At 37.3% G+C, this 70907-nt stretch overlaps 6 protein-coding genes and 1 pseudogene across 9 annotated transcripts; 3 read left to right on the top strand and 4 right to left on the bottom strand.

The window, feature by feature from the left end:
* Positions 1 to 32234: 32234 nt before the first annotated feature.
* On the top strand, positions 32235 to 40765 carry LOC133694911 (uncharacterized; annotated as a pseudogene).
* A 707-nt stretch (positions 40766 to 41472) lies between these two features.
* On the bottom strand, positions 41473 to 43147 carry LOC133695104 (large ribosomal subunit protein eL18y). Its single transcript, XM_062116915.1, has 5 exons — positions 42993 to 43147; positions 42804 to 42893; positions 42410 to 42538; positions 42147 to 42329; positions 41473 to 41785 (listed from the first exon to the last, which is right to left on the bottom strand). Exons 1-5 carry the CDS (start codon positions 42993 to 42995, stop codon positions 41627 to 41629), a joined length of 564 nt encoding a protein of 187 aa, XP_061972899.1. The 5' UTR covers positions 42996 to 43147; the 3' UTR covers positions 41473 to 41626.
* Positions 43148 to 43988: 841 nt separating this feature from the next.
* LOC133695105 (uncharacterized) lies at positions 43989 to 46717 on the bottom strand. The gene is made up of 8 exons (XM_062116916.1): positions 46560 to 46717; positions 46402 to 46483; positions 46239 to 46306; positions 46042 to 46139; positions 45185 to 45321; positions 44961 to 45028; positions 44669 to 44732; positions 43989 to 44277 (listed from the first exon to the last, which is right to left on the bottom strand). The coding sequence occupies exons 1-8, from the start codon at positions 46568 to 46570 to the stop codon at positions 44260 to 44262; spliced, it is 546 nt and encodes a 181-aa protein (XP_061972900.1). The 5' UTR covers positions 46571 to 46717; the 3' UTR covers positions 43989 to 44259.
* Positions 46718 to 47473: 756 nt separating this feature from the next.
* Positions 47474 to 51448, bottom strand: LOC133693199 (uncharacterized). 3 transcript variants are annotated; one of them, XM_062114372.1, is made up of 4 exons: positions 51170 to 51448; positions 49346 to 50827; positions 49190 to 49261; positions 47474 to 48305 (listed from the first exon to the last, which is right to left on the bottom strand). In XM_062114372.1, the coding sequence occupies exons 2-4, from the start codon at positions 50804 to 50806 to the stop codon at positions 47673 to 47675; spliced, it is 2166 nt and encodes a 721-aa protein (XP_061970356.1). In that variant the 5' UTR covers positions 50807 to 50827; positions 51170 to 51448; the 3' UTR covers positions 47474 to 47672. The 3 variants fall into 3 exon arrangements, with proteins under 3 accessions (XP_061970356.1, XP_061970357.1, XP_061970358.1); XM_062114373.1 differs by having other exon boundaries at positions 49346 to 50819; XM_062114374.1 differs by having other exon boundaries at positions 49346 to 50808.
* A 396-nt stretch (positions 51449 to 51844) lies between these two features.
* Positions 51845 to 55819, bottom strand: LOC133694162 (uncharacterized). Of its 2 annotated transcripts, XM_062115624.1 has the most exons (6): positions 55738 to 55819; positions 55572 to 55660; positions 53561 to 55239; positions 53228 to 53472; positions 53082 to 53144; positions 51845 to 52697 (listed from the first exon to the last, which is right to left on the bottom strand). In XM_062115624.1, exons 3-6 carry the CDS (start codon positions 55209 to 55211, stop codon positions 52068 to 52070), a joined length of 2589 nt encoding a protein of 862 aa, XP_061971608.1. In that variant the 5' UTR covers positions 55212 to 55239; positions 55572 to 55660; positions 55738 to 55819; the 3' UTR covers positions 51845 to 52067. The 2 variants fall into 2 exon arrangements, with proteins under 2 accessions (XP_061971608.1, XP_061971607.1); XM_062115623.1 differs by having other exon boundaries at positions 55572 to 55812.
* A 4565-nt stretch (positions 55820 to 60384) lies between these two features.
* On the top strand, positions 60385 to 61371 carry LOC133693994 (uncharacterized). The gene has a single exon (XM_062115392.1). The coding sequence runs from the start codon at positions 60752 to 60754 to the stop codon at positions 61271 to 61273; it is 522 nt and encodes a 173-aa protein (XP_061971376.1). The 5' UTR covers positions 60385 to 60751; the 3' UTR covers positions 61274 to 61371.
* Positions 61372 to 67092: 5721 nt separating this feature from the next.
* On the top strand, positions 67093 to 70287 carry LOC133694954 (serine/threonine-protein phosphatase PP1). Its single transcript, XM_062116651.1, has 4 exons — positions 67093 to 67753; positions 68668 to 69227; positions 69516 to 69701; positions 69818 to 70287. The coding sequence occupies exons 1-4, from the start codon at positions 67558 to 67560 to the stop codon at positions 69839 to 69841; spliced, it is 966 nt and encodes a 321-aa protein (XP_061972635.1). The 5' UTR covers positions 67093 to 67557; the 3' UTR covers positions 69842 to 70287.
* The last annotated feature ends 620 nt before the right edge of the window (positions 70288 to 70907 follow it).

Here is a 70907-nt window from a genome sequence, read left to right as displayed (position 1 = left end):
GTTACCCATGAAGGATGAGATGAGTTCGTTGCTGAAGAACAAGACTTGGGAGCTAACCACACTGCCTGAAGGAAAGAAGGCTTTGCAAAACAAGTGGGTTTACAGAGTAAAGACTGAGCATGACGGAAGCAAACGGTTCAAGGCAAGACTTGTTGTAAAAGGGTTTCAACAAAAGAAAGGGATTGACTACTCTGAGATATTTTCTCCAGTTGTGAAGCTCACAACAATCAGAGTTGTTCTAGGGATAGTAGCAGCAGAGAATTTACATCTTGAACAATTAGATGTAAAAACAGCTTTTCTTCATGGAGAATTAGAGGAAGACATTTACATGCAACAACCAGAGGGGTTTGAAATACAAGGAAAGGAGAACCAAGTCTGCAAGCTAAAGAAAAGCCTATACGGTTTGAAGCAAGCTCCAAGACAGTGGTACAAGAAGTTTGACAACTTCATGTGTAGTTCGGGATACACAAGATGCCAGGCTGATCACTGTTGCTATGTCAAACATTTTGACAACTCCTACATCATTCTACTATTATATGTGGATGATATGTTGATTGCAGGATCCAGCATTGAGGAGATTGACAAGCTAAAACAATTGTCAAAACAATTTGAAATGAAGGATCTGGGAGCTGCTAAACAAATACTTGGCATGAGAATCATCAGAGATAAAGACAAAGACATACTAAAGCTCTCACAAACAGAGTATGTCAAGAAGGTTCTCAGCAGGTTTAGTATGGATAATGCTAAACCAGTAAGTACACCTCTGGGGAATCATTTCAAGCTCAGCAAAGACCAGTCTCCAAAAAATGAGCTAGAATGTGGATACATGGATAAGATTCCATACGCCTCAGCTATCGGCTCTTTGATGTATGCTATATGAGAAATGGATTGCCCATGCAGTGGGAGTTGTAAGCCGATATATGAGAAATCCTGGAAAGCAGCATTGGGAGGCGGTGAAATGGATCATGAGGTACTTAAAAGGTTCATCGGAGACATGTCTCACCTTCACAGCTGGTGGTTTGAAACTTGAAGGTTTTGTAGACGCTGATCTAGCACGAGATGTTGATAGCCGAAAGAGCACTACAGGATATGTATATACTCTAGGAGGTACTGCTATTTCCTGGAGTTCTACCTTGCAAAAGATCGTCGCTCTTTCAACAACAGAAGCTGAATATGTTGCAGTCTCAGAATCTGCAAAAGAGATCGTATGGTTGCAGAGTTTTCTGAAAAAATTGGGCAAGATGAATGGAAAGGGTACTTTGTATAGCGATAGTCAGAGTGCAATCTTCCTTGCCAAGAATCCAGCATTTCACTCCAGGACTAAGCATATTCAGATCAAATATCACTTCATCCGACAATTGCTAGACGAGGAGCAACTACTGCTAGAAAAGGTCTGCGGAAGCAAGAATCCAGCTGACATGTTAACCAAAGGAGTTACACTTGATAAACTGAAGTTGTGTAAAACTTTAGTTGGCCTTCAAGGATAAAAGATGATTTCATTGTTTGTCTCCAAGTGGGAGATTGTTAGTAAGTGGAGACAAACAATGTCCCACCATATGCAAGTGGGAATACCTAATCTCCCACTTGGCACATGGTGGAGGACACAAACAGTGGGCATAAATCAAGGCATGATTTATGCCCCTTCACTCTTAACTTAGTATATACATGTGTTCATTGAAGAGCTGAGGTGTGGCAGAGAAGAGTGAAAAACACAGAGAGAAAAACCGTGAGAGAGAAAGCTGTAGAGAGAGCTTGAGTGTGTAGAGTTGAGTTGAGAAGAGTTTTCTCCTCCTCTTTGTTTGTATTGTTTCCTTGATTGATTAATACAAACAAGTAGCTCCGTGGAGTAGGCAAGTTGCCGAACCACGTAAATTGATGTGTGTTTGAGTTCTGGAATTTCCCAACACTGGCCTACCTAAGTAACCCTGTGTTTGTGTTCCTCAACCATCTTTCCATTTCCTATTACATGTGTATTGGATGTTTGTAAAGAGTTGAGCTCCTCCCGTGGCAAGCACCGGATTGCAATTACTTATGCTGCTTAGGAGCAACCTCCGAGCTTAGCTGGGCAGGTGAAAGAAAGTATGCAGAAATACAAGAGGCATGAATGGATAGGTGACTGATCAAATATTCAACATTGACAAATGAAGCGAGTAATACTAAAGTAAATTCATGCATCAAAATTCATATTGAATACGGCTTCTGTTTTATTCTCATGAAATTTTCAATGATACTTAATCTTTCTGTAATTTTTGAAGTACATTTCTTGTTTTGAGACCCAATGGAAGAACTTGTAGATTTGTTCGCAGCAGCCACCTCAGGTTAATTTACGGCTAGCTTTTTGATGACAACTAAAGAAATAGAGACTTGCTTACTAAACTCTATTTTCATAGGTGTCAAAGGAGATATCGCGTTTGATTTTCCAGCAAACACACCCTCGCATGTCTCCGCCGAGTCTATGGCAGCTCCAACCCATGTACTGGCATCACCATAACGATTACAATCCAAAGCTGGCAGCGACTCCTTAATCTTTTCAATTGCAGTCAGGTAGAACGCAGAACAACTTTTAAGTTTTTTCAGAACGCATTGATCTGAAGTTGTTTTTAGCAACACACTGATGTGGTTGTGGATTCTGGTGCCATCTTGCAATGCTTTCTGTACTGCAAGCTTGGCCAAGCCATGGATACCAAGTCCTTTGTTTTCCAGGAAGAATACGACTGTAGATTTGCACAGCTCCTTGTCTAAGGTGTGGCTACAACCTTCAGTTATCAAGCGTTCATTCTGGACTAACAGATTGATGTGTTTTAAACCAGTCAAGCATAGCAGGCCAAATTTTGCTTTCATGAATGTAAATGGGGAATTTCGTTGTAATAGTTCCTCGAATCTATCTTCGCATTTCGTTGAGTTCGCCAAGGCATCCGTGATACATGTCTTGGCATCATCGTAATTTTTAGCATCCAAAGCAGCCAGTGATTTGTTAATAAGGCCAACTGCATCTTTGTAGTTGGTAGAACAACCTGTTAGGCTTCTCGTAGTGTACATGTCCGAAGTTTTGAGTAGCAACGAGTTGACGCGGTGGTATATTGCATTCCCATTTGATATTGCTTTCGTTAATGCAAGCTTGGCTAGGCCTTTGAAATCAGCATTTGGAATTGCATTCTTTCCTGCAAGTTCGGCTATGATTTTGAAATCAGCTTCTACTTTGATTTGATTCGTGGAATTTTTGTGGGCTTTAGCAATGAGATGATTGGAAGAGAGGACAAGAACTAGGACAAGGCAAAATGGAATGAGCCCATGTAAAGAACCCATGCTGTTCAATCGGTTCAAGCGGCCGGGATCGTGCAGGAATCAGTGTGTTGAAGGAAGGAATGGTTGATTGGAAAAACAAGGACAAATTAGAAGATTATATAGCCTTCATTTCTTACAACATTTTTCTGTTGTGTTCCTATTTTTACGTAGGAGAAAACTCAGAAGTTGAACCAAGCTATTTTTGAACTATTTACATGGCTGTCTTGATTCTAGAGTTGTTGCTTCTATTTTACATGGCGTTGTGGTTAAATTTGGGTTGAAGCTTTTAGGCTAAAAACAAGGACTAGCTTAAATTTTTGAACTTGTGATGTTCTGAAATATATGAGTTGGAAAAGGCAACGAAAGGCCTTGAAGACCTAAAATTAGATATAAATGAATGAGGAGTATTGTAGTAATTGAATAAATATAATAAATATAGATAGAAAAAAAGAAGAAGAAGAGATCTGAAAATTTTGAGAGAGAACCGGCAGGAGTGAAGGGAGAAAGAAGAAGAAGAAGAAGAGAAAATAAGGAAAGATAAGGGAAATAGAAAGGAGTTGAAGAAAATAAGTTTAAATGTAATATTTAGGTTTTTAAATGTATAAATGTGTGTTCTATGAGCTTTAAATTTCTGTTTTGATAAATGTTAGGGTTTTGAAGATTTTATTTTGAGTTTATTGTTGAATTGATTTGCATGTTATGTATTGATTGTTATGGGTAATGAGTTGTTAAGTTGATTTTGGAAGATTTTAGGTAAATATAATGATTTTGAGTTATGATTTGTGTAAATTTTGAATTTTGAGTTAGAAATCAGGAGACAACAGTAGGTTTTCTGTGGAAATTATGGGTTTGAGGTTGAAGATGACAAAATTTCGGGTTGGTCCCTGAATTTGTGAAAATTACAGTTTAGTCCTCAACTTTGGAAACATTATAGATTGGTCCCTGAAGCATATTCCGAGATTCTGGACAGAATAAAAAATGAATTATGAGCAAAATTCCAATATAGTTATGAATTTTTAACACTTTCAATTTGGTTCTTCCATTTGACAAAAATTACAATTTGACCCTAAAAATTTAGAAAAACATTCCAGAATGGTCTCTGGAGCATAATTAGAGATTCTGGACAGAAATTAGGATGAATTATAGACATAATTCCACTATAGTCATGACTTTATGATATTTTTAGTTTGGTCCTCCAATTTGTCAAAGTTACAATTGACCCTTAAAAATATGATAAATTCCAGATTGGTCCCTAACTGTAATATTAGCTTTTGCAGATTTGTTTGATGAATAAATTAAGGTTATTTAGTGAATTATTATCAGTTTTATTATTTTTTATTATTATGGATTAGATTTCGAGAAAACCATTTAATTGAGTTTTTAAAAAAAAATACTAGTTTAGTTTAAAAACATATAGGGTTATGAAATAGACCCTTAGTTAAGTGTATTAAATAGGTTGTATGTTCTTTCGAGTCAGTTTTGAATATGTCTTCTTTGTATTCAGATAATCATAATATTTTACCGGCGGGATATTAGTAAGATTTCCTTCGGTATCTGCTTTCGAGTTCTGTTTGCTTTCAAGTCAGGTGAGTGGATAATTTTTCATATGCATGAGAAATATTATAAATATTTTATTTGTTATTATGAATTGGATCATGCTTCTTAATAATATATGCTGATTATTATCCTTGTTACGATAAAACATGATCAATTGTTGAATATGAATTCTTGATATGAACCAATATATGCTTGAATTGACTTCTGAATTGATAGCTCCTCATTTGATTGATGTCATGAGTTGAGCTTTGAGATATGAATATGTCTGTTTGATTATGATTATAAATCTATGGTATGTAGTCAGAATACTCATGCTAACATGGTAGTGCTAGTCTTTGTGCACATCGTATATGAACCCTAGTTGGTCGGGGGAGTCATCAACCTGTGTGGACTGATCATCTCACAGTACGGAGCCTCATGCTCATTGCATTTTGATTTTCTAACGAACTTTACCTTATGATATTTTTGTTATGGCCTATTTAAGAAACCTTTTTATAAGAACCTAAGCCACAATTGTATATATATATTCCTCATTGTTGTATTATCTCATGTGTGTATATTGAATATTTTCTACTCACTGAGTTGTTGAACTCACCTTCTCATTATTTATCTTTTCAGGCTTATAGCTTGTTAGCGGGTCACTTTTGTTGAACCTTCAGAATCTGCTCTTTTATTGAAATTAGTACTTTTTCTATATGTCTATTCAATACTCCACAATTATGAATTTGTATTAACTTTTGTATTAAGACAATCAAATTGTTATGAAGTTATTTTTTTTATTAGTGTTGCATTGAACTCTGATTGAGTTATTTGAAGGATAAGTTTATATGTAAGTTTGGGTTCGCATAGGTATGGAACCTTGGAGGAGAACCTTGTCTATATGGCTGTCATAAATTCGAGAATCCGGTCGTGAGACTCATGAATTTGAAAAGAGCTAGCTTGTGACGCTTGAGGTAAATGAAGTTAAGGAAAAAAAAAATACTAACAAAGAAAATTGTGGGTCAAGGAATTAATTAATGCCTTTCAGAATTTTTGTTATCGTCTTCTGTATATCCCAAGTTCTGGTGTCAATCCTGATCCTATGAATTTTGATAGAGCTTTTTCTTGACAGTCCAGAGTGACAAGATGTTTGGCCAAAGGCCTGTGTATGAAACCAGAATGACAAGCTGTTCCTGACCTAAAAGAATCCTTGCTCCCCAAAGAGTTTCAACATATCAATGGGGAAAAACCTAGATTTTCCAGCCACATGTTCGTGTTCTTCAATTGAAATATCAGTCTTATACCAGGAGGGCTATTAATTGCTCTCATTACCGCAAAGAATTGAGAGGAAGAACTGGAAAACAAGCCCTAGCACCATAACTGAATGTTTTCTGTAGCCATCAATTACATGTTTCCCTTCAGGTGTTGGTTCAGGTAGTAAGGAGGCTCGAACTCCATATTATCATCTTGGATTCAAGTCTAATAGAGGGGGTCGCAAGAAAGAAATTTCTTGCACTTGCTTAGGTGTTGGTGGTCCATCCAAGACTCTTCCATGAAGGGACTTAGGCTCATTGCGTGCGTGGCAGCTAGTCCAAGAATAGCTGAACTAGAAAATAAAACGAAAGAAAAAGGAGAAAAACGGATGCCTAGTTTTCTTGGTTCAAATTTATTCGTTGTTTGCGAAGAGACACCTGCCATGGCAAGCACAAGATTGCGCAATGAATTAGAGTGCTGGGGAGCTATCTCGGAGCTTAGTTAGACAGGTGAAAAGAATTATATAGATATGGAGGCATGAGTTGATAGATGGTCTGTCATATATTGACCACTGCAGTGAGGCAGTGGAGTAAATCAAGCTTTAAAATTCAAAATTGGTTGGTTTTTATTCCATTCCCATGATTATTTCAATCATAAAAAAATCTACCTGCAATTTTGAAGAACATTTCTTGTTTTCGGAACCAAAGCAGATACTGCTACATTTATGAGCAGGCGCCGAAAGAGGTTACTTTAGGGCCAACTTGTAGCTGAGTGCTAAACCAATAGTGCATAGGTTCTCAAACTTTGTTTCCAAATTGTCGGTGGAGAAGTTCTGCCTGATTCCCTGAATCCAACTTCACATTTCTCTTTGTTGTCTGCAGCAGCTGCGAGGAATTCGTTGGCATCCTCGTCACCTTTAGAATCTAAAGCTGCCACGCAGTACATGATATTGTCTATTGCAGACTGGTAGAAATGAGAAGAGTTTCGTAGGTTTGTCAAAATGGATCTATCCAAAGATGTTTTCAACAACACCTTGATGTGGTCATGTATTTTAGTACAATCTTTTAATGGACTCTATCCTGCAACTTTTCAAAATGAATACTATCCTTTCTGCTTGACCCTTCTCCTTGAAACATGTAGCATAGCTTTCTACTCATATCAGGCAGAAGAGGCGGCGAAATACAATTTCAAGAATTTCCCTTGTGAAATTTTGATTCACAAACAATCAACAACGACCGATTTGACAGCCAGGGACATAATGTTTCACTCTTGTATATTGGGTTATACAGAAAAATACTTGAATGTCTTTATCCTGAAAATTTTGACTGATTTAAACAATTAATGTAGGATAAATATTGTAAGGGAAAGAAATTGGTTTATGTTGGCCGGTTGTCTGGCCAAAGGCCTAAAGAACTGGAAAAAATGATGTCAGAATACAGAGGTTCTTGAGTCCCGACATGAAAAATCCATTTCCTATAATAGTGTAAATATATCAAAGAATCCAACTGGCTGTTAGTAAGTGGAGACAAACAATGTCCCACCATATGCAAGTGGGAATACCTAATCTCCCACTTGGCACATGGTGGAGGACACAAACGATGGGCATAAATCAAAGCATGATTTATGCCCCTTCACTCTTAACTTAGTATATACATGTGTTCATTGAAGAGCTGAGGTGTGGCAGAGAAGAGTGAAAAACACAGAGGGAAAAACCGTGAGAGAGAAAGCTGTAGAGAGAGCTTGAGTGTGTAGAGTTGAGTTGAGAAGAGTTTTCTCCTCCTCTTTGTTTGTATTGTTTCCTTGATTGATTAATACAAACCAGTAGCTCCGTGGAGTAGGCAAGTTGCCGAACCACGTAAATTGATGTGTGTTTGAGTTCTGGAATTTCCCAACAACTGGTATTAGAGCTTGTTCTTGAAAAAGGAGGGTGTTTGATCCAAACTCAAAAATCAAAGTTCTCAAAACGTGTTTTTGACATTACCATCTTGTAGGGGAAGACAAGAAGAATTCACTGTTGAAAACCCGGCGAAAAACCGACGTCCTGCATGCCCGCACGCGCCAACACGCACCGACGACAGCACTTCCCACACGCGCCCACGCGCAACACGCTCTCCACGCGTCGTCATCGCCCGATTGTCTGCAACTGAACCGGGTTGACCCGCCACGTCATCAGCCACGCCAGCACTTCTGCACAGTCATCAGCCACGTCGTCAGACCAGTCAGCAGACACATCATCACCTACCACGTTAGTCCAAAACGTGTGTGCATCTGCCACATCAGCACAAGTGGGCCCGGTGAAGCTTACGTGCCTGACACGTCATCCTGCCACATCATTGATTTGGGGTTTGATTCAGTGCTTCGCAGATACTATTTTGGCCTGACATGCGGCTTCATCTGCACCGTCTGTTGACCTAAAACTTTGACTGTTAAAATCTGAGCCATCCGAAGTCCGATTTGGGTGATCTCAGTGTCGTTTCCAATATTTTTGGCCGTTCCGGACATATCTGTAAGGTCAGATTTGACATATTCAAATCCGAGATGTATTAAAAATGGAAGATGAAATAAAGGCCGCAGGAATTGAAAAATTTGATGGAACAGATTTTGGATATTGGAAAATGCAAATTGAAGACTATTTATATGGGAATAAACTTCATCTTTCTTTATTGGGGAGCAAACCGGAGAATATGCCAGATGAAGATTGACAAATTCTTGATAGACAGGTTTTGGGCATTATCCGGCTATCCTTGTCAAGAAGAGTTGCTCACAATATTACAAAAGAAAAATCCACTGCAAAATTGATGGAAGCCTTGTCTGGGATGTATGAGAAGCCTTCAACAAATAATAAAGTGCACCTGATGAAGAAATTGTTCAACTTGAAGATGACAAAAAGCACCTCTGTTACACAGCATCTCAACAACTTTAATACTATCACAAATCAATTGTCATCTGTAGAGATTGAGTTTGATGATAAGATCCGTGCACTCATTTTGCTAGCTTCACTTCCAAGAAGTTGGGAAGGTATGAGGACAGCCGTGAGCAACTCAGCTGGAAAATCCAAACTGAAATATGATGACATCCGAGACTTGATTTTAGCTGAAGAAGTGCGAAGGAAAGACTCAGGTGAAAGTTCAAGTTCAGGATCAGCTCTCAACATTAACACTCGAGGGAGGAGACAGGATAGAGGTTTATCCAGAGGCAGATCCAAATCAAGATACAGAAGTAAAAGCAAGTTCGGACCCAGAAAGCAGGTTGAATGTTGGAATTGTGGCAAACCTGGTCATTTCATGAGGAATTGCACAAAACCGAAAAAACCTGGAGCTGACTCTGCAAACGCTACCACAGATGAGGTGCAAGACGCTTTGATTCTTGCTGTACAAAGTCCAATTGATGATTGGATTCTTAATTCTGGTGCTTCATTCCACTGTACACCACACCATGAGATGATGCAAAACTATGTTGTTGGAGATCACGGTGTAGTCTATCTGGCCGATGGACAACCAATGGAGATTGTGGGTATAGGAGAAGTGCAGATCAAGACAATGAATGGATCTACATGGAACTTGCAAAATGTAAGGCATGTTCCTGGACTAAAGAAGAAGTTGATCTCAGTCGGACAACTTGATGAGAGTGGTCATTCAATCCTTTTTTCTAGAGGTACGTGGAAGGTATCAAAGGGAGCAATGGTTTTGGCTCGTGAAAAGAAAACTGGCACCCTGTATATGACCACAAGATTTGCAGACATTATTGCCTCTACTGAAGCAAAAAATCAAGCACAGTTATGGCACTGTAGACTCGGCCATATGAGTCAAAAGGGGATGAAGATACTTCAGTCGAAGGGAAAACTGCCAGAGCTTAAAAATGTTGATCTAGACATTTGTGAAAGCTGTGTTCTTGGAAAACAGAAGAAGATCAGTTTCTTAAAGGTTGGCAGGACCTTAAGACCAAGAAAGCTAGAACTGGTGCACACAGATTTATGGGGACCGTCTCCAGTAGCATCTCTTGGAGGTTCTCGGTATTACGTGACTTTCATTGATGATTTCAGCAGAAAGGTATAGGTTTACTTTCTGAAAAATAAATCTGATGTGTTTGAAACATTCAAGAAGTGGAAGGCTATGGTTGAGAATGAATCAGGTTTGAAGTTGAAATGCTTAAGATCTGATAATGGAGGAGAATACATTGATGGAGGTTTCAAAGAGTATTGTGCTGTTAATGGTATTAGAATGGAAAAGACCGTTCCAGGCACACCGCAACATAATGACATTGCTGAACGGATGAACAAGACCATCAATGAACGAGCTAGAAGCATGAGGTTGCATTCTGGGTTACCTCAAACATTTTGGGCCGATGCAGTTCATACTACAGTTTACTTGATCAACCGTGGACCATCAGTTCCTTTGGAGTTCAGATTGCCCGAGGAAGTATGGAGAGGAAAAGAGGTACAAATCTCTCATTTAAAGGTCTTTGGGTGTGTTTCCTATGTGCATATAGATTCTGATGCTCGCAACAAGCTAGATGCCAAATCCAAGAAATGTTTCTTCATCGGCTATGGAGATGAAGAATTTGGATTTCGGTTATGGGATGATCAGAACAGGAAGATTATCAGAAGCAGGAACGTGATCTTTAACGAGAAAGTTTTGTACAAAGACAGATCAAGTGCAGAAACAGATATGGCTGATTCAGATACAAGTCCACAAAGATCTGAATTCATAAGATTAGAAAGGCTTCCCGATGTTACCGAGCAGAACAAAAATCAAGAGTCTTTACAAGAAGATTCAAGAATATCTGTACCCACTACTACACAAGAAGATGCAGAGCCAAGTGAACCAATTGTTTATGTTCGCAGGTCTTCAAGGACTGTAAAGCCCCCATAACGGTTCACACTTCTACTGAATTATATTTTGCTGACAGATGGTGGTGAGCCGCTAAGTTATGAAGAATCCTTACAAGATGGAAACTCAAGCAAGTGGGAGTTACCCATGAAGGATGAGATGAGTTCGTTGCTGAAGAACAAGACTTGGGAGCTAACCACACTGCCTGAAGGAAAGAAGGCTTTGCAAAACAAGTGGGTTTACAGAGTAAAGACTGAGCATGACGGAAGCAAACGGTTCAAGGCAAGACTTGTTGTAAAAGGGTTTCAACAAAAGAAAGGGATTGACTACTCTGAGATATTTTCTCCAGTTGTGAAGCTCACAACAATCAGAGTTGTTCTAGGGATAGTAGCAGCAGAGAATTTACATCTTGAACAATTAGATGTAAAAACAGCTTTTCTTCATGGAGAATTAGAGGAAGACATTTACATGCAACAACCAGAGGGGTTTGAAATACAAGGAAAGGAGAACCAAGTCTGCAAGCTAAAGAAAAGCCTATACGGTTTGAAGCAAGCTCCAAGACAGTGGTACAAGAAGTTTGACAACTTCATGTGTAGTTCGGGATACACAAGATGCCAGGCTGATCACTGTTGCTATGTCAAACATTTTGACAACTCCTACATCATTCTACTATTATATGTGGATGATATGTTGATTGCAGGATCCAGCATTGAGGAGATTGACAAGCTAAAACAATTGTCAAAACAATTTGAAATGAAGGATCTGGGAGCTGCTAAACAAATACTTGGCATGAGAATCATCAGAGATAAAGACAAAGACATACTAAAGCTCTCACAAACAGAGTATGTCAAGAAGGTTCTCAGCAGGTTTAGTATGGATAATGCTAAACCAGTAAGTACACCTCTGGGGAATCATTTCAAGCTCAGCAAAGACCAGTCTCCAAAAAATGAGCTAGAATGTGGATACATGGATAAGATTCCATACGCCTCAGCTATCGGCTCTTTGATGTATGCTATATGAGAAATGGATTGCCCATGCAGTGGGAGTTGTAAGCCGATATATGAGAAATCCTGGAAAGCAGCATTGGGAGGCGGTGAAATGGATCATGAGGTACTTAAAAGGTTCATCGGAGACATGTCTCACCTTCACAGCTGGTGGTTTGAAACTTGAAGGTTTTGTAGACGCTGATCTAGCACGAGATGTTGATAGCCGAAAGAGCACTACAGGATATGTATATACTCTAGGAGGTACTGCTATTTCCTGGAGTTCTACCTTGCAAAAGATCGTCGCTCTTTCAACAACAGAAGCTGAATATGTTGCAGTCTCAGAATCTGCAAAAGAGATCGTATGGTTGCAGAGTTTTCTGAAAAAATTGGGCAAGATGAATGGAAAGGGTACTTTGTATAGCGATAGTCAGAGTGCAATCTTCCTTGCCAAGAATCCAGCATTTCACTCCAGGACTAAGCATATTCAGATCAAATATCACTTCATCCGACAATTGCTAGACGAGGAGCAACTACTGCTAGAAAAGGTCTGCGGAAGCAAGAATCCAGCTGACATGTTAACCAAAGGAGTTACACTTGATAAACTGAAGTTGTGTAAAACTTTAGTTGGCCTTCAAGGATAAAAGATGATTTCATTGTTTGTCTCCAAGTGGGAGATTGTTAGTAAGTGGAGACAAACAATGTCCCACCATATGCAAGTGGGAATACCTAATCTCCCACTTGGCACATGGTGGAGGACACAAACAGTGGGCATAAATCAAGGCATGATTTATGCCCCTTCACTCTTAACTTAGTATATACATGTGTTCATTGAAGAGCTGAGGTGTGGCAGAGAAGAGTGAAAAACACAGAGAGAAAAACCGTGAGAGAGAAAGCTGTAGAGAGAGCTTGAGTGTGTAGAGTTGAGTTGAGAAGAGTTTTCTCCTCCTCTTTGTTTGTATTGTTTCCTTGATTGATTAATACAAACAAGTAGCTCCGTGGAGTAGGCAAGTTGCCGAACCACGTAAATTGATGTGTGTTTGAGTTCTGGAATTTCCCAACACTGGCCTACCTAAGTAACCCTGTGTTTGTGTTCCTCAACCATCTTTCCATTTCCTATTACATGTGTATTGGATGTTTGTAAAGAGTTGAGCTCCTCCCGTGGCAAGCACCGGATTGCAATTACTTATGCTGCTTAGGAGCAACCTCCGAGCTTAGCTGGGCAGGTGAAAGAAAGTATGCAGAAATACAAGAGGCATGAATGGATAGGTGACTGATCAAATATTCAACATTGACAAATGAAGCGAGTAATACTAAAGTAAATTCATGCATCAAAATTCATATTGAATACGGCTTCTGTTTTATTCTCATGAAATTTTCAATGATACTTAATCTTTCTGTAATTTTTGAAGTACATTTCTTGTTTTGAGACCCAATGGAAGAACTTGTAGATTTGTTCGCAGCAGCCACCTCAGGTTAATTTACGGCTAGCTTTTTGATGACAACTAAAGAAATAGAGACTTGCTTACTAAACTCTATTTTCATAGGTGTCAAAGGAGATATCGCGTTTGATTTTCCAGCAAACACACCCTCGCATGTCTCCGCCGAGTCTATGGCAGCTCCAACCCATGTACTGGCATCACCATAACGATTACAATCCAAAGCTGGCAGCGACTCCTTAATCTTTTCAATTGCAGTCAGGTAGAACGCAGAACAACTTTTAAGTTTTTTCAGAACGCATTGATCTGAAGTTGTTTTTAGCAACACACTGATGTGGTTGTGGATTCTGGTGCCATCTTGCAATGCTTTCTGTACTGCAAGCTTGGCCAAGCCATGGATACCAAGTCCTTTGTTTTCCAGGAAGAATACGACTGTAGATTTGCACAGCTCCTTGTCTAAGGTGTGGCTACAACCTTCAGTTATCAAGCGTTCATTCTGGACTAACAGATTGATGTGTTTTAAACCAGTCAAGCATAGCAGGCCAAATTTTGCTTTCATGAATGTAAATGGGGAATTTCGTTGTAATAGTTCCTCGAATCTATCTTCGCATTTCGTTGAGTTCGCCAAGGCATCCGTGATACATGTCTTGGCATCATCGTAATTTTTAGCATCCAAAGCAGCCAGTGATTTGTTAATAAGGCCAACTGCATCTTTGTAGTTGGTAGAACAACCTGTTAGGCTTCTCGTAGTGTACATGTCCGAAGTTTTGAGTAGCAACGAGTTGACGCGGTGGTATATTGCATTCCCATTTGATATTGCTTTCGTTAATGCAAGCTTGGCTAGGCCTTTGAAATCAGCATTTGGAATTGCATTCTTTCCTGCAAGTTCGGCTATGATTTTGAAATCAGCTTCTACTTTGATTTGATTCGTGGAATTTTTGTGGGCTTTAGCAATGAGATGATTGGAAGAGAGGACAAGAACTAGGACAAGGCAAAATGGAATGAGCCCATGTAAAGAACCCATGCTGTTCAATCGGTTCAAGCGGCCGGGATCGTGCAGGAATCAGTGTGTTGAAGGAAGGAATGGTTGATTGGAAAAACAAGGACAAATTAGAAGATTATATAGCCTTCATTTCTTACAACATTTTTCTGTTGTGTTCCTATTTTTACGTAGGAGAAAACTCAGAAGTTGAACCAAGCTATTTTTGAACTATTTACATGGCTGTCTTGATTCTAGAGTTGTTGCTTCTATTTTACATGGCGTTGTGGTTAAATTTGGGTTGAAGCTTTTAGGCTAAAAACAAGGACTAGCTTAAATTTTTGAACTTGTGATGTTCTGAAATATATGAGTTGGAAAAGGCAACGAAAGGCCTTGAAGACCTAAAATTAGATATAAATGAATGAGGAGTATTGTAGTAATTGAATAAACATAATAAATATAGATAGAAAAAAAGAAGAAGAAGAGATCTGAAAATTTTGAGAGAGAACCGGCAGGAGTGAAGGGAGAAAGAAGAAGAAGAAGAAGAGAAAATAAGGAAAGATAAGGGAAATAGAAAGGAGTTGAAGAAAATAAGTTTAAATGTAATATTTAGGTTTTTAAATGTATAAATGTGTGTTCTTTGAGCTTTAAATTTCTGTTTTGATAAATGTTAGGGTTTTGAAGATTTTATTTTGAGTTTATTGTTGAATTGATTTGCATGTTATGTATTGATTGTTATGGGTAATGAGTTGTTAAGTTGATTTTGGAAGATTTTAGGTAAATATAATGATTTTAAGTTATGATTTGTGTAAATTTTGAATTTTGAGTTAGAAATCAGGAGACAACAGTAGGTTTTCTGTGGAAATTATGGGTTTGAGGTTGAAGATGACAAAATTTCGGTTTGGTCCCTGAATTTGTGAAAATTACAGTTTAGTCCTCAACTTTGGAAACATTACAGATTGGTCCCTGAAGCATATTCCGAGATTCTGGACAAAATAAAAAATGAATTATGAGCAAAATTCCAATATAGTTATGAATTTTTAACACTTTCAATTTGGTTCTTCCATTTGACAAAAATTACAATTTGACCCTAAAAATTTAGAAAAACATTCCAGAATGGTCTCTGGAGCATAATTAGAGATTCTGGACAGAAATTAGGATGAATTATAGATATAATTCCACTATAGTCATGACTTTATGATAGTTTTAGTTTGGTCCTCCAATTTGTCAAAGTTACAATTGTCCCTTAAAAATATGATAAATTCCAGATTGGTCCCTAACTGTAATATTAGCTTTTGCAGATTTGTTTGATGAATAAATTAAGGTTATTTAGTGAATTATTATCATTTTTATTATTTTTTATTATTATGTATTAGATTTCGAGAAAACCATTTAATTGAGTTTTTTTAAAAAATTACTAGTTTAGTTTAAAAACATATAGGGTTATGAAATAGACCCTTAGTTAAGTGTATTAAATAGGTTGTATGTTCTTTCGAGTCAGTTTTGAATATGTCTTCTTTGTATTCAGATAATCATAATATTCTACCGGCGGGATATTAGTAAGTTTTCCTTCGGTATCTGCTTTCAAGTTCTGTTTGCTTTCGAGTCAGGTGAGTGGATAGTTTTCCATATGCATGAGAAATATTATAAATATTTTATTTGTTATTATGAATTGGATCATGCTTCTTAATAATATATGCTGATTATTATCCTTGTTACGATAAAACATGATCAATTGTTGAATATGAATTCTTGATATGAACCAATATATGCTTGAATTGACTTCTGAATTGATAGCTCCTCATTTGATTAATGTCATGAGTTGAGCTTTGAGATATGAATATGTCTGTTTGATTATGATTATAAATCTATGGTATGTAGTCAGAATACTCATGCTAACATGGTAGTGCTAGTCTTTGTGCACATCGTATATGAACCCTAGTTGGTCGGGGGAGTCACCAACCTATGTGGACTGATCATCCCACAGTACGGAGCCTCATGCTCATTGCATTTTGATTTTCTAACGAACTTTACCTTATGATATTTTTGTTATGGCCTATTTGAGAAACCTTTTTATAAGAACCTAAGCCACAATTGTATATATATATTCCTCATTGTTGTATTATCTCATGTGTGTATATTGAACATTTTCTACTCACTGAGTTGTTGAACTTACCTTCTCATTATTTATCTTTTCAGGCTTATAGCTTGTTAGCGGGTCACTTTTATTGAACCTTCAGAATCTGCTCTTTTATTGTAATTAGTACTTTTTCTATATGTCTATTCAATACTCCACAATTATGAATTTGTATTAACTCTTGTATTAAAACAATCAAATTGTTATGAAGTTATTTTTGTTATTAGTGTTGTATTGAACTCTGATTGAGTTATTTGAAGGATAAGTTTATATGTAAGTTTGGGTTCGCATAGGTATGAAACCTTGGAGGAGAACCTTGCCTATATGTCTGTCATAAATTCGAGAATCCGGTCGTGACACTCATGAATTTGAAAAGAGCTAGCTTGTGACGCTTGAGGTAAATGAAGTTAAGAAAAAAAAATACTAACAAAGAAAATTGGGGGTCAAGGAATTAATTAATGCCTTTCAGAATTTTTGTTATCGTCTTGTGTATATCCCAAGTTCTGGTGTCAATCCTGATCCTATGAATTTTGATAGAGCTTTTCTTGACAGTCCAGAGTGACAAGATGTTTGGCCAAAGGCCTGTGTATGAAACCAGAATGACAAGCTGTTCCTGACCTAAAAGAATCCTTGCTCCCCAAAGAGTTTCAACATATCAATGGGGAAAAACCTAGATTTTCCAGCCACATGTTCGTGTTCTTCAATTGAAATATCATTCTTATACCAGGAGGGCTATTAATTGCTCTCATTACCGCAAAGAATTGAGAGGAAGAACTGGAAAACAAGCCCTAGCACCATAACTGAATGTTTTCTGTAGCCATCAATTACATGTTTCCCTTCAGGTGTTGGTTCAGGTAGTAAGGAGGCTCGAACTCCATATTATCATCTTGGATTCAAGTCTAATAGAGGGGGTCGCAAGAAAGAAATTTCTTGCACTTGCTTAGGTGTTGGTGGTCCATCCAAGACTCTTCCATGAAGGGACTTAGGCTCATTGCGTGCGTGGCAGCTAGTCCAAGAATAGCTGAACTAGAAAATAAAACGAAAGAAAAAGGAGAAAAACGGATGCCTAGTTTTCTTGGTTCAAATTTATTCGTTGTTTGCGAAGAGACACCTGCCATGGCAAGCACAAGATTGCGCAATGAATTAGAGTGCTGGGGAGCTATCTCGGAGCTTAGTTAGACAGGTGAAAAGAATTATATAGATATGGAGGCATGAGTTGATAGATGGTCTGTCATATATTGACCACTGCAGTGAGGCAGTGGAGTAAATCAAGCTTTAAAATTCAAAATTGGTTGGTTTTTATTCCATTCCCATGATTATTTCAATCATAAAAAAAATCTACCTGCAATTTTGAAGAACATTTCTTGTTTTCGGAACCAAAGCAGATACTGCTACATTTATGAGCAGGCGCCGAAAGAGGTTACTTTAGGGCCAACTTGTAGTTGAGTGCTAAACCAATAGTGCATAGGTTCTCAAACTTTGTTTCCAAATTGTCGGTGGAGACGTTCTGCCTGATTCCCTGAATCCAACTTCACATTTCTCTTTGTTGTCTGCAGCAGCTGCGAGGAATTCGTTGGCATCCTCGTCACCTTTAGAATCTAAAGCTGCCACGCAGTACATGATATTGTCTATTGCAGACTGGTAGAAATGAGAAGAGTTTCGTAGGTTTGTCAAAATGGATCTATCCAAAGATGTTTTCAACAACACCTTGATGTGGTCATGTATTTTAGTACAATCTTTTAATGGACTCTATCCTGCAACTTTTCAAAATGAATACTATCCTTTCTGCTTGACCCTTCTCCTTGAAACATGTAGCATAGCTTTCTACTCATATCAGGCAGAAGAGGCGGCGAAATACAATTTCAAGAATTTCCCTTGTGAAATTTTGATTCACAAACAATCAACAATGACCGATTTGACAGCCAGGGACATAAGGTTTCACTCTTGTATATTGGGTTATACAGAAAAATACTTGAATGTCTTTATCCTGAAAATTTTGACTGATTTAAACAATTAATGTAGGATAAATATTGTAAGGGAAAGAAATTGGTTTATGTTGGCCGGTTGTCTGGCCAAAGGCCTAAAGAACTGGAAAAAATGATGTCAGAATACAGAGGTTCCTGAGTCCTGACATGAAAAATCCATTTCCTATAATAGTGTAAATATATCAAAGAACCCAACTGGCCTACCTAATTGAAAGAGTTTGAAGAGATTGAAAAGAAGAAGTGAAAAACAGAATGCAAACTTTGATTTGAACAGTGGAAGTTTTTACTGTTTTATTGAACTGAAAAATATCATTGATTGCATATTTTGTTTCAGCAATCTTTACACGTTTAAATAGACTTGAAACAAACTGATATTGCTGGTTTGTAGCACTACAATGTGCCACGTTCAGCTGACCACTAACATGACCACTAACATAAATGTACCATGTTCAGCTAACAACATAACTAACTCCTAAAGACTAGTTCACGTCCTGAAGACCAGCTCTAGTCTTTTATTTCAGCAGAATTAAAATAACAAAGACAGACAATACTAAAATAAAACAAAGGCAGCAACTTAAGGCATAACTCCAACACTCCTCCTTGCATTAAGGGCTGCATACTCCTATCAGCCTTGTGAGAAATTCGAACCTGTTAGCAGGAAGTGCTTTGGTAAACAAATCAGCCATTTGATCTTCAGTCCTGCAATAAAGTAGCTTGATATCTCCATTCTTCTGCACCTCTCGGATAAAATATAATTTGATGTTGAAATGTTTGGTTTTCCCATGAAACACAGGATTGTTAGAGATTACTATAGCTGCTTGATTGTCAACTGAGATTTCAGTTGCTTCTTCCTCTTCCATATGTAGATCACGCAGTAACTTTTGAAGCCATAAAGCTTGGTTAACTGCAGCTGTGGCAGCAATGAACTCTGCCTTTGCAGTTGATTGTGCAACAATGCTTTGCTTCTTGGATGACCATGAAAATATTGCTGAGCCTACATTGAAACAAAAACCAGAAGTGCTTTTCATGTCATCAATGAATCCACCTCAATCACTGTCAGAAAAACCATGCAATTTCAGTGTTTTACATTGCATAAATTTAACACCAAAACTGCATGTTCCTTTGATGTATCATAGGATACGTTTGGCTGCCCTCATATGTAGCTCACTTGGACAATGCATAAACCTTGATAAAAGGTTTGTTGCATAAAAAATGTCAGGTCGGGTTGCTGTCAAATACAGCAAGCAACCAATCAAGCTTCTGTACTTTTCTTCATCTACCCTGGCAGTCCCATCCTCTTTGCTGAATTTATCCTTCTGATTCATTGGAGTAGTAGTTGGTTTGCAATTCTCCATTTGGAATTTCTTCAAAATCTCCTTCGCATATTTTTCTTAACCAATGAAGATCACTCCTCTGCTTTGTTTAATCTCCATGCCAAGAAAAAAACTCATGAGTCCAAGGTCACTCATTTTGAAAGCTTGCATCATGTCCTGCTTGAACCTTTCAATTTGCTGCAAATTACTTCCAGTTACAAGTAAATCATCAACATAGAGGGACACAATAAGAACATTATCATCAATTTTCTTCACATAGAGGGTTGATTCAGAAAGACTTTTCTGAAATCCAAACCCTGTCAAGTAGTCATCAATTCGGCCATACCAGGCCCTTGGTGCCTGTTTTAATCCATAAAATGTCTTCTTCAGCATGTACACCTTGTCTTCTTCTCCTTGAACAACAAATCCAGCAGAGTTGAGAATAATTGGGAGGCTTAACCTGATGGTCAGCCAACCCTTTCTATATATATAGGTAGGGCAATATACAATAGTAATGGTGGAGGTTACCACACAAGAGTATGTCTACAATATTTCCTATATACAATATTTCCTATATAAATATATTCTATAATATGCCCCCTCAAGCTGAGGGTGGAGGATCAACCCGAAGCTTGAAACAAAAAGCAGTAAACGAAGAAGTAGGAAGTGGCTTAGTGAAGACATCGGCAAGTTGATCCTTGGAGGAAATAAAACGAATCTGAATTTCCTTCTTTGCAACTCTATCTCGGACAAAATGATAATCGACCTCAACATGTTTAGTGCGAGCATGAAAAACAGGATTCGCAGACAAATAAGTGGCACCAAGGTTGTCACACCAGATAATAGGAGCAGAAGTGGATGGAATCTGGAGATCTGTTAATAAATACTGAAGCCAGATAACCTCAGCAGTGCCATCAGCTAAGGCTTTGTACTCAGCCTCAGTAGAAGAGCGAGCAACTGTGCGTTGCTTACCAGATTTCCACGAAATCGGCGTTTGACCAAAAAACACAAGGTAACCACCCGTAGATTTTCTGTCCTCAACACTGCCTGCCCAATCTGCATCTGTAAAACCATGTAAGGCAAAAGAAGAACTGCGAGTGATATGTAAGCCATGTGATGCCGTACCCCGAAGATAACGCAATATGCGTTTCACGGCAGCCCAATGAGAATCTGTAGGAGCATGCATAAACTGACAGACTCTGTTAACAGCAAAGCAAATATCTGGGCGCGTAAAAGTGAGATACTGAAGAGCACCCACAATTTGACGAAAGCGGGTAGCATCAGAAAACAATGGATCGGGCAGAATGGTAGCTTTGGATGTAGAGATAGGGGTATCAACTGGTTTGCAAGATAACATACCAGCCCGAGTGAGGATGTCAAGTATATATTTATGCTGGCAAAGCATAAGACCCATACTAGTAGACTGAACCTCAATACCCAAAAAGTAATGAACAGAACCCAAGTCGCGAAGCTTAAATTCTGAGCTCAGTAGCTGAATGAGGCGTTGGAGCAGAAGAGAGTTACTACCCGTAAGCAGAATATCATCAACATAGACTAGAAGATAGCAAATATAAGCACCAACAGAGAAGATAAATAATGAAGTATCCACCTTAGAGGCACGAAAACCAATAGATAATAGGAAATCATTCAGACGAGTGTACCAAGCCCGTGGAGCCTGTTTTAAACCATACAGAGATTTATGCAATCGGCACACATGAGAGGGGAGAGCAGTATCAACAAAACCTGGAGGTTGTTTCATGTAGACCTCCTCATCAAGAACACCATGGAGGAAGGCATTATGGATGTCAAGCTGATGAATTTTCCAACCACACGAAACTGCAATGGAGAAGACTAATCTGACGGTCGCCTGTTTGATGACTGGACTAAAGGTTTCAGAGTAATCAATACCTTCTTGCTGAGTGAAACCTCTAGCAACCAGACGCGCCTTATACCTCTCGATGCTGCCATCAGATTTGCGTTTAATCTTGTATACCCACCGACTACCAACAACATTCATGGAGGGATGAAACGGCACTAAGGTCCAAGTTTGGTTTGCATGTAAGGCCTGAATTTCCTCACGCATAGCACTATGCCACGCCTCATATCTGTTAGCATCATTAAAAACAAGTGGCTCATGAGAGGGGGGAGAAACTACCCGGCTGAAGGAGACAGCAGAGGTTGCAGCAGTGGTTGTGGACAGTGCTGTCTTGGGCTGCCTTGGACGAAGAACCATGGGATGTTGACGAGCAGCTGGGCATGGAGAAGTGGGGCTTGTACCTGGAAGAGGCTGAAGAGGATATGAGGAGAGGTCTACACAGAGCTGCAGACCAGCTGGAGAAGCAGTGGAGGGACTGGTCGGCACTGTAGACACTGGTGAGGCTGCTGCAGAACTGGGAAGAGCTGATGCAGAACCGGGCTGCTCTGTTACAGCAGACCTGAGAACATGCACATTCGGTGATGGAGAACCTGTACCTGCATAATTATCATTGGAAAGACAAGCATATGGTGACAGTATGGTAGTGAGGGATGGTGATGAAGGGGTGGCAGAATCAATGGGCAAAGTGGTAGGCTGGTGGGGTGCGGCAGAGGGCAGAATTGGGTTGTGGTTGGGGCTGGTTTGGTAAGTAGTAGGCTGAAAAGATGGAGGAGGGTGCAAGGATGGAAGATAGGTAGGTGGGGTGGGAGGTACCGGTGAGGATGTTACCTGTTCAGACTTCGCAAAAGGAAAGACATTTTCATGAAAACGAACATGACGGGAGACATAAATACGATCAGACTCTAAGTCAAGACAACGATAACCAAGATGAGATGAGCTATAACCTAAAAACACACAAGGGGAAGACCGGAAATCTAATTTATGAGCATGATATGGACGCAAAAAAGGAAAACAAAGACACCCAAAAGTACGTAGGAAGTTATAATCAGGAGTGCGTCGAAACAGACACTCAAATGGAGATGTATTTTGGAGAACAAGAGTAGGCATGCGATTAATAAGGTAGACCGATGATTCAAAAGCATAGTTCCAAAATCGCAATGGGGCACTACACTGGCCTAAAAGGGTTAGGCCAGTTTCGACGATATGTCGATGACGACGTTCAACAGTGCCATTTTGTTCATGAGTATGAGGACAAATTAACCGATGATGAATACCAATGGTCTGAAAAAATTTATTTAATTTACGATATTCACCGCCCCAATCAGTTTGAACAGATTTAATTTTAAGAGAAAACTGACGCTCAACAAGTGTTTGAAAACGTTGAAAAGTGGAAAAAACATCAGATTTCGCAACAAGCGGATAATACCATATATGTTTGGTATGCGCATCAACAAAAATAACAAAATAACGGAAGCCATCAGAAGAAAACATAGGGGCAGGACCCCAAACATCACTAAAAATTAATTCAAGCGGGGCAGAAGTTTTGTGACCCGTAGGTCGTAATGACAAACGGGACGACTTTCCTAAAGGACAAGCTTGACACTGAGTAAGAGAACGTCTAGAAGTACATACGATTTTATTTCCGGAGACTAACAAATTGAAAATGCGAGGGGTTGGATGACCCAAACGACGATGCCACAGGTCGGCAGTCGCGGAGATGCAAGGAGACCAAAAAGCTTGAGGAACTGACGTGGCAGAAGACTCGGAGAGGACATAAAGGCCATCATGACTCTGACCGGAAAGGAGAACTTCCTTGGTGACGAGATCCTTCACAAAAAACATAGAAGCGTGAAATTCAAAATAAACATGATTATCACGACAGAATTTTTGAACAGATAACAACGGTTTGGTAATGTGAGGCACATGGAGAACATTAGATAATGTAAACATGCGTTTTGGGGAATGTAATTTAGTATGTCCAATATGGGATATGTCAAGGCCCTTACCGTCACCAACATGCAAATAATCATTACCAAGATAGGGTGCAGAATCGGTCAGAGTTCCAAGATCAGGTGTGACGTGTTGATTTGCGCCGGTGTCGGGGAACCAAGTCGCATCAGAGATATTCCCAACCGCAAGATGAGCAGAGGGCTGCGGAGAGCTGCTACGAAACTGGGAACAATGGGGAGCTGTGTGCCCAAAACCGGAGCACAATTGGCAGCGTACATGCTACTGTCCAGACCACTGCCTAGCGCTGGAATTTCGCCTGGTTTGCTGCCAGTGGTTTGGTCGCCAATCTGCAGCAGATTGGCCCCTGTTCTGGGGAGTGGAACAGTTGCTGTGGGGACGCCAATTACCTCTAGAGCGACCCCTGTTGCGGCTGAAGTTAGAGCTGTGATGAGACATAGCATGGTGTGCAGAAAACTGTGGTGTTGGCAGCAGAGGTGGCTGCTGCGGCAGAGAAGAAGAAGACAGCAGAGAAGGAGCGGCAGCCATGGAATGGAAAGAGTTCTTGTGCAGAAATTCATGGGTAAGAAGGTGGCTATGAAGATCAGCATAGGATAGCGGTTCTGCCTTGGTTATGAGACTCGTTACCAAGTCTTTGAACTCGCCATGAAGGCCACGAAACACATAAAGATTGAAATCTTCAAGAGACATGGGACGACCAGCAGCAGCCAATTCATCAAATAACGATTTGGCTTGCTGCATATATAGACTAACCGAGGAGTCACCTTGCCGAAGGTCTTGAAAGGAGCCATGGAGTTGCATGATGCGAGAATTAGACGGAGAGGCAAGCGCTTTCTCAAGAGTGCGCCAAACACAATGCGAAGTAGAACAATCTACCACGAGATGCAACACATCCACGGAGAGAGAGGAGAGCAAAGCACTCAAAATAAGTTGATCCTGTTGCTTCCAACGAAGAAAAGAAGGGCTGATAATGGAGGAAGAACTAGCAGAACTGTCAAAAATATGAGATGGAGGACACGGCACGGAACCGTCAACAAAGTGAAAAACACCTTGACCAAGGAGATATGGCTTCATCTGCATTCTCCAATAGAGATAATTTGTGTTCGTAAGCTTTAGCGAAACAAGTTGGTGAGTGTTCGCTAAAGGAACAATAGTTGTAGTGTGAGTTCCCATGAGAGGTAAAGGAACGGCAGAGACTTGGGAGGAAGAATCAGAGACAAGCTCTGCAAGTGGAGGCTGCTGTGGAGAAGAAAGGGCACCAGCGGCAGCAGCTTGGGGAGGGTTGGCCGGCTGTGCTGCACCACCTGTGGAGAGGGAGAAGCCGGCGGCAGCAGTAGAATCCATGTAGAGAAAGTAAAGAGAGGGTCGGCTGCAAAGGAAGGAAGGAAGAAAAGAGTTCTGACGGCAGAAGGCTCTGATACCAAGTTGAGAATAATTGGGAGGCTTAACCTGATGGTCAGCCAACCCTTTCTATATATATAGGTAGGGCAATATACAATAGTAATGGTGGAGGTTACCACACAAGAGTATGTCTACAATATTTCCTATATACAATATTTCCTATATAAATATATTCTATAATAAGCAGGTTGTTCAACATAAATTTCTTCTTGTAAATCGCCATTGAGGAAGGCTGATTTTACGTCCATCTAGAACACTTTCCAGTTTTTGTGTGCAGCAACAGCAAGCAACAATCTGATGGTGTCCATCCTTGCTACTGGAGCGAATGTGTCTGAATAATCCACCCCATACACTTGAGGATACCCCTTGACAACCAGCCTTGCCTTGAATTTGTTGATGGAGCTGTCAACATTCAGTTTGGTCCTGAAAATCCACTTGACGCCAATAATGTTCTTGTCTGCAGGTCGATCAACAAGTTCCCACGTATGATTCTTTTCAATCATGTGTATTTCCTCCTTCATTGCTTCCTGCCATGCTGGATTCATCTGCGCATCTTCATAATTTTCTGGTTCACAAACAACCACATTGCTCCTTTGATAGATTTATTCAAGTGATCTGGTGCCTCGTACTGGTGATTCATCAATTGATTCATTTTGCAGGGGAGTAATAATTTGATCATCAAGTACCGTGATCTCTTGTGTTTCATCCTAGTTCCATTTGTCGTCTTCATGGAACTGCACATCCCGTGTAATTGTAATCTTCTGGGTTTGAGGTAGGTATACTTTGTAGGCTTTAGAAATTGTGTTATAGCCAACAAAGATACCTTGCATTGCCTTCTTGTCCAGCTTGTCCCTCTTAATCTGTGGAATGTGAACAAAACATGTGCTGCCAAAAACCTTAAGAAAACTAAGTGAGGGTTTGTAATTATACCACACTTCAAAAGGAGTTTTTTCTGTCAAAAGCTTTGTCAGGAGACGATTTTGCAAGAATACTGCTGTGTTAGCAGTTTCTGCCCAAAAAACTTTAGGCAAGTTCTTCTCATGTAGCATGCATCTAGCCATCTCCATTATGTATCGATTTCTTCTCTCACTAACCCCATTCTGCTCTGGAGTGTAAGGGGCTGTGAGTTGATGCTCAATGCCAGCTTCTTCACAATAAAGATTGAATTCTGTTGATGTGTATTCTTTGCCATTGTCTGAACGAATTGCTTGAATTTTGTAGTTGCTTTGATTCTCCACATTCTTCTTGAATCTCCAGAAAATTCCAGCCACCTCTGATTTGAATTTCATGAAATAAATACAGCACATTCGAGAGAAATCGTCAATAAACAGCAGGTAATATTTACTGCCATTTAATGATGGTGTGCTTAGAGGACCAGCCACATCGGTATGAATCAGCTACAGCTTTTGGGATGATCTCCAAGTTGATCTCGGAAATGATTTTCTATTCTGCTTACCAAACTGACAAGCATGACAGTACAATGTAATTTCAGTAAATGGAGGTATACCTCTGACAGCCTCAGAATTCTTCATGGTAAGCATCCTTTGTTGATGGCAGTGCCCCAACCTTTTGTGCCATAACTTAGTATAATTGAGTTTTGTTGGGAAAGCATTATGCTCCTCCTCAAATGGCAGAAACGAGAAACTTTTGCTCTTCATTCTAACTTGTAGAATTTTACACCCAACAGCATCAAAAATACAGCAATGTTGATTTTCAAAAATCACCTTCATTCCTTTCTCAATTAATTGCCCCACACTCAACAAATTCTGATCTATATTAGGCACATAAAGAACATTTGCAATTGTTTTTGTACCTGAATTTGTTGTGATGGCAATTGTTCCCTTTCCCTTGGCTTCAATGCATTCACCATTTCCAATTCTGACTTTTGCAGCTTCTGTAGGCTGCAAATTTCGGAAAAGACTTTTATCAAAAGTCATGTGGTTGGTGCAACCACTATCAATTAGCCAATGGTCTGAGGTGGTTTGAACCGAGAAGCATGCAGCCACAAACATCTGATCCTCATCATCTTGGTTCGCAACTTGAGCATCTTCTTCTTGTTTTTGATTTTTGAATCTGCAGATTATTGCCTCATGTCCTAGCTGATTGCACTTGCTGCACCTTGCATCAGGCCTCTTCCAGCATTTGAATGGTGGGTGACCACTCTTGTTGCAGTGTTGACAAGGTGGAAAATTCCTTTTAATAAATTTTCCTTTGTTGTAACCTTGATTTGGTTTAATGCTGCCTGAAGCTGCGTTCTTCCTGAAGAACTTCTTCTTGTCATAGTCTGCAAATTTTGCTTGCAAAGCACCTTAAATTGCATGATCCTGCCTCATAAGCCTTCTCTGCTCCTGAGCTTGTAAGGCATTTAGCAACTCTGTCAATGTAATTTTTGACAGGTCTTTAGTATTCTCCAATGTTGTAATTGAAGCTTCATACTTTTCTGGTACTGTGACCAGAAGTTTTTCAACAATTCTGGAATCTGCAAATGATGTTCCCAGCAGCCTGACTCTGTTAGCAATCCCCATCAATTTGTCTGAGTACTCCTTTATAGTCTCAGAATCCTTCATCCTTTGCAGCTCAAATTCACGTATCAAGTTTAAGCTTTGCATTCCACGAATTCTTTCATCTCCTGCATATTCCTTCTTCAAGTAATCCCAAACATCCTTTGCTGATTGAAGTGACATGATCCTGGTGAAAATGGTTGTGGAAACAGCAGCAAACAGACATGCCTTCGCCTTCGATTTCTTGGTCTTTCTCTCCTTATGACTTTTGATCTGAGTCATAGTTGGATTATTAGGCAGTGGTGGCACCTCATAATTCAACAACTTCCCACAAATCTAAGGCTTCTAGGTGAGTTTCCATTCTTACTGCCCATAGTTGAAAACTCTCTCCATTGAAGATTGGAGGAGAAATATGGGTGAAACTTGATTCAGAATCCATCACAGGCCCTTCAAGAAAATTGCTCTGATACCAATTGAAAGAGTTTGAAGAGATTGAAAAGAAGAAGTGAAAAACAGAATGCAGACTTTGATTTGAACAGTGGAAGTTTTTACTGTTTTATTGAACTGAAAAATATCATTGATTGCATATTTTGTTTCAGCAATCTTTACACGTTTAAATAGATTTGAAACAAACTGATATTGCTGGTTTGTAGCACTACAATGTGCCACGTTCAGCTGATCACTAACATGACTACTAACATAAATGTACCATGTTCAGCTAACAATATAACTGACTCCTAAAGACTAGTTCACGTCCTGAAGACCAGCTCTAGTCTTTTATTTCAGCAGAATTAAAATAACAAAGACAGACAATACTAAAATAAAACAAAGGCAGCAACTTAAGGCATAACTCCAACACTAAGTAACCCTGTGTTCGTGTTCCTCCACCATTTTTCCATTTCCTATTACATGTGTATTGGATGTTTGTAAAGAGTTGAGCTCCTCCCGTGGCAAGCACCGGATTGCAATTACTTATGCTGCTTAGGAGCAACCTCCGAGCTTAGCTGGGCAGGTGAAAGAAAGTATGCAGAAATACAAGAGGCATGAATGGATAGGTGACTGATCAAATATTCAACTTGACAAATGAAGCGAGTAATACTAAAGTAAATTCATGCATCAAAATTCATATTGAATACGGCTTCTGTTTTATTCTCATGAAATTTTCAATGATACTTAATCTTTCTGTAAATTTTGAAGTACATTTCTTGTTTTGAGACCCAATGGAAGAACTTGTAGATTTGTGCGCAGCAGCCACCTCAGGTTAATTTCCGGCTAGCTTTTTGATGACAACTAAAGAAATAGAGACTTGCTTACTAAACTCTATTTTCATAGGGGTCAAAGGAGATATCGCGTTTGATTTTCCAGCAAACACACCCTCGCATGTCTCCGCCGAGTCTATGGCAGCTCCAACCCATGTACTGGCATCACCATAACGATTACAATCCAAAGCTGGCAGCGACTCCTTAATCTTTTCAATTGCAGTCAGGTAGAACGCAGAACAACTTTTAAGTTTTTTCAGAACGCATTGATCTGAAGTTGTTTTTAGCAACACACTGATGTGGTTGTGGATTCTGGTGCCATCTTGCAATGCTTTCTGTACTGCAAGCTTGGCCAAGCCATGGATACCAAGTCCTTTGTTTTCCAGGAAGAATACGACTGTAGATTTGCACAGCTCCTTGTCTAAGGTGTGGCTACAACCTTCAGTTATCAAGCGTTCATTCTGGACTAACAGATTGATGTGTTTTAAACCAGTCAAGCATAGCAGGCCAAACTTTGCTTTCATGAATGTAAATGGGGAATTTCGTTGTAATAGTTCCTCGAATCTATCTTCGCATTTCGTTGAGTTCGCCAAGGCATCCGTGATACATGTCTTGGCATCATCGTAATTTTTAGCATCCAAAGCAGCCAGTGATTTGTTAATAAGGCCAACTGCATCTTTGTAGTTGGTAGAACAACCTGTTAGGCTTCTCGTAGTGTACATGTCCGAAGTTTTGAGTAGCAACGAGTTGACGCGGTGGTATATTGCATTCCCATTTGATATTGCTTTCGTTAATGCAAGCTTGGCTAGGCCTTTGAAATCAGCATTTGGAATTGCATTCTTTCCTGCAAGTTCGGCTATGATTTTGAAATCAGCTTCTACTTTGATTTGATTCGTGGAATTTTTGTGGGCTTTAGCAATGAGATGATTGGAAGAGAGGACAAGAACTAGGACAAGGCAAAATGGAATGAGCCCATGTAAAGAACCCATGCTGTTCAATCGGTTCAAGCGGCCGGGATCGTGCAGGAATCAGTGTGTTGAAGGAAGGAATGGTTGATTGGAAAAACAAGGACAAATTAGAAGATTATATAGCCTTCATTTCTTACAACATTTTTCTGTTGTGTTCCTATTTTTACGTAGGAGAAAACTCAGAAGTTGAACCAAGCTATTTTTGAACTATTTACATGGCTGTCTTTCTTGATTCTAGAGTTGTTGCTTCTATTTACATGGCGTTGTGGTTAAATTTGGTTGAAGCTTTTAGGCTACAAACAAGGACTAGCTCAAAAATGCCACGCCTCAGATTGGAAGCAAAATGATCCAAAATGGCTTGGAAGCTCCAATAAATTTTGCGGTTATCTTTTGAACATGAATTGTTAATAGCAAATTCTTTTCCTTCTCAGAGAAAGTAGTTAGGACCAGCTCAATTCACCTTCTGAGTTGTCTTCTATGTAAAAATAGGAACAAAACAGAAATTTGCTGTAAAAAATGAAGGCTATATAATCTTCTAACTTGTCCTTGTTTTTCCAGTCAACCATTTCTTCCTTCAATACACCGAATCCTGCTCCATCACGGCCGCTCGAACCGTTTGAACAGCCATGGGTTCTTTACATGGGCACATTATATTTTACTTTGTCCTAGCCCTTGTCCTCTCTTCTAATCATATCCTTGCTAAAGCGCACAAAGATTTTGAATCTGAAAGTAAAGCGCCAGCTGATTTCCAAAGCCTAACCAAACTTGCACAAGAGAATACCTTGTACAAATCTTCTGCCGAATCGGTCCTGGAAAGCAAAGGAGCAGTTGATTTTCAAGTTCTAGCAAAACTTACAGGAAAGAATGCAATTAAAATATTGATTTCAAAGGCCTAGCCAGGCTTGAATTAAAGAGTGCAATAACAAATTGTACAGAAATATATAACCGCATCAACTTGTTGATAAGGAAAACTCAGCATCCATACATTAAGAGATGCCTAACAGGTTGTTCTGAGAGCTACCAGGATGCAATTGGCCTGATTAAGAAATCATTGGCTGCTTTGGATGCTAATGGTTACGCTGATGCTAACATATGGATCGCAGGTGCCTCCGCAATTCAACGGCATGTGAAGGTTGTAGCCAAACCTTAGACAAGGAGCTGTGTAAATGTACTGTTGATTTCTTCCTGGAAAACAAAGGACTTGGTCTCCAAGGCATGGCCAAACTTGCCGTAGAAAATGCTTTAAAATATGGCACTAAAATACACAACCACATAATCAGCAAGTTGTTAAAAACAACTTTAGATATAAACATTCAGAAAAGCCGTAAAAGTTGTTCTGTGTTCTACATGTCTGCAACTGACAAGATTAAGGACTCGCTGCCAGCTTTGGATTCTAAACGTTATAGTGATGCTAGCACATGGGTTGGAGCTGCCACTGACTGGGCGGAGACATGTGAGGATATCTTCGCTGGAAAATCTCATTTGACCTCTATGAAAAATGAGTTTGAGAAGCTAGTTTCTATTGCTTTAGCAGTCATCAAAAAGTCTGCAGGAAATTAACCTCTAGTGTCTCTCGCACACAAATTTACAAGTACTTTCATGGGGTCTGAAAACAAGAAATGTAGTTCAAAATCATAGAAATACAGTCATCATTGAAATTTTCATGGGAATGAAACAGAAACTTTTTTCAATATGAAATTTAACGCATTACTTAACTAGAGCATCGAATTGTCCAATACTGGTCCAGGAGACTTTTTAAGAGATATTTTTTCTGTTTTGTATTTTTTCTATTACAGTTCAACACGTACTTTTCTTGCTCTATATTTTTATTGTTTGTACTAGAATTAGCACGTATATATACACTTTTCTCGTTCTTCAACGTTTAACGTTTCGTGTTTATTTGATACGAATTTTCCGAAAAAACAACTCTAGAATCAAGTGAAACAGATCTCAGAAAGAAATTTTCTTTTATCCAATGAACATTTATCCATGTCTAAAAGTTCATCTTTTAGCCCCTTAATTACATGAGATGCCTAAATATTTTCTGTAAACTTGAAGAAATTTGGCCTTGATTATGTCTGAAGTATTTGATGCACAGCTGAAACCATTCCTTTAAAATGTCTCAGAATAGTGCCAGGCATTATTGCTAGTTAGCTTTGCCGGTAAAGTCACTTATCCTAATATGAGTTGCTAGTGAAAAGTGAATGAGCTAGTTTATTTCGATGGATGAAGAAATGAGAGCATCTAGTAGTGTTGTGAGTACACAACACTTGATCACAGTTCCTAAGCTTATCTGTTGTCAGTATTTATGTTGCATGCTGTCATAAGCTGAGAAGGACAAAAATCAGAATCTTGGAAATGCACACCCATCAATGGGAACACTAGAATTTAAAAACTTGTATCATCACTCAGCCTCTCATTTAGTGTCATTTGTTGCTTTCTGATGCTTCACAATCCTCTTAAATTTTAAAGCACTCTATATATGAAACAGGCCATGCCACAAAGAGTTCTCAGGTAAAGTTTTTTTTAAAAAAAAAAAGGAAGAAAGAAAAGGATAGAGCAGTAGAGAGATGAAGCGGATAAGCCATAGAATGGCGAAGGTGAAAGGAATTGACATGCACATAGCTGAGAAAGGCCAAGGTCCTGTGGTACTATTGCTCCATGGATTTCCAGAGCTTTGGTACTCCTAGCGCCATCAGATTTGTCACGACCTGAATCCCGGGTCCATGACCGGCAGCGCAGGAGCGGTGTCAGAACAACACCCCACCTACGCTAAGCCTCAAAACGGACATAATTTATTTAAAAATACACAGCATTTCATAATCTTCAGAAATATTATATTATTCAAAATTGATGAAACCAAAAGATAATTTAAAACTCTTCATTAGTAACTAAAACAAAGATGATAATTCATAACATTCACTACATTTGTGATGTTTTGAAATAAAATGAGTAGGTAAAAGGCAATAAAGCCCTTGAAGGCTAAAAATGAGTATAAATGAATAAGGGATATTGTAGTAATTGAACAAAAAGTTGATAAATATAAATAGAAAAAAAATAGAAGAAGAGAGCTGTGTTTTAAGAGTGAAAAATTAACGAGAGAAGAGAAGAAAAGGGGAGGAAGAAGAAGAGAAAAGGGGGAAAGATAAGGGAAGGAGAAGAGAGTTGGAGAAAATAAGTTTAAAGGCAAGATTATATATAAATGTGTGTTCTTTAAGCTTTAAACTTACGTTTTGATAAATGTTAGGGTTTTGAAGATTGTGTTTTGAGTTTGATTGATGAATTAATTTGAATGTTATGGGTTGATTGTGGTGGGTAACAATTTAATTAGTTGATTTTGAGAGATTGTAGGTAAAGATGATGATTTTGAGTTATGATTTTGTTTGAATGGTGAATTTGTGTTAGAAATGAGGAGATAACAGTAGGTAATCTGTGAAATTCTGAGTTTGAGGTTGAAGATGATAAAATTTCGGTTTGGTCCCTCTATTTGTGAAAATTACAGTTTAGTCCCTAAACTTTGGGAAAATTATAATTTGACCCCTAAATGTATTTTGAGTTTCTGGACGGTGTTATTATGAGATTAAGGATGATTAATCTCAGTTTGGTAATTGATTTGGAATATTTTTAGTTTGGTCCCCTAATTTTAGGAATTTACATTTTAGTCCCCAAACTTATGAAAATTACAATTCGGTCCCTGGTCAGTTCTAGACCAAGTTGAGGATGGGCTATGGGTGAAAATTTAGTATGGTTACGTATTTACAGTTTGGTCCTCCAATTCAAGTAAAATTATGTTTTGGTCCCTGTTTTGGAAAATTGTCGTTTTTGTCAATAAACTTAGGAGACTAAACCTGGTTTTATTTTATGCATGGGATCTTTTGTTTGAGTTTTTTTTTAGTATATTTCATATATTATTGTAGGTTCTCCTAACGATCCTCAATAGGATTTCGGGTCTTTTCCTCTGACATTCCTTTTAGTTCTATATTTTCCGAGTGAGTGGGATAATCTTTAATATGCATATATGATAAATAAATATGTATGTTGATTATACAATGAGTACAACTAGTTAATCTTTTGAATATTTATATATGTTGCTTTATTTTCCGAGTACTCATTTATTTTTGAATTTGCACTCGCAATATGTCGAACTAGATTCTATTTAATATGATATACATTTCTCTGATGATTCTATAAATATCTATTATGCCTTGATATAGGACTTGTCAGTAACTCCATGCTAACAGAGAGTAGTTAGCCTATGTGCACACAGTATTTTGTATACCTAGCTGGTGAGAGAGGCATCAGCCTGTGGCGACTGATCATCCTACAGTGGTCACCTTCGGGTGTCATCCAATCTCTGACATGTATTCCACTATGTTATGATGATATGTTTAGTATGTATATGTATATGTATATCAAGATAAATCATCTTGCAAACTATTAATATCTAAAATATCTAAAATGTGTATTAAATATTATTCCCTCACTGAGTTGGTTGAACTCACCCCTCATTCTTAATATTATTTCAGGTTCTTAGTTTCTGATAGCAGGTGGACTTTGTTGAGTGTTCCTGTTTCTTCAGTTTTGGTAGGTATGCCTTGCTTGTTTTGGAAGGCTTTCCTTTTAGTTTTGATTCGATGTCTTAGACGCTCCACCATTACCTTGTTTCAATTAAGTTTGGATTTTAACAATGTAGTGAGTATTATGAATTATTGTCTTTGTTTTAATTACTGATGAAGAGTTTTACACTATCTTTTGGTTCCATCAGTTTTGAATAATATAATATTTCTGAAGATTATGAAATGCTGCGTATTTCTGAATAAATTATGTCCGTTTTGAGGCTTAGCATAGGTGGGGTGTCCTTCCGACACCTCTCATACGCTGCCGGTCATGGACCCGGGAATCGGGTCGTGAAAAAGGTGGTATCAGAGCATGGTTTTATTAAAACCTCGTAATCTATTTTTATTTATTTATTATTATTCAAAACCCTCATAATATGTGGAGCTTAGGATCTATCTTGTCTTGATGTCATTCATATTATAATTCTCCAATCTAGTGTTTGGTGTGTCGTCCTTAAAACTCCTTAAAGTTATGTTGATACATATATATATATAAATGCATTCTTTTAGGAAATATACCGAGAGCTAAACATGTAGTTAATACCGATTATGTCGGTAATGATCAAAAGGACATTCCTATCGCTCAGCTTAGGAAGGAGAGGCACACAAAAAGGGTTAGAACGGGTTCGCCTCAACCAATAAAAGCAAAAGTTCAGGATGAGGTTGAATTTGAGGGAGACTATGGTCTGGATGTTGGTAAGAACCAGGAGCAGGAATCCCATGATAGGGTGTCTTATACTGATAGTGCTTTTAGATAAGATTGGGCAGGCCATGCAGACCCTGGCTGACCTTTTAGCTGAGAGAGAGAAGGAGAAGGATAAGAATGCATCTTCGACTTCCCATACTGTGCATGGGGTGAAAGTGTCATTGTCAGAGTTCCTTAAGCTGACACCTCCTACCTTTGAAGGGTGTTAATAACTCTGAGGACCCACAACAGTTTTTAGATGCAATGTGGCGTAGGTGTGAGGCCATGGGGTGCACGGATCATCATGCAGTGACTTTAGCATCTTTCAGGCTAGAAGGAGAGGCGGCTGTGAACTAGTATGAGTTCAAGAGGGGTGAAAGGGCAGCTAGTTCGCCACCGATGGCGTGGAAGGACTTTTCTGAGATTTTTTTGGAGCGTTTTCTACCTGATAGTGTGAGGGAAGCCAGATCATATGAGATTGAGAAGTTGGTTCAGGGTGACTTGACTGTGACAGAGTATGAAGTGGAATTCACGCGTTGTCCAAATTTGCTGGGTATTTGGTACCGATTGAGGAGAGGAAGATCAAGAGGTTTGTTTGGGGTCTTAATAGCTACCTATTCAAAGCTATTGGGGCTCATGAGTTTAAGACGTACTCAGCCATAATGGATCGTGCCCGAGCTATTGAGGCACGAGAGTTAGAGGATGAATTATCAGTGGGTTCGATCAAGAGGCCCAAGGTGGCGGATCAGTTCTCTTTCCAGCAGCGGTCTGATACAGGTCCTAACAGGGGACATGGAGGTCGGCAAGGCCAATCAAGTCGGTCAAGGAATTTCTTGTCGAGGTCTACTGTCAGGGGAAACAGTAGACCTAACATGAGTAGAGCTAGTCCGACTCAAAGTCGAGGTATTGTTCAGTTAACACCACAAGGTTCAGATGGGAGGCCTCAATGTCAGTCTTGTAGGTCTAGGCATTATAGCACAGTTTGTTATAAGCAGATAGGAGCTTGTTTCTGTACAAAAGCACCAGGCTTGGACCACCGTTTGTTTCGATTGAGGGATTGTCCGAACCGAAACAAGCGGTGGTCCAAGTGATCAGTCTGCCTGCAACCGAAACAAGCGGTGGTCCAAGCCTGATGCTTCTGTACCGAAACAAGCTCCTATCTGCCTATAACAAATTGTGTTATAATGCCTAGACCTACAAGACTGACATTGAGGCCTCCCATCTAAACCTTGTGGTGTTAACTGAACAATACCTCGACTCTCAGTCGGACCAGCTCCACTCATGCTATGTTTATTGTTTCCCCTTACAGTAGACCTCGACAAGAAATTCCTTGACTGACTTGATTGGCCTTGCCGGCCTCCATGCCCCCTGTTAGGACCTGTATCATACCGCTGCTAAAAAGAGAACGGATCCGCCACCTTGGGCCTCTTGACCGAACCCACTGATAATTCATCCTTTAACTCTCGTGCCTCAATAGCTCGGGCACGATCCATTATGGCTGAGTACGTCTTAAACTCATAAGCCCCAATAGCTTTGAATAGGTAGCTATTAAGACCCCAAACAAACCTCTTGATCTTCCTCTCCTCAATCGGTACCAAATACCCAGCAAATTTGGACAACGCGTGAATTCCACTTCATACTCTGTCACAGTCAAGTCACCCTGAACCAACTTCTCAAACTCATATGATCTGGCTTCCCTCACACTATCAGGTAGAAAACGCTCCAAAAAAATCTCAGAAAAGTCCTTCCACGCCATCGGTGGCGAACTAGCTGCCCTTTCACCCCTCTTAAACTCATACCAGTTCACAGCCGCCTCTCCTTCTAGCCTGAAAGATGCTAAAGTCACTGCACGATGATCCGTGCACCCCATGGCCTCACACCTACGCCACATTGCATCTAAAAACTGTTGTGGGTCCTCAGAGTTATTAACACCCTTCAAAGGTAGGAGGTGTCAGCTTAAGGAACTCTGACAATGACACTTTCACCCCATGCACAGTATGGGAAGTCGAAGATGCATTCTTATCCTTCTCCTTCTCTCTCTCAGCTAAAAGGTCAGCCAGGGTCTGCATGGCCTGTCCAATCTTATCTAAAAGCACTATCAGTATAAGACACCCTATCATGGGATTCCTGCTCCTGGTTCTTACCAACATCCAGACCATAGTCTCCCTCAAATTCAACCTCATCCTGAACTTTTGCTTTCATTGGTTGAGGCGAAGGGGTTCTAACCCTCTTTTTGTGCCTCTCCTTCCTAAGCTGAGCGATAGGAATGTCCTTTTGATCATTACCGACATAATCGGTATTAACTACATGTTTAGCTCTCGGCATATTTCCTAAAAGAATGCATTTATATATATGTATCAACATAACTATAAGGAGTTTTAAGGACGACACACTAAACACTAGATTGGAGAATTATAATATGAATGACATCAAGACAAGATAGATCCTAAGCTCCACATATTACGAGGGTTTTGAATAATAATAAATAAATAAAAACAGATTAAAAGGTTTTAATAAAACCATGCTCTGATACCACCTTTTTCACGACCCGATTCCCGGGTCCATGACCGGCAGCGCATGAGCGGTGTCGGAAGGACACCCCATCTATGTTAAGCTTCAAAACAGACATAATTTATTCAGAAATACGCAGCATTTCATAATCTTTAAAAATATTATATTATTCAAAATTGATGAAACCAAAAGATAGTGTAAAACTCTTCATCAGTAATTAAAACAAAGACAATAATTCATAATACTCACTACATTGTTAAAATTCAAACTTAATTGAAACAAGGTAATAGTGGAGCGTCTAAGACATCGAATCAAAACTAAAAGGAAAGCCTCCCAAAACAAGTAAGGCATACTGACCAAAACTGAAGAAACGGGAACACTCAACAAAGTCCACCTGCTATCAGAAACTAAGAACCTGAAATAATATTAAGAATGAGGGGTGAGTTCAACCAACTCAGTGAGGGAATAATATTTAATACACATTTTAGATATTTTAGATATTAATAGTTTGCAAGATGATTTATCTTGATATACATATACATATACATACTAAACATATCATCATAACATAGTGGAATACATGTCAGAGATCGGATAACACCCAAAGGTGACCACTGTAGGATGATCAGTCGCCACAGGCTAATGCCTCTCTCACCAGCTAGGTATACAGCATACTGTGTGCACATAGGCTAACTACTCTCCGTTAGCATGGAGTTACTAACAAGTCCTATATCAAGGCATAATAGATATTTACAGAATCATCAGAGAAATGTATATCATATCAAATAGAATCTAGTTCGACATATTGCGAGTGCAAATTCAAGAATAAATGAGTACTCGGAAATAAAGCAGCATATATAAATATTCAAAAGATTAACTAGTTGTACTCATTGTATAATCAACATACATATTTATTTATCATATATGCATATTAAAGATTATCACATTCACTCGGAAAATATAGAACTAAAAGGAATGTCAGACGAAAAGACCTGAAATCCTATTGAGGATCGTTAGGAGAACCTACAACAATATATGAAATATGCTCAAAAACAACTCAAACAAAAGATCTCAATGCATAAAATAAAACCATGTTTAGTCTCCTATATTTATTGACAAAAACGACAATTTTCCAAAACAGGGACCAAAACATAATTTTACCAGAATTGGAGGACCAAACTGTAAATACATAACCATACTGAATTTTCACCCATAGCCCATCCTAATTTTGGTCTAGAACGAACCAGAGACCGAATTGTAATTTTCATAAGTTTGGGGACTAAAATGTAAATTCCTAAAATTAGCGGACCAAACTAAAAATATTCCAAATCAATTACCAAACTGAGATTAATCATTCTTAATCTCATAATAACACTGTCCAGAAACTCAAAATACATTTAGGGGTCAAATTATAATTTTCCCAAAGTTTAGGGACTAAACTGTAATTTTCACAAATAGAGGGACCAAACCGAAATTTTATTATCTTCAACCTCAAACCCAGAATTTTCACAGATTACCTACTGTTATCTCCTCATTTCTAACACAAATTCACCATTCAAACAAAATCATAACTCAAAATCATCATCTTTACCTACAATCTCTCAAAATCAACTAATTAACTCATTACCCACCACAATCAACCCATAACATTCAAATTAATTCATCAATCAAACCCAAAACACAATCTTCAAAACCCTAACATTTATCAAAACATAAGTTTAAAGCTTAAAGAACACACATTTATACATAATCTTACCTTTAAACTTATTTTCTCCAACTCTCTTCTCCTTCCCTTATCTTTCCCCCTTTTCTCTTCTTCTTCCTCCTCTTTTCTTCTCTTCTCCCGTCTGTTTTTCACTCTTAAAACACAGCTCTCTTCTTCTATTTTTTTTTCTATTTATATTTATCAACTTTTTGTTCAATTACTACAATATCCCTTATTCATTTATACTCATTTTTAGCCTTCAAGGGCTTTATTGCCTTTTACCTACTCATTTTATTTCAAAACATCACAAGATTCTTGCATTAAGCTCCCTTGGATACCGTGCTGTCGCACCAGATCTTAGGGGATATGGTGATCTTAGGGGTAGAGCAAGTGTTTGTTGTTGCACATGACTGGGGTGCGTGCTGTGGTTGGATGGTACTTGTGTTTGTTCAGGCCTGATAGAGTGAAGGCATATGTCTGCCTTAGTGTTCCATACAGGCCAAGAAATCCTAAAATGAAGCCAGTGGAGACAATGAAACTTGCCTTTGAAGAAGACTATTACGTGTGCAGATTCCAGGTTTTTGTTTTCTTTAGCATATAATGCATGGTTTGAACTTCAATGATCACAATTTTTAAGGGACTTATGGTGTGGCAAATTTTTGGATTCTAACATCTCCAAATTTGGCAACTGTTTGTGTAGATTTAGTGTATGAAACAATTAATGCTGACAACAATCACTTTGTCATCTGCTAAATCTATACGTAATATTCTCATCGAATTTACTTTTCGGAAAATCTCATAAGAATTGAATGAATAAGTGGATCTTACTGCCAAGTCTCATATTTTTGTGAATGTCAGTTCGGTAAGAATAATACAGACAATTAGAGGACTACTCAAAACAAGTTGTGTAGGGTTTTGGTATGAACTAGTGCAAAAGTACTGTCTATTTAATGTGGTAGGAACCAGGAGTGATTGAAGCTGAGATTGCACGTGCTGGAACTGCAGAAGTGCTAATGAAAACCTTGACAGATCGCAATCCAGGTCCCCCTTGCTTGCCTCAAGAAAATCCTTTCGGAATCTATCCAGAGAATCCAGTAACCCTGCCCTCTTGGCTCACTGAAGCAGCCTTGCTTTCTATGCCACAAAATATAGCCAGAAGGGGTTCACTGGAGGGTTGAACTACTACAGAGCTCTGGATCTGTATGTTTTTTCCTTTTCCTAACTAGCAGCTGAACCGAATGTAAACCCTTAACAACTTGGTCTAACAGTTACAATCTGGTGGTTGTAGGAACTGGGAGTTCACAGCACCGTGGACTGGGACACTGGTGGAAGTTCCTGTAAAGTTTGTTGTGGGAGATCTTGACATGGTCTATACTACTCCAGGGGCGAAGGAATTTGTAAACAATGGAGGATTCAAGCATCATGTGCCATTGTTGGAGGAAGTTGTTGTGATGGAAGGAGTCGGTCATTTCATTAACCAAGAGAAGGCAGAGGAGATCAACAATCACATTTATGACTACATTAGCAAATACTGATCTGTTTTCTTGCCGTTCAAGAACGCATCCAGAACCATATTCTGCAACCCTCCACGCTTTGGGATCTCCCTTGAATAGAAGAACTCGGTTCCAGAGCACGAGATTATCAAACTAGAATAATCTTGTTGTATTGCAAATTGTTGATTTACAAGAAATACATGTTTCAATTCACCTGGTAGCTTATAATTGATTTCTATCAATCTAATCAGGCTTACCTTTTCATTCACTGGCTTCAATAATTAAATTGCAGAACCTTTTTAATGTGGGTTGGGATTAAAATGCTTTGATCTGATCTGAACAATCATCCATTACTGTCTCTTGCAACTTTAAAACACGAGATGAACAGAAATGAAGCCCGTGTTCCTTTTCTATACTGAGCCGACTAAAGTTCTAACAAGCCAACTTAGCTATTAGCCTACTGTACATTCACAAATAGTGGACGTTTAACAAGCTGTTCATCCCGCTCCTAGCCATCACGCAGCTTAATTGGCTCCAGCGAAACGTCAAAGAGAAGCTCGTTCACAAGACAGGCTCAAAACCAAGACTAGAACAGACTACTACCATGACAATGGCATGGGCACAAATTTTGACTGACGGATGTATAAAGAAAACAAAACTTTGGGCCGTTATAGGAAGAGAATCATATGTTCCACGAGTTTAGTTAAATATTGTTGAGAAAATTGAGATCCTCAAAAACTCATTGTGCATGACCAAGCATGATTGCTGTGCATTAAACAATCCAAGCAGATAAATAGATAACCAAAGTTAAAATATCATGAAAATGATCCTTGGATACCTAGAGTTGCACAAAAATTGGAACAGTCAATCAAAACAAACTGCCTCACTCTCACTAAAACAAAATTAAACCCTGAAGCCCCTACTGTTCCTCTTTCCTCTAGCTTTCTCAAACTTCCTTCCCTTGGCGCGCACAAATGGTTTGGTATGGCTGTGTGGCACACCTGGAGCTGGGCCAAAGTGTTTGACAGCTTCACGAGCATTCTTCGGACCTCTGAGGAGAACCTATAAAACGGAAAAACAAAAAAGGGATGAACAAACATCCAACTCAAGAATGAAGTTCGGTAATTCATACAATTGCCAGAATTCAGAGGATGGTTGGCATTGCCACTACCAAGATAACCGAGAAAATCACAGCAAGTGGCAACATGTAAATCATATTAAACGATAGATAAACTCCAAAGCAAAGAAACATTTAAAGCATACTCAGCTTGAACCCAAAAGCAGTAATAGATTACGAACAGCAATCAAGAAAATCAAATGATCAGATCAATTAAACTAAGACCAATCACCAACAAACATAATGAATATAAAATGAAGTTCTGCAATAAAACAAATTAACCAACAAACTAAAAGGAGTACATACTGTGTTCTGTCCCAGTGGAGCTCTCAAAGCAAGCTGATCAAATGTCAAGCACTCTCCTCCAGCCTTCTCAATCCTGGCCCTAGCTGTCTCTGTAAACCTCAGAGCAGTGACTTTCAATGCAGGCACCTCATAGACTCTAATATCATCAGTTACTGTCCCAACAAGCACAGCAATCTTGTCCTCCTATACATGAAACAAACAATGAAATAAAATACTAAATAAACAAACAATACAAAAACACTTTAAAGGTAAAAAATGCTAACCTTTCCCTTCATGAATGTAATAAGCCTAGAAAGAGAAAGTGGGGCCTTGTTGATCTTGCTCATAAACAGCCTCTTCAATATCACAGCATTGAACCTGCTTCCAGTTCTCCTCACAAGAAACCGGTACAGCTAATAAAAGACCACGGTTTCAAATCAATCACATTATACATAACATCCTTCTAAAGATTATAAAACAAATGGGGATTTTGACTATTCAGTAAAAAAAGGGTCTGAGACCTCAGCATAGCCAACACTTCCAAAAGAACATAAAAGATTTGAACTTCGTAGCAAAAACAGACATGGGTTTTTCACGTCTGTCCTTCACAAAAAGGACTATATAATCAAAAAGATCAAAACTTTATAGAAAAGTAGACATAGGTTTTTGAAAACTAACCTTAACAAGAAGCTTAAGATAGATATCATCCGACTTCGGAGCTGTACGTTTGGTCTTCTTGGACTTACCTCCTCTTTTCAAATCTATCCCCTGGAAATGGAAAAAAAAAAAAAACCAACAAATCAGTAACTGAACCATATGCACACAGATACGTAAAGATAAGTATATTCGTATGGAGAAGGGAGGCACCATTCTTGAAGCTTTAAAGCTACCCGCCGCTACTGCTAGTGGTGCTGCTGATGGGAGACGGAAAGGGGAACAAAACGAAGCTAGGGTTTTTAAGTAGTTATATAGTTTAATCTATATGTGTAGGTGAGGTCTATTGGTGTTTATGCAGATGCATCACTTACCGTCCACGTGGGAAACAAAGTTTGTGATCTTATATAGGGTTTGATTTGATTGGGCTTGATCAGATAGAATCGTTATGGTTAGTTGGGCTAGGAAGTAGTATGATTTTGTAAGATTTAATGGATTTTGGACTTCCCAGCCCAATTCGACCGAGTAAAGTTTTTTTTTATTTTTTTCTTAGGGTCGAGAATAATAATCATAACAGATATAAAATTTAAGAGTGGTTAAATATGTTTTTCTACATTATTTTTCATAAATTTGATATGCCACATGAAAAAAAAATTCTGAAAAAAATTATTTAAATATAGTTTAATTAAAAAAAATTATATATTGCATTACCAAACACATGATCAGATAATTGTGTATTTAATAATTTTAATAAAACAATGTTTAAATTATATTAGATTTTCAATTATAATCATGTAATGGAAGAGGCTACCTCTAACCACTCTCAAATTCATGTACAAAAGTGCAAAAAATTGTGGTAACCCTAGCTAAATAGCCTCGGTCAATGTCTTAAAACAGAAAAAATAAATAAATAAATATAAAATAATTTTATCTCGAAAATAATTTTATCGTATTGCACTTCCGTCTTTATTTTTATTGTCTTTGCATAATCTATCCCAATAAAGCAACCAAACACTACCGCTGTGATTCACCAGATACACATAAGTTTTAAATTTTCTTTACTGTGTAATAAGAGAGAGTTGACGGCAATGGCCTTCCTTTTTTCCAGCACTAGATTGTTAGTTCTTATGAAGCTAACTCTATCTCACTCAATTGGCCTTATTTCAATGAAATTTGACTGGGGCTCAACATGCAAACTAATCAGACGAGTTAATCACAAAAGAAAGTTAGATTTCGCCACCGATATTGTCAAGATATCCGAGAAAAGTAATATCCATGATCGCCTCATTAAAGGATTGATCTACATGGTAAAAGCAATTTCTGTCGAGTGTACAAGGAACGAAAGGTGACAACACGCAGAGAAATGTTCACACAATTCCTTCAGCAACATCGGGAAACAGGACAGCTGCATAGCCTTGATGAATATATGCTCTTTGCGACTTGTACCAAAGACCATACAGCAGTTGTTCTTGGAAAAACCTCAATCTAAACGCTCCATCTGCATGATACAATTAGTAAACTTGATTATATTTGTTACTAATCAGCCACATCATGCTGACTTTTTTCTTCTAAAAATGCCAATTTGATAATAAGAAAACAGTGTATGCTCCAGTACAGTATATACTCCAGTATATATATATATATATATATATATATATATATATATATATATATATATAAACAAGCCCAACAAGTGATACAGTGCGCAATAATCTTAAGTTCTCTTCATGTCATAAAATTGCTCCAACTTTAACATTAGGTTCAAAGGGATGGATTTTGTCTATCTTAACGGCCCTTCATAAAGAAATTGCCCTGCTATTTATTTACATAAAACCAGATCAACATGGCATTTGGATGAACAAAGAGTTGAAAATTTTATGATGACCTACCTTCCATAGACCATCGTTGAGATAATGCATGTTGTCCACGCCAATTCCCTTGTTGATTGACTTTCTGTGAATCAAAGAAATGCTTCTAGTTATAGCATATGCCAATCACAAAGGGAACAGACAATAGAATCAGTGGTGATTTACAAGTCTCTCATGCATTTGTTTTATTTTATAGACTTTGGAAAATATAAAACTATAGCATGGTCAAAATCACTCCATCACGCTCCTAGAGCCCAGATCACCACCCACAAAATTGAAATATCGTGTTTGAATAAGTTAGAAAATAACTCACATGTCTTTTGCTGACATTTTTGTAAAGCCAATAGCAAGGGCATGTTGCTTTCCTTCAGCCATTATAGCCTGGAAGTAGTACACATTTTTGTCAAGGAAAAGCAAAGAGTAACAGAACTCCTATGCAGCATACTAGAACTGAAACAGCAACCATAAATGTCATGATTTATGAAAAGAACTGATCAAGAATAGACATTCTAAGTACAACGCAGTTCAATTTCATACCACTGGAGTTTCAGCATCCACTTCATCATCTAGTGCACCACCAGGAGATGTAAGTCCAGGACACATTATGTTAGCACCAGCAAGGACAAATTTTATTGCACCCCTATCAACTTGCAATTTTTTCATTATGTTTGGATCTGTAGAACCAGCAATTAAAAAAGAAAAATACATGTCAGGATGTAAGCTTCCATAAGAACAACACGTAAAAAGCATTTGACAGGTCTTCCCATTAGAAAAACTAAATGAAAAAACATAGAGACAAATAGCTCCTAGATCTTCTTATCTTGAAGCATCATAAAAAATATAATCCAAAAGCCCAATTTTCTTTTCCTGGTTACTATCTCTAACAAGTTTAGAGACAAATAGATAAAAACTCTCATTCTGATTCAAAATAACATAACTACTTCTTTCTTATAATCTTTAAATCATTCCAAATGCCCAAAACTAATACCTGAACAGAACTATCCACTTCTTCCCACATAAATCTTACAGTAAAACTAGTGGCTGTTAAGAGCAAACTGAACCAGATTTGAGTCTAGAGATGCATCCAAAACCATAACAGCAAAGGAAATCAAAACGTAAGGAGAAATCAGGCATGCACCATCATCCATATTCATAAACAACAATAACACCTTTTGTTTTAAAAAACCACATTTTTCACCCACTACATTACGACAAACAGACTAAGCATTTCTACGATAGCATACAAACCTTTCTCATCATTTACACATAACAATAACAACAAACCACATCAATCAAGAAATCCAAACCTAAAAATTCACTACTTAACAAAAAGCACACGGTAATAACATCATTAAAATGTCATTTCAGACAAAGAAAGAAACACTTTTGCTTACATTGATGAAGAAGTCGGAGCGTAGGCATGTAAGGTCCATCCCTTATATTAAAAAACAATGGCACATTATTCACCACCACCAGATTCAAATGATTCTGACTGCATTACAATCACAATAAAAAAAATTTTAAAAATAATCAAAATTCATCAACAACAAAAGCCCATCAATTATTTCACACAAGTCAAAAATTACATTACCATTTAACAACAATTAAAGGCGATTTCTTTGGCAGAAAATCATCCAATACTGGTTCAAGTCCTGGGTACTGAAAAAACAAAAACAAAAATCAAACTTCAGAGAAAATTCATGACAAAATTGAAAAATAAAAAAATGGGTTTTACTTCTTGTTTAATTTCGAACCTCATCAGCAATGCTTTGTCGAATTTTGCGTTGAACTGATGCTTTCACTTGGTTTTGTGACGATACTTCATCACTTGAAAACCTGAAAAAATATAAGAAAAAAGTGAAAAATATTGAGAGAAAAAAGTGAGAGACGGAGAGAAGAAATGAAGGATTACTTTTTGAACATTTTCGAAAGATTAAAGAGTAAGCGATTGATTAAATTTAGGGTTTTTGTAGGGTTTGGATCGATCCAATCTGCAAATACGGATTTTTTTTTCTTTAAGCGGTTAATCAAAATTTAATGAGAGTGCAGTTAACTGAACCGCGCATGTTAGACTCGTGTGCTTATTCCAGGAGCTGTGCGCGGGACAGGCTTGTGGGCTGGGTTTTGTTTGGGCTTGATTGGTATTAATAAGAAAAGATAATTTTCCTTATAAAAAACAATCCAAAACAACAGGTTCGAGGCTTAAGTTAGATCAATCCAAGTTAATTTATTTTAAAGAAAAAGTTTAAAAAAAAAATCAGAGTTAAAGTTTATTTAAATCATGATTTTTTAAAACATGATCGGGTTCTATGTTATCCTTCTGGGTTTGCCCATTAAAGAGAGCGAGAGAGGCGTGAAGGCATGCCCATTTGGAAGATTTTTTTTTTTTTATTCGAGAAAACTCTATTTTTCAAAAAGTGTATTTTGTGAGTCCAGATAAGTGAGTAAAATCCCAACTGTTCCAAGCTCTTACAAGAGATGCACGCCCTGACTCGAACTCGAGACCTGCTGTACAGATCTCAAGCCCTTTGCCACCACCAAGCCCATTTAAAAGATCTTAAAACTTTATAACCAAAAAATTATTTAGAAGTGTAATATATTAAAATAATATTTTTTATTATTTATTAAAAATTAATTTTAATATCAATATATTAAAATAATTTAAAATAAAAAAGCATGTCCATCTTAAAGATGTTAAAACATATTTAAAAATATAATAGAAATTATTTTAAAAAATATTTTAAAAAATTACATCGAAATAATATAATTATTTATTTTATAAATTTTATTTTTTATATCAATATATCAAATTATTAAAAAAACTAATTTAAAACTAAAAAAAATCAAATTTTTTTAAAATCAGTTTCACACAATACAAAACTGCGCTTAGAAAAACAAGAAAACGAGCGCTTCCTTCGCTAGTCGAAAGCACTGTTCCGTTCTCCGTACTAAATAACTACAGCAAAGAAGCAGGAAAAAAAAGTGACAAGAAGGGAAAGGTTGCATCCAAAAGGAACCAAAAATTTCACTTGAACAACACCCTCTTGGAATCCATCAAATTTGAAATGAAAGTAGAGTTAGCGTAACTCGTTTCTTTCTGCCATTTGCGAAAACTGTTTTCTGCTTTGTTGATCTTTTCTTGTGTGTTCTTCAACTCTTCCATTTTCTGGTTTTCCTTCTCAATATTCTTTGCAGCTGAAGCTTTCTGCGAAAGAACTGATTGTTTTTTTGCCATTAAGTTTTGGATTGCCGCTTCGAGTCTAGCTTCTTCACATGTGAGCTGAGACAGCTTTGACTCTTCCGCTTGTAACGCTAGTTTTGCTCTGTCAATTGTTGCTGCTAAATCAGGATTCTCTCTGTAAAGATTCTTGCATTCAGCTTGAGCAGATTTTTTTGAAGACCTTAGATGAAAGACCTTGTTCTTGTGTCCAGTGATTAATTTCCTCACATCTTGAAGAGTGGTGTTTACATCATCCCCAAAATATTGACTGATCAGAACATCAACAGTTCTCTCCATATTGCTCAATTGCCTAATATTGTCTGAATTGGACGTCGTCAATTTGCCCATATCTCTTTTCAGCTTCTTCCAATGCTGTCCAACATTTCCAGCCAGGTCAGGGCTGTTTTGACAAGTGGTGCCCCTTTCATCAATGGCATCCTGCAAAAGAACTGCTTGAGATTCTAAAGAAAAAAGAAGACCCCAAAAGTTGACAGGCGGATTAGCTCCAACTCAAGACTTTTTCTATATATATATATATGCATCATTTACTTCAGACTTCTTCTATCTTCTCATTATGGTACTAGTAAAGATTAGAAAAATAATGAAGGGATCGAATATAAAAGAGCTTTGAAATTTCAGTACATGTGCACTCTTTTCTGTTCATTTTGAAAAAATTCATGGGGCAATTGCCCACTTCAATGTGATATACTTTCATCCTAAATATATATTTTTTTAATTATATTTTTCCCAAATTCCTGTATCCTTATCAACAAGGTTAAAATAAAATCTTGTTTGTTGTTCTCTGCCAAGGTCCTACTTGGCTGCTTCAATTGGACAATAATGTCTACTCGAGGGTATTAAGTTAGTTGAACTAGTCAAACTCCTAATATTTCCCTAAGAATATGGGACAGACAGAATAAAAGTATGAGGTCCTGAAAAAGAGCATGGAAGCATGGAGAGTTAATCTTCAAAGGGCAACATTCAACAGAATTCAAGAATTTAGCAAATATTGCTATGAAATATGCTGTGTGAAGTGAAATGGGAGACGTGTTACTGCGAAAGATATTCAATCAAAGGCCTCACAAAAAAGTCCTAAAGGCATTTGTAGGATCTGGCCATGTAAGAGAAAGATTGGATTCCTTTTCAATCCATTTGTCTTTGGCTTTCTGGTCTCAATTACTTAAGTTTTTAATCATTAGTTTCAGTCTCCTCGTAACACTTGGAGTTGCTTTTATTAGTCCCGTCTGCCTTCATTCTCTCTTTCATTAATGAAAAATCATTTACTCTGCAAAAAGAAGAAGAAAGAGAAGAAAGAGAAGAACCTGCTGGTTAAAGGAAGATTCAAAGGATGGTTGCTCTTCCATTATTGCATCATTTATTGAAGGTGAATCAAACTGTCAAGGCAAATGAGATTTCAAGTTCAGTTTTTTTATCAAAATGCAATGACATTTAAAGTCCAAGTTGAAAGCAGTCATCACCTCATCACCACTTGAGTCTAGAGGTTGCTCCAAGGCAACAGGTACAGCTCCTTCTTCCTCCTCCTCCTCTTCCCTTTCTTCTTCATCCTCAATACCCAACCTATCATTTGACACCAGGGGATCCCGCAATTGAGGAGGAATAGATCTATGTCGCCGCCGAAGGAATGGTCTTACATTCGGATCAATCTCATGAGAGTGTTCCAAATTTATTTTGTTGATCCTCCACCGACCACCCTTCTGCAAGGTAGAATTTACAGCAACAGGACACCCCTTTTTCATTGATGGTCCCAAAGAACCTCGTTTTCCCTCTTTATTGCATACCATGCGAACACCACATATTTCACCACTGTTCTCGTTCTTTCTTGAAGTTCTCTTCCTCCATTCAAATCCGACAGCCTTTGCATAAGAGCACAAATACTGAATCAGTTCTTGTAAACTACCAAAAGTCTGTCCATTATACAGTGGATCAATAGAAGGACGATCAATATCATTGGACAAAGACGAGTTCCCAGCTTCTTCTTGTTCTGTCTCCCCCTCCCCCTCCTCCATTTCTTCTCCCTCCTCCTTTGCTTCCTCCTCCTCGATACCCAACCTACCATTCAATGCTAGTAGATACCATCGCCGAAGAATGGGAGTTGCATTTGGATCCATCTCATGACAGTGTCGCAAATGAATTTTGTTGATCTTCCACTGACCATCCTTTTGCAAGGTAGAACATAGTGAAACATCACACCCCTCCCCCTCAGAATTTGGCTGTTTTCTCCGCTTGCTTTTACTACATACCATGCAGATACCACAAGTTTTACCGCTGTTCTTATCCTTTCTTGAAGTCCTGATGCTCCATTGAAATCCAACTTTCTTGGCATAAGAAAACAAGAACTGAATCAGTTCTGCATAACTACCAAAAGTCTGCCCATCATACGGTTTCCCCTCCTCTTCTTCTTCATTTTCCTCTTCTTCTTCTTCCTCAATGCCCGACCTATCATTCAACTCTAATAGATGCTGTCGCATATGTAACGGTACAGCATTCAAATCAATCTCATGACAATGCTGCAAATGAATTTTGCTAATCTTCCACCGACCATCACTTTGCAAGGAAGAAGACATTGCAACATTACACCCTTCCCTCCCTGAAAGCCTAAAATACTTGGGACTCTTTCCTCGAGGCTTGTTCGTTCCTTCTTTAGTGCACACCATACGAACACCACATCTTTCCCCATTGCTCTTATTCTTTCTTGAAGTTCTATATCTCCATTGAAACCCAATAGCCTTCGCATACGACTGCAAATACTGTACCATTTCTTCTAAACTACCAAAAGTCTGCCCATCATACGGTGGCTGTAACAAATTTCGATCAACACCATCCGCGGGCAAGGATGTGGGACCAGCAGCTTCTCCACCCGAGATATTTAAATCCGAATTTGCGGCACCCCCAATACTCAGACGAAGTAACTCATCCATGCCTAATCAACCACTAATACACTGCAAGGCATAATTTTTTTTCCTTTAAAAAAAAACTGCACTGTATACTCAGCAAAATCCAGTTTTTTTTTTTTTATCAATGCTATGTGAATAAAACTAAAAAAAAAAAACTGAAATAAATTCCTTTCTTCTTTCCGTATCTTTAAGCAAAATACAATCTTGAAGCCGAAACTTTTTTCCAAAATCACCACACGAAAAATCTTTAACAGGTTGTTTGGAACACCATGATTTGGTCAGAAATGAATTCAATTCTTGTAGTTTTTCCAACTTTCGGTAAAATCAGCATTAGCATTAGCAAACGAGGAAGAATTCTGGGAAAGAAAAAGAGAGAAGAGAAGCTACCTGAGATTGAAGAGATTTAAGAAGAGTCTTCTGTTACTTTCCTTGATTGTTTCTTTACATGAAAGCTAACAGCTTTTAGCTTTGAGCCATGTGGGTTTTCGTTCTTCAATCCAAATATGACTTCCAAATTAAGTGATTTTCTTTTGCTATGCCATAATTGCCTGAATTTTTGTCTCTGGTTTTCAAGCTTTCCTGTTTCTCAAGAAGAAACCCAGATAGATGCTTTGTATTTTCCACACCCGCCTTCTCATCACTGATTTTCTAGCTGACGTGTCGTCTAGTTATTGAAGAGGACGACCTGCCTCCTGGTTGTCAAAGTCGGCGCACTTGAGAGGTCAACTGTGATAGTCTGGTCACGTAACGGTGCAGAATAATTTTTTATTTAAAAAAATACATTAAAATAATTTTTTAATTTTTTTAAATTCTTGAATTTTATTTATTTATTTGTTAAAATAAAATCGTTTTATTTTTATAAAAATAAAAAATATTTCCCCATATTAATTTTTTAAATTTAACTAAATCAACCAAGTTTTATTAAGTTAATATTTTTTTTATACAAATTTAAAATTAGATTAGGTTAGATTTAGAGTCATATATGTATTCCATTGATAAATCTGATCCTGGTCATTACTCGATAATCATTTCATGCCCAAATTTAACAACTCAAGAACATAATAACAGAATCCAGAAGGCAACTCAATAATCATTTCTGATCACCATATTTCTTTCAGGTCTTGACACCATTTTCAGTTTCTGGTCCTGCATGGAACTACTGTATTGTCAAGACTGATGTGGTCACAACAGCACCGCAATTAATATTCCCAAAAATGATAAGAAGGCAAGAAGAACTACAGGGTTCACAATTTACTACATGTATTAGCTCTAAAAGGGGAACAAATCATTTGAACAAAACCCTTTTGGCATCCATCAAAGTCACGTTAATGGTTGCATTTACTTTACTCATTTCGTTCCGCTTTTGGAAACAACTGTACTCTGCCTTCTTGATGATTGCCTCGATATCCTTCAGCTCTTCCATTTTCTGCTTTCTCCCCTCAACACTCTCTGCAGCTGATGCTTTCTGAGAAAGAACTGATTCTTTCTTCTCGATTAGTTTTCGGATTTCAACTTCAAGTCTAGCTTCTTCACTTGTCAGCTCTGAAAGTTTTGATTCGTCAGCTTGTAATGCCAGTTTCACTTGGCTCAGCTTTGTTGGCAGATCAGGGTTTTGTTTGCGAAGAGACTCTCGTTCAGCTTCGGCAGAGTTAATTGAAGACAAAAGAGACGGGATCTTATCCTTGAGACCAGTCAGTTGTTTCTTCAGATCTCCCAGAATGGGGGTCTCTAATGCATCACCTGAATGATGATAGATAGTGTCAACAGTTCTCTCCATGCTGTTCAATTGATTAGTCCCGAAAATGGACTCTATTGACATGTCCATATATTGTTTAAGCTTCTTTCTTTGCTGTTCAACGTTCACAGATTCGCCATGGCTCTGTTGAGGAGTGGTGTCGCTTTCTCCAACCTCATCCTGCAAAAGGACTGTATAAGATTCTAAGAGTAAAGCAACGAGTTTCAGATCAGGGCTGCTGGGGACTATGAGTTCTGGATCATCTTGGACTACAAATGAATCAGGACATAAAAAATTCCCATCTGTTCGTCTTAGATCGCCATGGTGCTCTTACATTTATCAGGCAAGGATTGAAAGAAATAACAGATAGAATTCAATTTCAATGGTGTTCAGGAGCCAGATAATCTTGTTGAACAAATACAAAACATAGTGAAATGTTGCCTAAGACGGAAATCTAAGGCTTTCTCAGCTAATACTCAAGATATTTATATCTCAAATTGTTATCAAAAGCTTTTGCTGTTTCTTTTATTCATTTTTTCAGGAAGAAGAAGAAGAAGAAGGTACCTGATGATGCTCGGTGTTTACAAGATCTTCAGAGGATGGATGCTCTTCTAGTGTCCTGTCGTTCTGTCAAGGCAAAGAAATTTCAAATTCAGCTTCCAAGTCTCTACATCATAAACTTAAATGACCAGTTTGAAAGAAAAGTTTACTTCATCAGCAGAGGGCTTCTGATGTCGCAACTTTGTCAAAGGCAGATCAACATCTTCTTCGTCTTCTTTTGATGATGATTCTTCTTCTTCATCTTCTACTTGTTTTCCTTGTCCTTCTGTATTCGAAGGCAGATCACCAGATGATGATGACAATGATTCTTCCTCTTCCTCTTCCATCCCTACTTTTCCTACTCCTTGTGATGATTCTAAAATAGCTGAAACCATTTTTTCTCTACGTTTTGGAACTGTTCCACATAAATTATCAAATCAACACTGACAGCCAAGAAATAGAACTCTAAGATGTACTTTGAAAGAGGGGGAGCTACAAGATACCTCTTTGCAACTTCTGAGTCCGTGCACGTCGTTTCTTACGTGTCTTCCTGGGACCATTTCCAAACTTCAAAACAAAATGTTTCCGAGCCTCAGAGAGATATGACGCAACATTTTCCCAGCACCATAACCACCAAGAATTGAAGGCATGGTCTGAAGATGGGAACCAATGAATCTGATGAACATGCGACATTGCAGATTTTCTGGTGAAATAGTCCTTCTCTGCATGCTTAAGAACATTAGGAGCCACAGTGTTCCTAGAATGCCAGGGTTGGTTGATAGTTTGGTAGAATGGGACAGGAACTGATTGAAGGTGTCCAAGTTGCCTGGCAAACTGGTTTGGGGAGTAAGGTTCAAGAAAAAATGAAGGAGGGCTAAAATATGCTGGTAGATCCTGAGCAACTAGAACAGCTTTCCACGCATCCTTTTCATCTCTAGTGTGTTTCTGATGAAGTGTGAAAGTACGAAACCAGTCAGCACCAAATTCCCTATTAAGAAATGGGTTCCACTCCTCTCCTTGGCGTTTCCTTCTGCTGTCAGTCAAATAGATGAAACATTCCTCAAAAGTTTTCTCGCATTGCACCTGGCTGAAAATTATGTAATCCCCATATGAGTATATGCTATTAAAGTGCTGTTGCCTTGGGCTTGGAAGTTGTGCAGCAATGCTCCTAGCTGCAATAGGTTTAAAATAAGCCTGCGCCCATAGCACCACTAGCCATAGAGGCCCACTCACATGTTCGCTGAAATCTGATCTGAGAATGTTGCCTAGGCAATTATAGGCAAGGCCAAGTAAGAAGGGGGCAAGCGCTAATGGACTCTTTGCATGAAAGATGGTTTCAGCCACGCATTGAAAGCCCTTCAAAACCATGACTGAGCGGTTGCAAACAAGAAACTTGCATATCCAGTACAAGTAGAAAGCCATTTCCTCTTGTTCTTTATCTCTAAGAGCCATAGATCTAGTCACAAAATTGCCATAACTTGATACACCAATCCCTTGATAAGTGTTCTTCGCATCTGGCAGGTCAGTCCCTAATGTAGATAACTCAATGCCAACTGGGGAACAACTGGTGATTGCAACCACATCCTCCATTGTTATGCCCATCAGACCTTCAGGAAGGACGAAAGCGTTGCAACTTTTGTCCCAAAAACACATGAGAGCAGACATGAGAGGACCGTCAAAGGAAATGAGACGTGTTGACAGCATAATGGTTTCATAGATTCTGAGGTCTCGCCATTTCTGTCCAAGTCTCTTTTCCAACTTCTTTACCCAATTACAGTAACTTTCATCTGGAATATGCCATCCAATAATCGGGCTGGAATTTTTGCACCAACTATGCCACGAAACCAAACTTGAGTGATTCTGCACCAAAATTTTAGATTTCTCAGAAGGGTAATATTTAGACAACCTTGCAGCCACAGGTTTGTTATCTTCTTCTACAGACGGTGAATTAAAACATGGACCGAGCTTGTAACGCTGGCCCCAACCCGAATCCGAATCCAACCCCAATGAGGTTGCTGTATTATGTGATTCATAAGCTTGCTGAACCTCAAAATTCACAGCACCTGAAACCTCTGCCAACTCCTTGATTTCTTGGCAATCACCTACAAAGCTAGGTACTATACAAATCTTCGAAGTCTTTGTATTATTAACCATAATTCACTTTGCACCTTTCTTCTTCCTACTGCAAGAAACAATCCGTAAACTCCATCAAAATATGCTTCACTTAGTGTCATTAACACCATTCTCTTTCCGATTCAATCCAAATAAGCATTCAATTTACATGAAATCAAATCTACTACGATAACAACATAATGTTGCCCGAACAAAAAATAGCCCATCCCATTTCTTGTATGATTCCAATTCTTGTTTTTTATAAAGAAAAAGAAATTCCCATTTCATTTCCAATTCTTAACTGAACAAAATTTACAGAAAATTAACATGGGAAATCAGTAATCTTTCTAACAATGCTGATTATTATTAAAGAAAAGAGAAGGAAGAGAGAAGGTTCTTGACCTGGAACAACGCAGGAAGGAAATCAGCTAGATGAAGAAGACAGACATAGATGCAGGCAAATGCAGTGCAGCGTTAAAAGGCGCCTCTTACTGCAAAAGTAAAGTGGAGAAGTGAAGAAAGCAGAATTAGGGGAGAGTGAAGAGAGACGGAGGGAGGTTTTACAGACCCGTTTTAGGAGGTGAAAGAGTAACTTTGGAACTTGGAAGTAGATAAAGACATGGACGCTTGGACCGAGCTGAGAATCTGAGATATCCTTGGAAATTATAGCCCGTTTGGCAATGGGGTGCATGTGCAAAATATGTTTCGAATGAAAAAAACACAAAAAACAATGTTTCTAGGCGTGAAACACAGCTTACATCAAAGTGCACCACGCAGCAAATGTCTATTTATTTTTGTGTCGTAAAAGTTCAAAAAAAAATGAAATTTTTTTATTTTTATTTTAAATTAAAAATATATTTTTTTATATTATATTTTAATATATTAATATCAAAAATAATTTTTAAAAATAAAAAAATATTCAGAAATAGAGGATAAAGTTTCACGAAGGCAGCGTCTCAATACAAACAAGATGCGAAGCTTTCAGTGCAAAAGACATCACAGCAGGGAACAAACATCAATTTAAGTACCGTTTTCTTGGAACTTTCTACAGCTTTCTGCAGTACTGGGGAGTCCTGCAATCTGTACTCGACAACCTGAATGAGGTTTTTTTATTTTATCATAGTAAAATAATAATAATAACAAAGTAAAAAAAACATTTAGATTTACGCAATTGTTATATATAACTCTTTTAAATTGTAAAATTATTCATCATAAAATTTAATAGAGAGAGAGAAAGAAAAAAAAACCTTAGATTTTTATCAAAACTCTAATGATGAATCCAATGATATATAATAAAATTACAAACAATAAATAAAATGAATTACATGAGTTGTTAAAAGATGTTAGGATTCATTTGTTTATAAACTTTCCATGTGGTTTATTCTGATCACCATTGATTAATTTTTTTTAATATCATTAGATTCGTTTTATCAATATTTTTAATAATACTAATGTTGTTGTTGTTAGAATTTTAATGTGTCTTCAGAGTTTTTTCTTTTTTTATTCTCTCTCCTCTCACTTATTAAATCTCATATCCAGAAATTTTGCAAACTCTCTAAAATGTGTTATTTTATAATTAAAAAAAATTACTATGCTAAAATACCAAAAAAAACAAACTAAATTACCCTATTTGTAATTTCAAACGAAGAGGACTGCCCAGTATAGGCTTCAGCGCTTGCTGAGAGTGTGGTTGTGGTTGTTTTTCAAAGTGTTTTTTATTTAGAAATATATTAAAATAATATTTTTTTTTATTTTTTAAAAAGTTATTTTTAAAATTAGCGCATCAAAATAATCTGGAAATATCAAAAAAATATTAATTTAAAATATAAAAACAAGGAGAACATAGTGATAAAAGCTTTTCTGCAAGCAAGCTTTGGGCCCCTGAAATATTTCCTCGAGTCCCAGCTGCTAACGCTTCTATCAAGTACTCCACAAAGCAACAAAAACTTAATATAGACAAATTTATGGTAGAAAAAAAGATCAATGTCTCTGTTTTCTTCCCCGTAAAGCAAACAGATAACACCAACACTAGGCTAAGCATGGAGCCAGCACCAACCTTGACCCACAGTCACATCAGTTACTTCAGCCAAAGGCCAGTAAATCTACCAAGAATGAGAGTTCAGCCAAAGGACCACTGAAGAAACCCAATATAAGCCTGACAAGTACGAGGGTTCCGGTGGCTCAGCCATTGCCTAATCACCATGACATGAGCAATCTGCAGCATAGTTGTCAGATGATATGCGGAGGCTAATTTTATATTTTTTTTATTAAAAAAAAAGGGTCTAGGTTGATAGATTATCAAGTTAAAATCAATTTTTTTAATCAAAATAGCATTATTTTTAAAAAAAAAATCTTTATTGTTAACTTAAAGGTTGGACTAAATCAACTTAAGTGAAGAAAAAACCGAATCAACTAGATTTTACTATATTAATATTTTTTAATTTAATTTAAAACTTAATTGGAATTAGGTTTGACTACTACTATTTCAAGGAATCAAGGCTCCAAGAACCACCGCTGATTTAGATCGGATAGAAAAAGACCTGACATCGAGAAAAGAAACCAGATAACTTCGCTGGGCAAACTCTGTTTCATCAACAAGTCAACAATAGAAACCAATCGGTCAAAACTTTGGCTTGTATGAACATATTTGCGCCGAATTTGGTGACAAAAAGCGATACATTTGTAAGTTAATTTGCATCAAGCTCTATCGTCCAATGTATGAACCTTTAGAGCGACAAAAGTTTTATGAGCCCAAATATTTTATTAAAATTTGGTTAATAATAATGTTGGTCTAAATTTATTATAAATTGAATCCCTCAAACAACATAGTTTATATTCTGATTTATAATCTCTCGATAATTTTTATATCGAAAAAACTGATTCATGAGGCTTATAAGTTGCATTGACCTTCAACTCCTAGCCAATGCGAGATGTAGATATCATCATAGCTCTCTTAGTCGAGAGGTTTGAGTTCACTGGCGATGTCAATGATAATGGTGGCCTAAATCCGTTACATCTAAAGAGGTATTATCTTCTTTTCGGGCTTATAATCTCCCGATGAATTTGTTCTTAAAACTTAAATATATATCATGGGAGACTCAATTGAGATAATCGGTAGTTTTGGGGTCAATTCTATCCTTTCTTTTCTTTTCATTCAATGAAAATATCTCCACCTGATCAAGGTGATGTTTGATAATAGGCTAGGCTGACGGTGCTAGGAAAAAACAACAATGGCTGCACATAAGAGAATTTAACCTCTAATATCCGAGTCTGTATTTAAATCACTCTCTGGGATTCATTTTATGCATGCAATACTTGGAGACTGTACTTCTCCATGGCTAACACAATTTTCATTGTTGGGGTACTAGGTAATGACCCCTGGATTTCTCTGCATAGAATGGTGAAAGGATCTTCTATCTATTTCTGGCATGTACAGGGATATCTTCTGGATTCATGCTAAGTACTTAAATTATGTGTTTGCAGGCAACATCATTTCAAGTCTGGCCTACCTTTCTCCCTTGTAAGTAAGCAAATCAAGATTGTTTTGTAAATCTGTGATGCCTGACAGTAAAATATTGAGATGTAATATTTCCCAGGAAAACTTTTTGGAGAATTGTAAAGAACAGATCGACAGAGGATTTTTCAAGCATTCCTTATATCTGCACATTAATGAATGCTACCCTGTGGATTTACTATGGAATCACCAAGCCTGATAGCTTCCTCATCGCCACCATCAATGGTTTTGGTGCTGTAACTCAGATTGTTTACATTCTGATATTTCTGGTGTTCGTATCTCCAAGAATGAGAGTGAGTTTTATTTTGTTTCATTTTAACGAATGAACACACGCATGTTTTTGTCGTTCAAAAATCATCTTTTTATAGCGTTTGATTACGGTTTCGACTCATAAAAAAGCAAAGATAGTTGGGATAGATGAGAAGGGTCTCTCTGTGTTGTCTATTTAGAATAACAAAAATTCACTCCAAAATTATCTCATAAACATTTATTTTTACATCTCCGTCTCAAACAAAACAAGTTTTCATCCTCTCTGTATTATGACAATAACTAAGCACAATTTTTATGTTCTCTTGATCCTATGATGTATCTATATGATGTTCACAATTAGGCCAAGACCGCCTTGCTAGTTGGACTTTTGGATGTGGGATTTGCTGCAGCAGCAATCTCGTTCACTCATTTTATGTTTCAAGGAGATGTAAGAATCGATGTTGTTGGCTTCATCTGCGATTGCTCCGGTATGCTTGTTTATGCTTCGCCTCTTGCGGCTATGGTAAGAAAATTAGAAAAATTAACTATACCAAGTTCCATAAATTTGTACTCGGTGACTACAATATTCTAACTGCTACAGGTTAGAAATTTGTACGGTGCCCAAACTGTAACTGTTAGATACTTACAATATAGGAGAGAGATATATTCTCGTATCTATTTTATTTTTTTTTATGTTGCAAGTATTTAGTAGTTACAACTTAAGCTGCGTCCGGGAACACAATTGTACTTGCGGTGGAACCTGCGTTTCCAATTAAAACACATCATTTTGATGTCTTTGGTTTAGAAATGCGGGTTGCACCTGTGTTCCCAGACAGGCACTTAACAACTAATGTGCTTTTGGTCCAGAACAAAAATTGTTTTCAGCTATTCAGTGTCTAAGAATGCTTGGTTTTCTTGGAATGTACTAAAGCAGAAAACAGTCATAACAACAAAGAGTGTAGAATTCATGCCATTCCTTCTCTCATTTTCCATTCTACTAAATGGAGGCTTCTGGACTCTCTATGCACTGCTTGCAAAAGACAACTTTGTTGGAGTAAGCTCAATTCTTCTCATCACTATTTGTTTACATTTCCAAGCATTGAACATCCATTGACTATTAGAAAAGGGACTGATTCTGTGTGTGTATAGATACCAAATGGGATTGGATTACTTCTCGGGATAGCCCAGTTGATTCTATATGGGATATATCACAGATACGAGCCATTGAAGAAAGCATCAGATAATTTGGAGGATGGATTGCAAAATGAGTCCCTTATCCCTGCCTGCGACTCTGTTTCATAAAAACAGCAGATCAGGGTTTTGAGACTTTTTGTGCCCACCACACTATTTATGCTATGAAATGCAGCATAATAGATTACTCTGTAATGAAATACTGTATATATCTATATATAAGATTATTCTGTTAAAAATAGGATTTGGCTCGGGTAGCTTGGGCAAAGATCGGCCCTCGAGAGTTGAGGCAAAAGAGAGCTAGACTGCAAAACACATCTATTAAGCAAGGAAGGAAGTCAACCTTAATGATCCGATGGTGCTGGGTAGAAGGTTCATCGCCCAACGGATAAAAATTACTCTAGAAGTATAGACTAATCTTCCCCGAGAGCTGTAATATATTTCAAGGGCTATTTTTATATGAATTCCACTGCAAATCTTCTAAAAAAGACATTACTTTTTCAAAAGTCACACTAAAAGACAATTGCCACCTAAGCTATGCCTTTAACTGCCATTCATATGGTCTTCTTCCCATAAACAAGCCCTCTTTCAAACAACAAAAACAACCAGCCAGGAACATCAAGGAAAGATGGCTTCATCATACACAACTCTTTGCCTCATTCTCATACTCTCACAGTCTTTACCATCATCATCTTCATCCCAAGAAACAAGTTTTCTTGATCAAAAACCAACAGCCTATGAAATCTTGGGAGACTACAACTTCCCTAAAGGACTGCTTCCTAAAGGAGTTGTCGGCTATTCTCTTGACACCACAACAGGTAGATTCTCTGCTTTCTTGAATGGTTCTTGCAGTTTTTCTCTTGAGGGATCATATCAGTTAAGGTACAAGTCAAGCGTCAATGGTTATATATCACAAGGGAGACTCTCAAGGCTGGAAGGTGTGAGTGTGAAGGTGTTTTTTATGTGGGTTGATATTATTGAGGTTTTAAGAAACGGTGATGATCTTGAATTCTCTGTTGGGATTGCTGGTGCTGGTTTTCCTATTGATAATTTTGAAGAGTGTCCTCAATGCGGTTGTGGTTTGAATTGTTGTGGTGCTAAAAGGAAAGTAAGCAAGATTAGATCAAACCCATTTGTATCTTCATCTTAGAAAGATGTGTATATTTCAATCATTGAATTGTTCTATTGTGTTTTTTATACTCTCATTTAATTGGGATTTAATGAACTGGGTTGTAATTATTTTCTTAATTTGTCTCCAAATTCTCTCTTTTGTGTGCTCTATCGTAGGATTATGCCCGTTATTGCAGCTCACTTTGGTATTAAAGCCCATGTTTGTGTGATTAGAAACAGATCTGTGTAGAAACAATTGTGAGATTTTTATTTCGGTTTAGGAATTCATTGAATTTGTGCCTTCATCTCAATGAAACTTCCTTTAGTTGTTTTGAAATGAGGCTGGTGTCATTGGATCTGCAATGAGGATATTTAACCCTGTACTCAACCCGGAACTAGCTGGGTTTCTTTGTGATAATATGGAATTTGATGACAACTGAAGAGTAAAAATTCACAGAATGTAGTCACTGATGAGTTTTTCTTAACCCTTGAGAATTGGGGATAGCAATATACTTGTTTTATTTGTTATATATTGGTCAAATCAGACCTAGTTGTTTCCATAAATCGTCCTCCGAGCTGTCATTTTTTAAGTTAGAAAACAGGTATTAATTGGCCGATTCAAGGAGCATGGAACAGAAAGGAGTGGCGTGCTTGAATTGGAACAACAACATTATTTGGCTGGCATTAACTGATAATACTTGTGCTTATGATGTTGTAATAATTGTAGTCCTAATTTGTATGATCAGATGATTGCCTTTACTGTTTTTCATTGCCATTGTTGTTGATGGAATGGTTTTTCCTTCATTTTCTTTGAAGTGATTGTGAAGAGGTTGGGTGGGAAGTTGTTAAAGTGTTTTAATGGTATTAATTTGAATCTGCTACGGAATTGTGAGTGTCAGTTTATATGCGCATCTGTGCATGCATATCTATGCCATTGTGTGCTTAACATTACTTGTCAAGGCCGGGATAAATTATGTATTGGGTCGGATCCGAATGAGGATTTGCCTTTTCTTTGCTTTCTGTTAAAAAATGTAGCTTTCCATTTCTTTTGTGCTAAACCAGAAGAGAACCTGAGATAAGCCATTGTCAGAATGGATAAGCCAATGATAGTCTTTGATTTGCTCAGAAAGAATTTGAGAAGTTCCTCTTTCTTCTGTCCGCCAATGGCTGTTTTGTGTGAGTATAGTTAGGTTCTCTTCCTGCCTTTGCCTGCTTGCTTTTGATGCAGTCTGATCCAGGAAACACTGCTTTTACAAAGATTCAGGGTTATAAAATATGGTATTAGCATTGTGTCATCGTCGCTCGTTCAACTGTCCCTCAGAGACATGATCAAGAAGTACCATGCATCCCCCTGTAAAGCCGGCAACTCCTCATAGTCGAAGTTGTGCGTTCTTGTTTGCTCTCTTTTTCTGTAGCTTTTGGGTATAGGTCTGTAATAGTCAATAGATCCTCGCTACTTTTATCATTGGAGTGTGTTCTTGCTTGACAGTAGCAGTAGGTATGCTGACAATATAGCAAACTAGTTTATGCTGCAAGAACATTGTAAATTTGTAATCCATGCAATTTCTTCATATCTGCATATAGGCAAAATACATGTTGCTCTATGGCATTGAACATTCGGTTTAGATTGCTTGATGGGAAATTCTTATTTCGTTCTAAACCAAATCTTATATTCAGATCGTCTCGGAATCGAGTACTTCAAATTAACTGCAACTGAAAAGCCCTTGTCTAAATCTTCTTCGTGCACAGTGCCAATCCTCCTTGCTCTATAGATTTCAATCGTCTTCATGCACAGCTGCCAATCCTCCTTTCTTTCTATAAAAAAGTTGAACGTCTACCATGGTGAATTGCAGTATATTGCCAGGTGAAGAAGTGACATCTTATGATGTTCGATATCATCATTTGAAATCATAATCTGTGCTTCCTTTCATAATCCCAGAAATTTTACTTCAATGAAGTGCAATCTTGCTGTCCATTGTAGAGAGAGACTGATAATATGGTTGTGCTAGTTGAGTCCGTTCACAGTAGACAGGGAAGTCTCACAATTAAGCTTAATGGTCCTTACTGCATATTGCCTGATATAATCATCCATCTCTGTGGCTGTGCCTGACTGTATTTTGTTATCAGAAGAGTTTTGACGAGTTGAGTGATCATCAGAAGCTTCTATGTTCGTCACAGTTCGTTTTAAAAGTTGATGAAATCTGAGGGTTATATTTCAGTCCTTGTGTTCATGTTTGCACACAGTCACACACAACAGAAAAGACATTAATATTGGCAATTTGGCACTGATGGTTGTTGCTGAGGCTGAAAATCACTGGAAATTTCCCTGGTTTTCCATGGTAGAAAACACACATTGTAAAGGAAATCACTTTGTTGATTACTTGTCTAAAAAGGGGTGTGCAGTCAACATCCACTCCCGATTTCAGACCATGCTTTTTGCTGAGTTCATAAATGTACAAATTCCAAGAGTTTCAGTTCACATGACCTTTTCCTTCTGACATGATGGCTTCTAAATCGTGCACTCCTCAGTCTCCATTTCTTTATTCTGATGTCATGATTTCACCCTTAGCTTTTAGACTACTGATATTGGACGTGAATAATTCAGGATTCCATTTGATTCGGTTTGGTTTTAGAAAAGATCACAAGAAACGTGGTCTTCAAGTGTGTTTATCTATATATGGCCAACCCTTTTTTCTGGCCAACCGCTGTTTGAAACGCGGTTGGCCACATATTAGAGATGCTTCATGCATGGCCAAACTGCATTGGCCCTCGAAAGCTAACCTAGAAATACCTAAAATCATAGAAAAATAATAAAAAAAAAATCTGATATTGGATATTACTGTTAGACTTGTGATTTCATTGGTAGCAGGGAAATTTATAAGATCAGTAATCAATTCACTGCACCAAGAAGGGCGACCCTTCAATATTGTAGATCATAGATGTGTCCCAACCTTTTATCGTCTAATGTTGGGCTACCAAATTGTGGGTACACAGTCATGTTTACACCTACCAACCAAGCATTTCACTAATCAGGATTATCTGATATTGTAATAATAATTATTTTTTAAAATATTTTTTATTTAAAAATATATTAAAATAGTATTTTTTATTATTTTTTTAAATTTACTTTTTATATATATAAAGCATCCAAACAATCTAAATATATAAAAAAAATAATGAAAAAAAAACACTTTTAAAACAAAAAAAAAAGCCTAACTATTGGAGTTATTCATGATTTTGATAGAAAGAGTTGATAAAAAGAGGGGGAGTGTTCTTACAGTGTGTAAAATAGTAACTTTCGACATCAAACATCATCGAAAGAGCATAGAATTTGTCTTCGCATCTGGGTCTTGTGTTCACACAGAGTAAATGCTTTTGGTCTATTTTGTGTTCTTACAGTTTCATCGTTTTAATAATTGCTTCTGGGAGACTGGCTTCAATCTTGACTTCATAGCCTTTCAAGTAAAGGCTATATTGCTTTCCTTTTTCTTCTGCTTTCGAGATTTGAGTTTGAAATGCAAGATCTCATCGTAATTATGGAAAAGACTTCTTCCAATGCAAAATTTTGAAGCACACAGAGAATTTTATTTCCATTTAATTTTTTCTTTCAAAGCAAAAATATTAAACTCAGCTCTCAAGGCATAAGTCGCTTGTTTAAAATGACATAATTTTTAGTAATTATTTTTAAAAAAAAAAAGATTTCGGATTGACTCAGATCAATAAAATCAAAACCGATCGATTTTAATTTGATTTTTTTTATAACCCAACCTGAATTTAAGGGCATGTCAGCTAGATCTCAGGGTGACTCGTGTAGCCAATGTAGTTTTAGTAACTGTGTTTGGAAGAATGATTTATTTGGAAATCTAACATTTTGTAAAAGAAAAAAAAAAGAAATAAATCCCCCTTCCTCCTCTTCTTGAAAAAAGAAAGAAAAAAAGAAATGAAACCCAAAATTCATCTCTCATGATTAATCACTAGAGAAGGGTTTGATCATGGCATCTTAATTTCTGGAATGGTGATGGAATTTGGAAAATTAATAATTTCATAGGAGAAGATAAAAAACTGTTTAAGATCGTGCTTATTTTTTAAAATATTTTTAACTTAAAAATATAATAAAATAATGTTTTAAAAAAAATAAAAAAAATTTACTTTATCACATCAAATCAGAACAATATAGTAATACTAAAAACAAATTAATTTTAAAAAAATCGAAATTTTATATAATAGTGACATAATAAAAGTCAAAGTAATATGTTGATGTATTAAAAAAAAAATTCTTACTATTTTTTTCTTGAATTATAACTTCAGAACATAGGGAGTTAAAGTTGATTTGATCATGAGATGTATCGAGTAGTATATCTCGCGCATCATGTAACACAATTGCATCGTATCGTATATATTTAAGAGGGTGTTTAAGGGTGTGGTAATGATTACTTTTTTAAGTAATTTTCATCTAGAAATATATTAAAATAATATATTTTTTATTTTTTTAAAATTATTTTTGACATCAACATAACAAAACGATCTAAAAATATATATAAAAAATTTCGTGGAATATGGTTTGCACCGTATTCCTAAATGGTGTATGATGGCCACAATTCCCTAGTTCCCTCTCTTATAGCTTGTTTTGGTGTCTATATTTATATAAATTATTCAATTATGTATTTTTAAATTTTTAAATTTGTCCCCTTGAATAGAAGGTTTCTAAAACTAATAATTGGTTTCTCATGTGATCTAATATATGGATTTACCAGTTTTTTATGTGATATATATTGAAATCATTTATATAAGAGAAAATACATTATTGTTTTATTTAGATAATATGTATTAAAATTAAAAAATATACATATGAAAAATTAATACATGATAAACTTAAATCATTCTATAAATTGTTCACTTGTATTTTTCCTAACTCAAATAAAAAAAATTTATCCATAATTAGATCTAAAATAATTAATATTCTTTTAATAACTTGACATGTTGTCTTATTTGATATAAAAAATAACTCAAATAATATATATATATATATATATAAATTTCGATCCATTGTTTTTTCCTTTTTTAAGTCATAAATGTGATATACCATGTAACTTTTCAACATAAAAATCTGCCAATGAATTGTATCCTTAACCTTTGTTCGTGATCAACAAAAACATCCTTAACAAATACTTTCACATATGTTTATCTTTTATAAATTCAATAATTTAATCTTTGACTATAAAATACAGATGCCTTTGACTCTCTTATCAATCATTATTTCAAAAACTTCGTTCTAATTTTTTTAATACCAATACTAAGTTGTTTTCATCAAATCTTTAAATAAATATTCCATATATATTTTCTCCTAAAAATTTAAGTACGTCGTTAACATTGAAATAGTAAAAATTATAAATTATAATTTTTTTAAACCCAAGTATCTACTATAATTTAAATTAAAAAATAATTTTAAACAATAAAAATTATAACAATATCTTTAATTACACTACACTTAGTGTCAAATAATGAGCTTATTTATTTTTATATTTTAAAAATATTTTTGAAAAAATTAAATTTTATTAAATTTTTTTTTATATACTTTCAAATATATTAATATTAAAAATAATTTTTTAAAAATAACTTTCACAACCAGCGAAACATCCAAATAACCTTAGAAAAAGTTAGGAAAACCATGACACTAATTAGATACCCTCTTGGAAAAGAAAGATCACAACACGACAACAAGAAAAACAGACATCAGAAAACAGGAGTAGCATCAAAATATCTCAATGTAAGAATGTGTGTGTGTGTGTGTGTGTGTGTGGTAGGCCAATCTCTCGATCAAGAGACAGCATTTCACGTATCAACTGACTTTTCAAAGTACGCGGTTTTTGTCCTCTGATGAAATCTCTCTCTCTCTCTCTCTCTCTCTACCTCACCTTTGAAGGTTTCAACCTTCCTTATCGAGTTATTGTGAATCTTCTTGGCAGTTGGCATTGAAAAAAAAAATAGCTTTTTTCTTCTTTAGATTGACAACCCATAACCATCACTATTTGCTTCTCTCTTGATCTAATATTTTCTCACCTCTCTCTCCTTTTTTTACCTTCTTCACTCCTTAATTTATTTGCTTCTAAAGAAAAGAGAGAGAAAGATTGAATCTTTCTTTCTTTTTTTATTTCTCTCTCTCAAAGCACACCAACCCTTTATCTGTTTTTGTATAAATTCTTCATTTGGATCCTTTATTTCACTGCTTCAGCACCAAAATCCATCTGGGGTCTTTTATCTTCTTGTCTAAGAACTTAAATTTTGATTCTTTATAAGAAATAAAGGATTGGGTTTTGGAAGAAGATGATGATGATGACGATGGAAGGGATGATGGATAAGGCAGTATTGGATGATATAATAAGGAGGTTGTTAGAAGGGAAAGGAGGAAAGCAAGTGCAGTTATCTGAAGGAGAGATCCGTCAATTATGTGTTAATGCTCGCCAAATCTTCCTTTCTCAGCCTATTCTCCTCGAGATTAAAGCTCCCATTCGCATCTGTGGTTAGCACTCTCTCATCTCCTCTCTTGATAATGATAAATTGACTTTCATCCTGTTTGATGCTGTGTGTTTATGTTTTTCATGCGATATGATTGTGTGAAATTGTTGGAGAAGACTGTTTTGAATGATTTTAAGAAAAAGGGATTAATTTTCAGCTTATCTACAGACATGGATCACTTGATAAATTAAGTATGGCTTGATTTGATTGATTGATCTTGTCTTAATTGTATTTCAATTGTTGAAGGATTTGTAATGTTTGATGTGAAGGGATTGGTTTTTTACTCTATTTAATGGATTTGTGTTGGAGGACATCTATGTCGTTGTAAGTCATGTGTTTCTTCAGGGAGAGACATGAGGCAAAAGCTCAGTTCCATCCACTTGTTTATTACCATCAAATCCAACATTGATTGGTTGAAGCATGGCCTATTTGGTAGCTGCACTTCCTTTGAATAGGAGAATCCGTTCTTCCTGACTACCAAATTATAAAAAAATGATAAAAAAATCCAACATTCTGAATGGTTGTTGAGCTTTGGTTAGGTCAAATTGGCTTCTTGCTCATTTGGTTGAGTTCGAGTCTTTATTTTGCAATAACCCGCGCACAGGTCCCAAAAAAAAAAAGAAATAGCAGGGCCTTAGAATCAGAATTAGGTAGGAACTGTCTCATAAATTTGAAAGGACATGTGCTTTTGGGAGAAAGTCATCAAGTTCTTCACTTGTTTCCTATAAACTATGTGAAACTCACGGTAGAATTTGGTTGTTGAATATTTTTGAAAATACCTCTCCCCTGGCAAGGATCGTACTGCTCATTTGCACAAGCCTAATGGAACAATTTATACTTTACAATGCAGCAAAGTACTGTAGTCATTGTTTGCCTCCTCTTTCGCCCCTTGCATATCTAATTGGTGTCTTTTTACAGGTGACATACATGGGCAATATCAAGACCTCCTGAGGCTGTTTGAATATGGTGGCTACCCTCCTTCAGCAAACTATCTCTTCCTTGGGGATTATGTTGATAGAGGGAGGCAAAGTTTGGAGACCATATGTCTGCTTCTGGCCTACAAAATCAGATATCCCGACAAAATTTACCTCTTGAGAGGTAACCATGAGGATGCGAAGATCAACAGGATATATGGGTTTTATGACGAGTGTAAACGGAGATTTAATGTTAGGCTATGGAAAATATTTACCGACTGCTTCAATTGTTTGCCTGTTGCCGCACTGATTGATGAGAAGATACTTTGCATGCACGGAGGCCTCTCTCCAGAGTTGGAACATTTGGGTCAGATAAAGGAAATTCAAAGACCTACTGAAATCCCTGATTGTGGTCTCCTTTGTGATCTGCTTTGGTCTGATCCTGATGCTAGGGTTGAGGGTTGGGCTGATAGTGATCGAGGTGTTTCATGTACCTTTGGACCTGATAAAGTTGCTGAGTTTTTGAATAAAAACGACTTGGATCTCATTTGCCGAGGTCATCAGGTGAGCCAACTCTGTTTAAGCAAGCTTAATACCCATTAAAAATTGCAAAGTGAACAAGCAGCTTTTATCAGCTTCCATGCTCTTTCTCCTTGCATATAGCCAAGTTGAAGCCTTGTAAATGTGTTGGGTCATGATTTAGGGTATTGCAAAAAGCTTTTGCTTCAGTTTAACTATTTTATCTAGAGATAGTGAAAATGTGCAAAACTATCATGATAATCTGAAACTCACCAAAATATATAAACTGATACTCCTATGTAGTTAGCATCCTTTTCTTCGTCTATGTTCCAGGTGGTGGAGGATGGATACGAGTTTTTTTCCAAACGAAGATTAGTAACAATATTCTCAGCTCCAAACTATGGTGGGGAGTTTGACAATGCAGGTGCTCTCCTAAGTGTTGATGAATCTTTAGTGTGTTCCTTTGAGATATTAAAGCCAATTCTACCAGCAAGCAGTTCAAAGTTGACCCTTAAGAAGGTATGTTAATGTTATAATTGATGTTTTTTCTCCCATTTTCCCCTTGTCTTTATCTGCGCTTCCGTGTTTGGAAGTTGAAACACTCTGATCTCCTTTCCTTGTCTACATTCAAACAGCCTCCTAAAGCCAGAAAGATCTAGTAAGGGAAAAGGGCATTCAGGGATCTCTTCCTGTTTCAAATAGGAGATTGACCTAACTCGGTTCGAGCAGTGATTTGAATATCTATCACAATGTGGGTTTATCATCAGAAAGAATCCTTTTTGTCTTGATAAAATGTTACCCAATTCAATTTGCAATGCTGCAAATTGTTAGAAAAATCTGCAAAAACAGCAGCACATGCTATGTTATGTGCAGGAACACAAGTTCTTATGTCAGATGCTCTTTGAGAACTTCCTGTTCTGGTCAATCAGTATATATGCTGTTTGTAAGTAGTGACTGAGAATAGGTGTGATTTTTGTTGAGATGTTTGTGCAAGTTTAATCTTATGGTTTGCTCAGGGAGACCCCTTGTTCATCTAATGGCAATCAAAATAGGCCCATTTCTGGCAACTTGACCGTACCAGAAATAGCCCTATTAGCAACCGAAACATCGTCTGCTCCTGGTTCATTCGATCTCCCTTGAAAATAGTTTGTTCGATATCCGAATGTTTGTTTTTATGGCGCAGTGTGATTGTGGTCTATATTTTACTTCAACTACATTAAATTGTTTGGTTAATCAACACGAAGTATAATTTTAATAGGCCATATTAAAAACTCTCTTGTTAAAAAAAATAATATAATTTATGGTTTTTTTTTAATTTAATTGTTTTAAATCGTAACTATAAAAGTTTTTATACGGTCAAACTCGTTAGTAATTTATAGCAATTGGATTTGTGATGACAAGTTGCTTAAGAGGTTCATGCAGATTCTTGTAGCTGCTGGGCAACCAAGCCTGTACAGTTACTTGAGAACAAATTCTACACATTTAACTTCGGCAAAATCATGAATTATTGTTATCTTGAAAGCTCATGATTATGCTGTAGATGTTTCTAGCAAGTGGTGGATTATCTATATGGGTCTTCTCATCACTTCCATTTGTCTGTTAGCTAGGCGACTCAACCAATCCTGCATCTCTCAAGTTTTCTGCATTGGAAAAATGGAAGGGTTGCAACAAAAAACTGAGTGTTTATTCTAAATTTAACAAGTGTTTGAAAAAAAATTATTTTTT

Source organism: Populus nigra, chromosome 5, assembly GCF_951802175.1.
Source record: "Populus nigra chromosome 5, ddPopNigr1.1, whole genome shotgun sequence".
NCBI classification, from domain to species: domain Eukaryota; kingdom Viridiplantae; phylum Streptophyta; class Magnoliopsida; order Malpighiales; family Salicaceae; genus Populus; species Populus nigra.
Note: the sequence above shows the minus strand (reverse complement) of the source record. Positions and strands in the feature narration are given on the sequence as shown.

Excerpts from the sequence above, each read along its gene's own strand:
- LOC133695104 (XM_062116915.1), bottom strand. Across the intron at positions 42,539-42,803 it reads ATCTTAAGCTTCTTGTTAAG|CTGTACCGGTTTCTTGTGAG; the intron begins GTTAGTTTTCAA and ends GTCTTTTATTAG. Across the intron at positions 42,330-42,409 it reads TTACATTCATGAAGGGAAAG|GAGGACAAGATTGCTGTGCT; the intron begins GTTAGCATTTTT and ends TTTCATGTATAG.
- LOC133695105 (XM_062116916.1), bottom strand. Across the intron at positions 45,322-46,041 it reads GCTCCGACTTCTTCATCAAT|ATCCAAACATAATGAAAAAA; the intron begins GTAAGCAAAAGT and ends CTGGTTCTACAG. Across the intron at positions 45,029-45,184 it reads TGGATGCTGAAACTCCAGTG|GCTATAATGGCTGAAGGAAA; the intron begins GTATGAAATTGA and ends TACTACTTCCAG.
- LOC133693199 (XM_062114372.1), bottom strand. The coding sequence starts at position 50,806 with ATGGATGAGTTACTTCGTCTGAGTATTGGGGGTGCCGCAAATTCGGAT. Across the intron at positions 49,262-49,345 it reads TAGACTCAAGTGGTGATGAG|TTTGATTCACCTTCAATAAA; the intron begins GTGATGACTGCT and ends TTGCCTTGACAG. Across the intron at positions 48,306-49,189 it reads AATCTTCCTTTAACCAGCAG|GATGCCATTGATGAAAGGGG; the intron begins GTTCTTCTCTTT and ends GTTCTTTTGCAG.
- LOC133694162 (XM_062115624.1), bottom strand. The coding sequence starts at position 55,211 with ATGGTTAATAATACAAAGACTTCGAAGATTTGTATAGTACCTAGCTTT. Across the intron at positions 53,145-53,227 it reads AGAAGCCCTCTGCTGATGAA|AACGACAGGACACTAGAAGA; the intron begins GTAAACTTTTCT and ends TTGCCTTGACAG. Across the intron at positions 52,698-53,081 it reads TAAACACCGAGCATCATCAG|GATGAGGTTGGAGAAAGCGA; the intron begins GTACCTTCTTCT and ends GTCCTTTTGCAG.
- LOC133693994 (XM_062115392.1), top strand. The coding sequence starts at position 60,752 with ATGGCTTCATCATACACAACTCTTTGCCTCATTCTCATACTCTCACAG.
- LOC133694954 (XM_062116651.1), top strand. The coding sequence starts at position 67,558 with ATGATGATGATGACGATGGAAGGGATGATGGATAAGGCAGTATTGGAT. Across the intron at positions 67,754-68,667 it reads AGCTCCCATTCGCATCTGTG|GTGACATACATGGGCAATAT; the intron begins GTTAGCACTCTC and ends GTCTTTTTACAG. Across the intron at positions 69,228-69,515 it reads TCATTTGCCGAGGTCATCAG|GTGGTGGAGGATGGATACGA; the intron begins GTGAGCCAACTC and ends TCTATGTTCCAG.